The 72,089-nt window shown below is 37.2% G+C and overlaps 2 non-coding genes and 2 pseudogenes across 2 annotated transcripts; 1 reads left to right on the top strand and 3 right to left on the bottom strand.

The window, feature by feature from the left end:
- Positions 1 to 31,410: 31,410 nt before the first annotated feature.
- LOC145284337 (U4 spliceosomal RNA) lies at positions 31,411 to 31,546 on the bottom strand. The gene has a single exon (XR_013868810.1). It is a non-coding gene; the product is annotated as a U4 spliceosomal RNA (small nuclear RNA).
- Positions 31,547 to 43,467: 11,921 nt separating this feature from the next.
- LOC145284342 (U4 spliceosomal RNA) lies at positions 43,468 to 43,592 on the top strand (annotated as a pseudogene).
- A 2,514-nt stretch (positions 43,593 to 46,106) lies between these two features.
- LOC145284338 (U4 spliceosomal RNA) lies at positions 46,107 to 46,250 on the bottom strand (annotated as a pseudogene).
- Positions 46,251 to 55,597: 9,347 nt separating this feature from the next.
- Positions 55,598 to 55,733, bottom strand: LOC145284334 (U4 spliceosomal RNA). The gene has a single exon (XR_013868807.1). It is a non-coding gene; the product is annotated as a U4 spliceosomal RNA (small nuclear RNA).
- Positions 55,734 to 72,089: the final 16,356 nt, after the last annotated feature.

Below are 72,089 nucleotides of genomic sequence, written 5' to 3'. Positions count from 1 at the left end.
TGCCAGAGAAGGACATAGATGTGTTTAGCACAGTGGTTGAGACAGGGAAAGACCTGTATATAAATGTCTGTAAATAAATGTTGATTATTTCACTAAGGAAAAAAGTGAGTCGAATTATTTCTTGTCTTGGTTACTTGCGATGAAGACTACAACGTGTTGAACCTTTACATATTAATAACTTAAAACGTGTGTAATGTTACATTATTTTTATTGCAACTTTCATGTTATTGGTTATTATTATTATCTGTATATTAATACGATAGCATTTGTGTTATTTTCTGTAATACGCTTACATCTGGGTCGTTTAATTGCTATGTACTTTCATTTCTTGTCATAAATAATTTTACCAAGAATTCGTCATAAGGTTTGGTTTTAATTTCCATTATGGCTGAAGGAACTCAAGATTTTTTTTTTTTTTTCGTAAGTTTTTATTTCGATTTCGATTCAAGTCATATTGATATATATATATATATATATATATATATTTGAAATCGCAACTTTATAATATATAAAAATCGATAGAATATTAACTGTATAATAATATATACGAAATCTGCAAGAATTCAAATATCATATTTAAGCGTACTTTACGACCAGGCTTTGCCGGATGTTCGTGCTAGCTTAGATAAATACTTTTGCAGTTTTAACAAAAGAGCTACAATAATATCAAAGCGTTTCTATTTACACTGAACATCTACAGAATGTCAACATTAATATATTAGATATGAATGAGTCCCCTGTGGAATTTCCACAGGTCCCGCTAGTTGGTTATTATTATTATTATTATTATTATTATTATTATTATTATTATTATTATTATGCACTCGATATGCATTCTCACACAGGTCATCATTTCACACTGACAATACCCGGTGGTATTCCTTGGAGTCTGGATTAAAACAAATCTCTCCAGATTTCAATTAATTTCCACCTCTTTCAAAACCATTTCTAATGAGTTTACGTTAACGCAACAGCCGTTTACCATTGATTTCTCGCTTACAAAGACCATTGGTCTTCTCTTATGTTTGAGTAGCAATAAGCTTCTCCAAGATTCCAGTACTCTCTGCATTTTTCCATCTTACTTTATACGATTATTCGGTGTGACATCAAATGGGGTCGCTGCCATCAGTTTGCAGTTTCAGTTCCCTTGGGTTCACGTCGGGTTTTCTTTCCGTTGCAAGTTCCATGTGACTAGTTTTCGTAGTTTAGATCGATTACATTTCTGCATTAAAGAGTTTCACTTAATAAGTTAAACTTCACTCACAATTGCCGCCCGCTGTATAGTCTCAATTCTCTTGTGATTCTAATTTCTTTCAGTCTTTTTTCCTATTTTTTTTTATTTCGAGACTATTCGGTGTTATATTTACTTTCTTCATTCTCAATATACCTTTCAGTTCTTTAGCAAGTTCCATGTATTTGCTTCGTTTTCAGTATCCCCAGTATGCAGTCTGCTAAAGCGGTAAGATCTATGATTTGATAGAATACTTCCTCCTCGTAATCTATTATGACATTCTGAATCCTTGATTTTTGTACCTTAATTTCGGTTTGTGTCTCTACTATTAATTTTCATTTTAGAAATGTCTTCTCCACACAGTCGTTGAGGTTAATTTCCTGGTTTCATTTATTATGTGGTTTACCATTTCATCTTTTTATCAACAAAATCTACATTTGCTGTTTTCATAGGTTTTGCCTATCTTAGCTTTGATATAGTTAGTTCTAATTGCATTATTTTGTGAAATTGTTAGTAGTGATTTCGTTTCTCTGTTTAAGTGTCCTTTGCTTTGCAATATATATTTTTGCGAGTCTCTCCCTTTTTATTCTTGGAATCGTCCACGTAGCTATTTCTCTTCTGATTTTTCTTTTCTTGCCTTGTTCCTCCATTTCTCTGCTCTTTATATTTTTCATTTCGATAGTATTCCTTGTTGTGGTGAGTAGTCTTTTTTGTTCTGGATTACATATTTTTATAATTTTTTTTTTGGCACATTCCACATATAAAAGAATATATAAATATGAAAACCGAAAGTTGCACACGTGGGTGATGGTAGAAGTAATAGATGAAAAGTTAGTAACAGATAGATCAGTTAACTGCAAATTACAATTAATTAATCAATTAAAATAGAAATGTTTCCAAACATAAGTGAGGAATATTTTATGCATTTTGTATATTGAAAAAGAGAAACAAACGGTGATTGAGTCATTTTTTATATAATATTATATTCTACTTCTAGCTACTGTTGCTTAGAAATGAGTGTTGGTGCTACTAGATCAGGCTGTTTGAAGATACTAATTTCCTGACCTAAAATGCACCAACCTTTGATGTTATTTTTCCTTTCTCTTTGCAGAAAACGAATGAACTTTGCAAAGTAAAAAAACGCACAGCACCATGAATAAATATTTGAATATATAAAGAATTTTAAACATAAAACGTTCTCCAAAATAATTTGATTCGGTAATTAAATAATTCGAAAAGGGTTAGTATGCCTCAAAACAAAACAACCAAACAAAACTCCATGGATAAATATTTTAATATATAAAGAACTTTAAGTATATGAAGTTACTAAAATGACTGGATTTGGCATTAAATCACCTGAAAAGTGTTGATATGCTGTAAAGCAAAACAAACAAACCAAATACCATGAATAAATATTTGAAAACATAAAAAACTTGAAGCATAAAAACTTTTACTAAAATTACTGGATTCGGCATTAAATAACCCAAAAAGACTTGGTATGCCGTAAAAGAAAACAACTCAACTAGGAATGAGCAGAATATCCCGTGTGAAGTTTAACTGAAGTATTATATATTCTTATAAAAACATTTGCATCCTTTGAAATCAGGCCAAGAAACCGAGTGTGTTGCGATACCAAAACACGTCCTACATTTTCTAACAATATGTGGTTGACATTAAGATTTCATGCATAAATATTCTATACTTAAATGAATCACCGTCAAAAAACAAACCTACATATATAGTGAAACCTGCACGCAGACAGTGTATCACAAAAGTGAGTACACCCCCTCATATTTCTTCAAAATATTTAAGTATATCTCTTTATGTGACAACACTGAAAAAATGATTTTTTGACACAATGAAAAGTAGTCTGTTTGCAGCATATATAACAGAGTTGATTTATTTTCCCCTCAAAATAACTAAAAATATAGTCATTAAAAACTAAATCCATGGCAACAAAAATGAGTACACCCCTTACGAAAAGTTATCACTATTAACATACAACATGTCAACATTATTTTGTGTGTGGCCACCACGAGTATCCAAAACTCCTGGGCATGGAGCCACTGGAATGATCTTCCACTCTTCAATTATTATTAGTTGTGAAGCTGGCAGATATTTGAGACTTTGTGCACATTTACCTTCTGATTGAGGATGCCCCAAAGATGTTCTATTGAGTTCAAGTCTGAAGACATGCTTAGCCAGTCCATCACCTTTACCCTCAGCCTCAGCCTCTTCAGTAAATGTGTGTTTTGGGTCATTGTTATGCTGTAACACTGCTCTGCAACCCAGTTTCTGGAGGGAAGGGATCATGCTCTGTTGCAGTATTTGACAGTACATTTTGGAGTTCATGTTTCCCCTCAATGAAATGTAACTCTCCAATACCTCCAGCATTCATGCAACCCCAGACTATAACATTCCCACGACCATGCTTGACTATAGGCATGACACACTTATCTTTGTACTCCTCGAATTGGTATGCATGGTTGTGACCCCAGGAGGAAGACTCTTCTGAAGGCAATACACAAGAAAGTCCGCAAACAGTTTGCTAAGGACATGTCAACAAAGCTCATAAATTACTGGAACCATGTCCTATGGTCTGATGAGATGAAATTTAATTTGTTTGGTTTTGATGGCCTTAAGCATGTGTGGCGGCGACCAGCAGATGTGCTAACAATTATATCTCATAGGATTAGCGAATCACTCGATGGAGGCTTCCTTTCTAGGGCAATTGCTCTTGACATATAAAAGGTCTTTGATAGGGTATGGCATAATGGTCTACTCCTCAAAATCTCCAGCTACTGTATAGCTGGAAATGTCTTTTCAATTATTACATCATTTCTCTCTGATAGGTTCATAAAAGTATTGGTTAATGGGCAAAAATCAGAAGCTCAGAGTGTTCATGTTGGAGTTCCTCAAGGGTCCATCCTGATCTTCATCAATGATCTCCCAAATCGCTTCATTATGTATATATATATATATATATATACATATATATATGTGTGTATATATATATGTATATATATGTATATATATATATATATATATGTGTATATATATATGTATATATATGTATATATATATATATATATATATATATATATATATATATCGAAAGAGATAGATAGCGAAATACATAAAAATATATATATCGAAAGATATAGATATCGAAATACATAAAGAAAGGCTCCCTTCAGTCTTAACAGACTATGGAAACCCACTGTAAGGGTGCCTGCGCATGAAATTTTTGTGGCAAGAGTTGCGCAATCTCCAACCACAATTCACCTGAGTCGACATTGTTAAATACCAGTGGCAAGTGAAGGTTCAGGACGACTGGAAACAATACCGATATAAGCGGAAAGCACATACAGCACCTAGAATTCCAAAATGCTCACTCATTTGGTACTAGCCAGGTCTTACATTGCTTAACTTCGGTGATCTGACGAGAACCGGTGTGTCAACGTAATTATGCCGTTCAAAATACATATATACATACGTATGCACATACACATATATATTTGTTTGTTATTCCACATGTTTCTAGAAAAGTAACTCTGAAAAAACACACATATATTAGGGTAGGTCGATTTTGGCATTATGACTAGGTCTATGCAGAGAAAGTTGTTAAATAGCATTCAGAATAACAACACAAAATACTTTTTTTCTAAAACTCCATCGTTTTTTGCTAAAATGAATTTAAACATTGAAAAACTCAATAAGCTGCGTCTATGTCGCAGGGTGCCGGTGTTAAATCAAAGAATAAGCATGTCATATTCATGCCGGCTTTTAAGAAAACATATGAAGGGAGTATAAACAATACGTTTTTTCTTTTGTTTGTAATATCTATTTTATTTTTAGAAAACTAATTGAGTGTCGATATAAAAAGACACCCTGCAAAATATTTCATTTAAAATGAATTAAACAACTAATAAACCGGGGCTTTATTTTATCCGGTTAATATTTCTGTCTACACTGCCAAGTAATCGGCTTCATTTTCGTGTTCACACGTATGTTTACTTTGTTAACCGGAGCTTAATTCAAATATAGAAATTATTACATTTTGCATTTTATATCTTAGCAAACTTTTATTATTTCTTTTTTGATATTTACCAATTTTTCCAAATTTTAAATTTAATTCATAAGTTCCTTTGTTTAATTTCTTACCATATCATAAAATATGTATTTTGCAGATATTTTTCTAACCATGAGTCAGAAACGAACTATTTCTACACAATTTGTGGGCACACCTTTTCCATTAAATACAACAGAATCCCTACTTTCCGTGAGATTATTCAATATGGTTATTACATGGAGAATTTTCGCCCAAAGTTAAATAAATTTGCCCTTTCAAAATTAATGGCAAATGATGTTAAAGATATTTGGAAGGCAGTAAATTCCAGTTTGCCCCTATTAACTCATAAATGGATTGTACACAGATTACAGGACACCTGCTTTAAAAAAATTATGCAAATAAATAGAAACGTTTTATCCGCATATGCCAAAAGTCTTCTGGTCAATTACAAATTGACAAATTATTTGATATTTCATCTTGTTTGTGTGACCTGCCAATTGTAAGTTGTCATGCCAAAAATATTAAATGCAAAAAAGAAAATTGTCAGTCAAAGCATATTGCCTGTACCTGTCCTATGAAAAAAAGGTTAGTTTATTCTATTTTTTTAAATTTCTCTTGTTTGTTTGAAAAAAACTTTTTAATGAAAATTATAGACATCTTAAATTAAATTAATTTCCATACTTGTAAACCAGTGAGAAAAGAAATTAAAATTTTTTTACGTGAAATAGAATTTATTTCTAAGATTAGCGTAGATTAGAATAAACATTTGTCGAATTTTCTAATTCAGGTTCCTGTGGGGAGAGAGTATTTGAAGGACCAAAGAAATAAAATAGAACTCGAAGGCAATTTTCAATTGAGACCTGTTGATAAAGCTGCAGTCGCAAAATCTAAAAAGTTAACGTTAGGAGAAAAGCAAGTTGATTCACCCCCCCCCCCGCCTATTGCTTCAACATCCCATGACAAGAATATCATTCTGACATCAGAAAATAGTGATGGAACAGATGAAAGTTTTGAACCAGAGGAAGAATGTAAGAATATTTACAGCCTGATAAAAATTCCTCGTTATGCCATTGAACTCATCAGAGGTGATGTCTCATCAAACCTAGGTGCAAGTCTTGCAAATGCTTTTCTTTTGGATCTACAGGCTGCGGGCCTTCTAAAATCAAATATTGATTTAAGGAAATTTGTTTTCTTGATAAATCCAAAATTGACAGAGAAAAAGAAAGATAAAAAAAATAATGCCTATCAAAAACATAATCAAAAAATTAGAAATCTTGTCTGCATTGGTGATGATGGGAAACACGATAAAGACACTTTATTTTACATTGAAATTGTCGATGAAAAAGGAAACAAAAATCGAAGAAAAGCTAAAGGACAAGAGCATCACTTGACATTTACGAAAGAGATGGGTTGTGGAAGTAAGAGGGTGTATCTAAGGCATAGAGTGATTCCTACTGTTAGAGCAACTGGTGCTGTTCTGACAGATGAAGTTCACAAAGTTCTAGAAGAGTATGAGAGTGTCAATACTTTAAAGGCTGTCCTTCTAGACACCACAAGCACCAAGACTGGTTTCCTCACTAGAAAACAAGCTGTATAGAAAAATATACACTATTGGTTGTTCTCTACACCAGAATGAGCTTCCTTTTAGGGCATTATTTCAATTCCTTGATGGAAGTGCACGAAGCCCAACATCATTTACGGGTCAACTCGGAAAATGATGTGCCAACAATTACCATCATTTACCCAAAGTTGACGTTTTACCAGTGAGTAGTCCTCTGGAGGGCAGGTATTCTGAACTAACAGAAAATGATCTCACTGGTGACCAAAGACTACTTTTAGAGTATGCTGTTGGTATTTCAAGGGGTAAAGTAGACCCTCAGTATACAGCATGAAGGATCTGACCTTTAAATCAGGCAAAATGGCTTACTCTGGCAATCCGATTAATGTGTTTGTGGACCCATAAAATTTATCCATCTGAATTGACCAGAAAAATGCACCAGCTGATTAGTTTTATTGTAGAAGTGTATACAGTTAGCTGGTTTGAAATTAAACTGGATAATAAATTTCATACCCAGAAAATGTATATTTTTAAAATGATTGGGCAAATAAAAAAGCAGCCTCCAGAAATTCAGGAAATTGCTTTAAGCAATCTTCAGTTTAATGCTTTTGCCCTTTTGCCAGAGAATATTCTGTTCTCTTTGTTAAAATCAGATGAAATGGAAGTGAGGGAAGAAGCTATAAGAAGAATTTTAACCATTAGGTACGTAAACATTCATATAAAACTGATCAAATTGTTTATTTCGATTTATACATTCATTTTCAATTATTAAATTAAAAAAAAAATTAATTAAAATAAAATTGTGTTCATTTGTTCAAGTTAATAAAATTATTTGACTTCTCTTTTCTTTTTCAGTAGTGGGGAAAAATATCAACAATAAATTTTGACGCTTTACATTTATCAAAGTGGAGGTTCAGAGCCAGCACTAACTGAAGAATTATCATATCATGAACTTTAGTAATTATTTATGAGCGGCAGAAAGCCAGAGTTACCTGATTTGCCTGCACATTCACAAAGTGTGGAAAGTGCTGTAAAAGTGACATCAGAAGCCTGCCAATCAGTCTATGGACTTGAAGTAAGACATGACATATCATTGCTAAGATTTTATGCCATGAAATGAGGCCATTTTTTGCTTCAAAAGGATCCTATAGGGAGAATTTTGATATTATGGTAAAATAAATAGCTTTTTTACTTGCCAATTGTTTTGTGTTTTTTATACAAGCATAGAGATAGGTAAATAATTTGTTTTAGGTTTTATTAAGACTTTTTTCCAAACGGAATAAAAACTTCTTTTTTTCATTGATAGTAAAGAAAAGAATTGAATTATGCAGTTATAAAACAAAGTAAAATGCAGCATTTATAGAATTTTGTAATTGCCGCCACCTCAGTATGGGGGGGGGCAATTATAATTTTGTTTAATATTTAGCATATAAGTCATTATATCGTTTATTTAAATATATAAAAACAACTTGTAATGATTGAAACTGCAAAATACTAAATAATTTCTCACAAATCTTTCACAGATAAGGATTTTTTTCCGTATCTCAAAGTAGACGATCTTTAAAATCAAATTAGCATCCGATGCCTGATGTTAGAAACCTAGTTTTTTTATATTTGTACTCCCCATAGGTTTGTGCAACTTTCTCTGCTTCAACCTTTTACATTTTCCAAAAAAAGTTGAAAATCGACCTACCCTAACATATATATATAGATACATATATATATATTATATATATATATATATATATTATATATATAATATATATATATAGAGAGAGAGAGAGAGAGAGAGAGAGAGAGAGAGAAATGCATGTATACAAAGATACATACACACATATAAATATAATTATATATATATATGTATGTGTGTGTATATATATATATATATATATATATATATATATATATATATATATATATATATATATATATATTGAGAGAGAGAGAGAGGGGGGGGAGAAAGATAAATAGATAGATAGATATTGTGATAGTGAACAATACCTATCTGCTCACAAATAGAATCGTATACACAAAACCGCGCGCTCGCAAGTGCGAGCATGCAGGCTTTTTATATTTGCTTTTATTGTCAGAGAGAAAAAAGAGGCGAATAAAAAGTTTGTAATAACTCAGATGCCCCTATTCTCATTCCCATGAAATTCGTTTACGCTGTCTGGCACTAATCTAATCTCAGACCCACGTCGACATGAAAGAGAAGAGAAGAAGAAAAAACACGCTCGCATAAGGAAATAATTTTCCAAAAGTAAAAAGTCAAAAGTTTAAGTATCAACAGTAGAAACGGCCAAGAAATCCTTGACTTCAATCAAGCCTAAACTTTCCCAGGGGAGTAGGACAAGAAAAAAAAACTCAGATGATTGGTAGTAAGAATTGTAACCTCTTTGAAAGCCCCATACCACAAATTAATTAATGGGTTTCTGTTGTAGGCCGACAGCTGAAGTTTGTTTCATGAGTGGCGAGATGGAGAAAGAAGGCCCAAAATGGAAAGTGGCTGTCTGCCGCTGGGTGTCGCTAATAATATTTTGCCTTTAACTCTATTCGCACTCTATGAACCAAATTCATGAACTCTCATCGGCAGGTTCACTAACTCTTATCAAACAGCATTCGCTTAGATTTTTAGTAGAGCTGGCGGAGATCTCAAAAACTAGGGTTTCACCATTTTTTTAATGAACGACTAATCTAACCTATTCGGATACCCTTAGGTATGTAGCTTTACGAAAACGCCTGACTAGTTTGACGTCATTAATATGACGCCCATGTAAATTCCGCCGTTTAGATTCAGTTAAGCGCTACTCGTTAGATATTACACTTAGAACGATAATTAATTTACAAATAAGTCATATTGCCACTTGGACTAAAAGGACACTATCTAGGGAGTTGAACAGCGAGATAACTGTTCATATTATGTTAAAATTTCTGCATGTCTGTACATTCAGGAGACTAGAAGAGTGGAAGGAAATTTCAAAGTCTAGCTGTTTGATGGAAAAAACTAATGAAGTAGAAGGCTTTTTGACATCTACAGTGAAGAGGTAGGATTTTGTTGCTTGTGGGGTTAGTTGGGCATATTTATGGCCCATAGTGCTACAGAGTTCCTTGGAGCACATTCTATTAAAAAAGTTGTAAAAGAAGCACCAGAATGCAACACTGCAGCGATGGGACAGGGGTTAAAGCATGGTTGATAGTGCGGGTCCTATTAGGTTGGAGGTACTGTTTTTTAGACTCTGCCTAAGAGGAAAAGACTAATAACGTAAAATGCGGCCACAGCCGAGATTTGAACTCACTACACGAGTTTGTAGTGCAATTCAAATCTTGTCCGTAGCTGAATACTTGATGCTTCATCAGGGCTATCAAGGGTATTTTTATTGTGATGCCAGCACTAGATGGGTTCCCTACCACAGCTTAAGAGAGGCCCATCTACCTTCGAGAGAAGAATAGACCCAGTTTCCCAACTTGGTATTTTACTTTGTGGTACATACAGCGACTTGCCTTCCCAAATAGTCATCCATCTGGTACTGACCAGGATCGACGTTGCTTAACTTTGTTGATCTGGCGAGAACCGGTGTGCCAACATGATTGTGCCATATAAGGCTAATGGTAGATGCATCAGATATGGCGTTGGAAATCGACAGTTTGTTTTATTCCCAGAGATTTTTTTTTACTGAATTCTATTTTTTTTTTTAATCTGAAAATGTAACTTTTAATGTTTAAAAAAGCTGTTATGTAACATTTATGTTCCGGTAAAATCTTTCAAAAGCATATTAAATTTCCGTAAAAAAAAAAAAAAGTTTATAAATTTGAAACATTTGAAAAATATATTAATCCCTCTAGCTTCAATGTGTGAGTCATTATGCTTCTCGGATATTAACTGTGAGAATAGGATTTTAAAAAAAATTGAAGTGTAGCCTTAATTTACTTGAATATCATAGCATTATGCATAATGAAAAAGAACGTCTTTGTATCCCAAACGACACAGTTTCTTTGGCAGCCAAACTCATTTAATACAGTTATTGAACTCAGATTCTTATAGTGGAGTTCCCACCTTATGCAAATTTTCATTTTCAATTCAACTTTTTGTAAAAGGTTGATTTTTGGTACCAGATTCAAGCTTAGGAACTAAGTAATAATTTTAGTCCGAGTGGACAACGATTAGAGTGCGTCTTCATACATTTCCGCCATTTTACAAAATAGCCGCCAGCCAAATCTAATTAACGTCGATATCTTGGAAACTATTCAACCTAGAAACGTAAATTTGGTGTCTATACTTACGTTTTCATAGTAAAGGAATCAAATAAGACTATTTTTGATTACATTAGAGTGTTTTTTTTTTTTGTCTTGAAAAGGTCAATTACACGACATGCGTTATAGTACATTCAGATTCTCATGCTGTGTTTATGTTCATGTATACTGGTTATAGGTGCTAATTATATACTGTGACTGTTGAACATAGATATGTCATTAATAATTTCAAAATGAAGCATCCGACTGGTAACAATACTTTATTTTCTTTCCATGCTAGTGTGATAGATCAGGCGATGAAATGTGAGTTGTGCATCCTCTATCAAGGAAAAACAAACGAGGAATTTGTCTGTCCTCTTGACAACCCAGTCTGTATATGTGGAGCGGAAGCATACAAAGATATTATCAGCCTTGTAAATCAATTCCGAGATGTTAATGCCGCAGCTCACCCAAACTTGGAACTTCCAGATGAAACAAGTATGAAAGCAAATCGAGCATGCTGGCACAAAACATGTCGTCAGTTGTACAAGACATCAGCACCTGAGCGGACATGGACATGTTACTCCAAAGTCTTGCAGCCTCAATGAAAACGACCAAGAAGATCTAACACAGAAACTAATCGAAAGTTATGTCTCTTCTGTAATGAAACAACAAGTAAAGGTGACCATTTATTCCAAAAAGTTTCCCTCGCCGATGACGTTCATGAAAAAGCAGTTTCACTGGGAGAAGATCAAATTGTAGCACGACTTGCAGAAGGAGATCTAGTAGCTATTGAAGCTAAGTACCATCGAAATTGCTACATTAAATTCAATCGTCGACATTATGAAATCATAATGAGTACAAACCAAGGTCAAGTCACCCAAAACACTGAGATGACAGTGAAAAATGAATTTCTACAATTCATTAGTGAAGAAATTGCTGGCGGTTGTAAAATCTTTGCTTTCCAAGATCTAACAGATATGATGACAGAAAGGTTGGGATTTTCAAGAAGTTAAACGGCAAACGCCTAAAAGACAGAAGAAAAAGGGACCCAAAATCGAGTATTGCTTGTATGTTCAGAGACAGCTCGAAAAACCATCTCTAGTGCAAGGCAGACACCAGAGGAAGAATCATGTACTTTACTAATGGCAGCATCAATTCTATCTAAAGCAGTTTTGGGTCATGATACTGCTTTCAATTTTAAGGGGTTGTTTCCTGAAGGTTGTGAGGAATCTGCTGTTTCAATAAGGCTAAAATATTTATTTCGTCAACTGCTTTATGGTCCTAAATCATCTCCTATGAGAGACAATTCCAGGCCAGTTCTCTCCATTTGTCAACTGACCATGTTGAACATCACTTTACTTCCTGCAAACCATAGATGTGAGCCTCCTCTTGCAGTTTTTTTTTTTTTGGCTTTACAACTGCATTCCCAGACAAGGAGCAGGAAACTGATAGAACTGCTACATCAATATTGTCTAATCATGTCATATAAAAGAGTGCTTACTATTGAAATTGGCTATGCACAAGCTATTGCTGAAAGAGCACATGCCAATGCTTATATAGTATTCTCTAGCAATCTGTGTCATAAGATTTTTACGGTTGCAGCACTTGACAATCTAGATCACAATCCAACATCCAGAACGGCTGCATCCTCTTTTCATGGAACAAGTATCTCTGGACCAAGAACCTATGGAAATCAACTTCAATCGACTAGCATCAATCAAGGGACCAATGCTGCCTCAACTGTACACATTTTTTTCTGCATATGAACCGGAATCTTGTCACTCAACCCTGAACCCTGTTAAAGACGTGCAACCATAGTCCATGTCGTCATTTGACAAGGAGGAACAACATGAAAAGGCCTGGATGCAAATGGTTTAGGAAAACATGCAAATCGATTATGAAAAGTTCAAGTGATCCTCCAATTATGTGGTCTGCATATCATGCTTCTCGATCGAATGCTGTGGGATCAACAGAGAAATGTATTGAAACCATGCTACCACTATTTCGGGATACACCAACAATGATTCGACATGGAATGTACCTCATCAAGAAAACAACTGAGTTCCTCAATTCACAGTAAATCTCAATCATGGTAGTGGACCAGCTACTCTTTGATATTGCCAAGAAAATGCAATGGACTTTTCCTGAACTCTTTGGAGAAGATGGGTTTCTGGTGATATTGGGAGAGCTCCATATTGAAATGGCTTTGTGGGCGACTATCAGAGATTTCCTCCAAGGGCCTGGATGGCCTGAAGCCTTAGCAGAAGCTGGCAGTAGCTGAAGCGACATCTTACTTGAGTTCAAATGATCCAATGAGAACACGGTATGCACACCAGATTACTGTAGTAGTGCTTGATAGTCTACTGAAACGAGAGTGGCAGAAATGAAATGAACTTCGACGACTGGATCTCTGTAGCTTGCAAAGAGAAACCAACAGTGGAGTTCTGGTTACTCATACCAAAAAATAACCTTTATGTTTATTAGATCTCACAGAGAGCGAAAGTTCAAACTTATGGTGGATAATCTAAAAAACTTGTGCTTTTGTTCTTTGCACTTGATCATCAGAATTATGCAAGGTGGGTTTCCATATTTATTAGAGACTTTGAAAGTCTTCAGTCTAGCATTCAAGAGAAGTTTGAAACAGGTCATTGGACAATAAATCGAAGCAAACATCGTTACTCTCCATTCCGATTGATCATGCACACGAGCAGGCCAGCAAATGTGTGAAAGGAATTGGAGGAGTGATAGGGATCACAGAGAATCCTGAAATGCTTGAACGCTGGATTGCAACTGGTCCAGAAATTAGCTTTGTTTTACAGCAATTCACTGATGTACATGATGACAGAGGTCAAGAACTCCCTCACCACGAGGAAGGAATACATCCCAGCACCAATTTAGGCATCATGACATAAATCTCATGGATGTGCTGAAAGCAAATGGAATCCATTTAAAGAAAGTGCGGGTCTCGTTACATCAGACAATACAGTTTGTGATGGCAATTCTGCTGCCACATCTGTCTGTGTCTTAGAATCAAGAGAAAAAAAGCAGTATGACTACTTTCAGAAGAATGTGCTGGACACAAATAATATACCGCTGCAAGCTCCAATCAAGAAAAACAAATTTCTGCTGTTCCATACGGAGAAAACTCAAAAAAGGACAAAAAGTTCAGAAGAAAGTGAAGCACTTGGAACAACATGCAGATCTGTATGGACAAGCATACATTATGGTTGATAGCCGGGCTGGAAATTTGGAGGAATTTTTCCATCATAAATCCATCCCATCACCTCCAGCACTGGCTTGTGAAAGGTCTATCGACACTTGTAACAAATCAGATTTATTGGTGTGCATCATAGAAGCAAGCGCATGTACCAGACTACCCACAGATTATGGAGTCATCGTTATTGATCCATTCTCTTCCTGGCACAACTGTTCAAGGAAAAACATTTGATGAATATTTCACCAAAGTATTTTGCCCAAGAATGCAGCATGACTTGAAAAGAGCAGCGAGAATGGATATTGTATGGGATCAGTATCACTCAATGTCAATCAAAGCTAACACAAGAGAAAAATGAGGGAAAGGTCCATGAAAGCGAGTATCTGGTACTGCCAAAGTGCCTGGAAATTGGCAAAACTATTTGTCTAATGCCGAAAATAAAAGAAGAACTCTTTTCATTCCTGTCAACAAGCATTGTGCAAACACGATTTGAAGATGGCAAACAGGTTTATAAAACTTCTGATGAGCTAGTCCTCAATGCAGGGAATGGACCACCCATTGGACTACGTAACCACAAGGAGGTAGATACTTGTGTCCTGGTAATCTTCTTCATGCCCTCCAATATTCATCACTGGGAATGGTCTATACTGGTGACACAGACGTTGTCATAATACTTCTGTGTAACTTTCACCATATCAAGGCGGTAAATCCAGTTCAAAATCTGGATTTCTTTCAAAATAGGAAAGACAGTCAATATGATATCCCTCAATAACATTGCAGTCTACGTGTGACAGCATACAAAGCCTTGACTCTCTTTCATGCTTTTACTGAGTCAGCCAGCGCTTCAGATTTCAAATACAAAGGTAAGCAATACTGCTTCAAGCAAAAAGACGAGATTCCATCCCTATTGAGTGGGTTTGCAACAGTTTCTAGCATTCTGTTTCTTGTATCGCCTAAGTTGAGTGAGTTTGTGAGTTACTTTGTTTGCAAAATGTACTTTGACGAACCTATTACTGATGACGCCAATGTTGAACTTGTTCAAATGAGAGATTTCTGCCAAAGATGTAGAAAAAATACCTGCTACAAGTAATGCACTGGAACAACATCTCAAAAGGAGTGTCTATCAGGCGAGAAGCTGGACTACAGCAAAACCACTGGCACTAGTCCCAAGCCCAAGCAATCATGGATTGATGGAAAAAGATGACCAATTGGTTCCTATATGGCCCACATTGCCCCTTGCTAGGGATGTATTTAATCTAGATGTAAAATGCACATACCCAAAATACTGCTCATCATGCAAACGCAAAAAGGCTGCTTTAAAGTGATTATGTTTAAACTGTGTCCATCGCTTTATTGCAGATTACAAAATAATCAATATTTCAGTAAATATAAGTTATAAAAAGCTAACAATTACACCATCCAAGGACTGTATTAAGGTGAGATACATCCTAAAATTTCATCAAAATTCATGTAATATTTAAAAAGTTATGTTATTTTTTTAATATTCAATGAATTTTAACCGTCCATCGCTTTATTGCAGGTCTAATAAAATGCCAAACAAAGGACGTTTAACAGCTACCGAGAAGCAGAGCATTATTGCAGGACTAACAGAAGGACTCTCGATCATAAATTTAGCCACAGAACTAAAAAGGGATCCCCGAACTTTAGCTGCATTCGTCAAGAACCCCAACATCAAGTCCAGGAAAGATAAGGGCACAATCGGGATCTTCGGAAAATTCGTAGAGAGATTGTGCGCAACCTAAACAGCACCAGTGCAAAAATTTTTGCGAGGGTTGGAGTCATACCAAGGTCCAGACAAGCCCAATGCAATGTACTGAATGAAATGGCAAGGAACATCAATTCTATTCCAAGGCCTCCATTGAGCCAAACCCACAAAGAAAAACGATTGGCATGGGCACAAAAATATATGAAAATGGATTGCCAAAATGTTCTGTTTACAGATGAGGCTTGTGCTACCCTTGATGGACCGGACGGATGGGACAAAGTTTGGAATCCAAATTGAACTCCAACACCTTATAGATTTCGTCGCCAACAGAGAGGTGGAGGCATAATGTTTTGGGCGGGAATTATTGGGGATAAGCTATGTGGACCATTCCGAGTGCCAGAAGGTGTCAAGCTCACCAGCAATGCCTACACTGCCTTTCTAAATGAGAATTTGTTACCATGGCTAGATGATCTTCCCTTGTCACGTCGTTTTAAGATTATTCTTATGCATGACAATGCCCCATCTCATGCTGCTAGGGCAACTACATCCTTCCTTGGATCTCAGGGCTTTGTTGGAGAAACCCTCATGTCCTGGCCACCGTGTTCTCCGGACCTTAACCCCATCGAACACCTATGGTCAATATTGAAACGAGGAGTTTATGAGGGAGAAGAGCAGTTTTGTTCGAAGGGTGCCCTTTGGAACAAAATAGTCGACGTTGCCAGAACCATTACTCCATCTCAGATCAAACAATTGACCTCCTCGGTGGACAAAAGGTTGTTTAATGTAATTTCAAAACATGGGGAATATGTGGACATATAATTCGTCTCTTTGACACTTAGCCCTCGGGATGTGCCTTTGTCTTTATTAATTTTCGCCAGAAAATGAGTTCAATATAAATTTATAATGCTTTGGTATTGTTTTATTGAGCTAAAACACTATCTTAGAAGACTTGCAGTAAAGCGATGGACGGTGAAAATTCCTTGAATATTAAAAAAATAAACTAACTTTTAAAATATTACATGAATTTTGATGAAATTTTAGGATTAATCTAACCTTAATACAGTCCTTGGATGGTGTAATTTTCAGCTTTTTATAACTTATATTTACTGAAATATTGCTTATTTTGTAATCTGCAATAAAGCGATGGACACAGTTTATGCAAGTGTAAATGTCATAACTAAATGGCCGCGATTGTAGTGAGAATAAGTAATGATTTTTTGCACCTAATCAATAAAATATCACTAAGAACAATGAAAATAGACTGTTGAACTTATATTCATGTTATTTTACAGAATTTACATTCAAATGTGTTCAATAGTTAACATGCATAATTCTGTTACATTGTACTATAAATTTTGTCGTGTAGTTTACCTTTTAGAGACAAATAAATACTCTAATGTAGTCAAAAATGGTCTTATTTCATTCCTTGACTATGAAAACCTAGCTATAGATACTAAATTTACGTTTCTAGGTTGAATAGTTTCCAAGATATCGACGTTAATTAGATTTGGTTGGCAGTCATTTTGTAAAATGGCGGAAATGTTTGAAGACGCAATCTGATCGTTGTCCAGCTGGACTAAAATTATTACTTAGACCCTAAGCTTCTACTTGGTGCCAAAAATCAACCTTTTACAAAAAGGTAAATTGACTGACCCCTCTGCACCCCCTTCCACTATTAGGTCAAGCAAAATATATATTGACAAAAAAAGTAATTTTTCATGCTAGAAAATTAGAAAAAAGCGAAAAAGCTCATAACCAAGAAAATGGGTTTCTGAGAATTTCTATCGCTTAAAAGAAAATAGAATCTTCACTCGAAGATTAAAGCTGATTAGTGAAAAGAAATAACAGTGTAAATTAGTAGAGCAATTTTGCATGGACAAATAATAACGAATGGTGTACAACAAAGGGAAGTAAATAAGAGTCTGCAAATACATGCTTTCACGTCATTTTATGAGAATAGTGTTTGCAAACGAGGCTGCAACAATTCCGTGATGGGATGAACAACTTTACCTACGATTACTTTTAAAGTAGTAGTAATAGTGGTGGTAGTATTAGTAATGATGTTGGTAGTAGTAGTTGTAGCAGCAGCAAAATTAAATAAAATACCTGAAGCCCTTAGCGTTTGTGTTAATATCGGCTAATTCACATGATTCATAACAAATACAGAGATTTTATTACCTTATGGCCAATTCACAGGATGCTTAAAGAAACAAGGAAAGACAACCGCACTGGCCAATCTACAAGTGGCTTATTTTTACTTTGTCGGTTTAACATCAGCTCAAAAATGAGCAAAGAACCAAGTAAAATCTGTGACACATTTATTCAACAACTTACAGATTAAATATTAATGTAGAAGCCGCCGGAGCATGGCCATTAAAGTCTGTTGCGAGACATTTGTTTACCTATCAAAACTATCATAGCAGATTTCACTTTCAAGGATGATAACTTTCTCTTCTTCGGTCTAAGGGAAATAACTATTATCTTAGGTTGTACCTAACTTCTATAAACTTCAATATTATCACTTAAATAAAGGAGTAATTCTAGCGATGTGCAGACGGCTGGTAGCCCATGGTAATACCCCTGCAGATGCACTGATGATTTTTTTTTTTTTTTACGTGGAGGTCACCCCTTATCAAGGCCCGAAAGCCACTTGGGGATAAGGGTTATTGCATGTACAGTAATCAATGAGATAGTATCGTAGTAATCATTAGTATTGGAGATTTGATAAAGTGTCTTACTTAAGAGAGCGGTTTGTCAGAAATTTGTTTATGTTGGAATCGAAGACATCCAAGTTGTAGTTAGGTAAAACAGGCAAACGGAGGAGAGTTCCACAGTCGTGCACTTCTAAGAAAGAAGCTCTGCTCATGGAATCTACGTTTGGATTTAGGCACAGATAAAGAGTGGGGAAAATTAATGACAGTAGTTTCAGCTAGATGGGTGTTTTTTTGTGAAAGATTGACGACGGAAGACCAGAGATTGGAGCTCAGACGTGCACCTGCCATGGAAATAGCGATAAAATAAAGACAGGTTTGCAACGTCTCTTCTGTGGGAGAGAGGCTGCAGGGAAGAGAAAAGGGCATCTCCTACTAAGCCACAAAGTCTATTTTGTACTCTGTCAAGGCAGGATAGGCTGCTTTTAGCAGCTCCTGTCCAGATATGACAGCAGTACTCCATCCTTGGACGTACTTGGCTTTTATAAAGATAGAGAATCGCATCAGTAGTGAGATATCTTCTGGAGCGGTAGAAGGATCCCACCATTTTCTCAGCGTCCTTGGCAACAGACCTGATGTACATGTTCCTTTTCAGATTTCAGATCAGGTCAAACCCAGAAGCTTGCAAAACATGGAGCCTCCCCAAGACGAGAGCCATCCATTTCAATTGATGCCAGATGGGGATCAGAGCGTTGATGATGTAAAGATAGATTCTTTGCTAATGTCCTACTGATACGCGGCTGACGTTCTGGTGACGTTTGGACAACTTAATATGCCCCAATGAATCAAGGATATGTCCTTGCACTGAAAAAGATTATTAGAAAAGGAAAAAGTTTCAATTTGTATAAATTCTGCTACCTCAGAATTTGGATAAACAGAAAATCCCAAAAGAGAGATTGTAATTCGATTTCACTATTTCATGTTATGTACAGCATGTTTTGTGTTTATACAATAGTGAAAACCAATTCATTACATGCTTTTTGTACAAACACAAGACGAAACCAAGTTATTACATGGTTTCTGTACAAACACAAGACGAAACAAATTCATTACATGGTTTTTGTACAAACACAAGACGAAACCAATTCATTACATGGTTTTTATACAAACACAAGACAAAACCAATTCATTACATGGTTTTTGTACAAACACAAAACAAAACCGATTCATTACATGGTTTTTGTACAAACACAAGACAAAACCAATTCATTACATGGTTTTTATACAAACACAAAAAACCGATTCATTACATGGTTTTTCTACAAACACAAGACGAAACCAATTCATTATATGGTTTTTGTACACACAAGACAAAACTAATTCATTACATGGTTTTTGTACAAACACAAGACGAAACCAAGTTATTACATGGTTTCTGTACAAACACAAGACGAAACCAATTCATTACATGGTTTTTGTACAAACACAAGACGAAACCAATTCATTACATGGTTTTTATACAAACACAAGACAAAACCAATTCATTACATGGTTTTTGTACAAACACAAGACAAAACCAATTCATTACATGGTTTTTGTATAAACACAAGACAAAACTAATTCATTACATGGTTTTTATACAAACACAAGACAAAACCAATTCATTACATGGTTTTTGTACAAACACAAGACAAAACCGATTCATTACATGGTTTTTGTACAAACACAAGACAAAACCAATTCATTACATGGTTTTTATACACACGAGACAAAACCAATTCATTACATGGTTTTTGTACAAACCCAAAACAAAACCAATTCATTACATGGTTTTTGTACAAACACAAGACAAAACCAATTCATTACATGGTTTTTATACAAACACAAAACAAAACCGATTCATTACATGGTTTTTGTACAAACACAAGACGAAACCAATTCATTACATGGTTTTTGTACAAACACAAAAGAAAACCAATTCATTACATGGTTTTTGTACAAACACCAAACAAAACCGATTCATTACATAATTTTTGTACAAACACAAAAGAAAACCGATTCATTACATGGTTTTTGTACAAACACCAAACAAAACCGATTCATTACATAATTTTTGTACAAACACAAAACAAAACCAATTCATTGCATGGTTTTTGTACAAACACAAAACAAAACCGATTCATTACATGGTTTTTGTACAAACACAAAAGAAAACCAATTCATTACATGGTTTTTGTACAAACACAAAACAAAACCGATTCATTACATAATTTTTGTACAAACACAAGACGAAATAAATTAATAATATAAGAAAATAACATCATGGCACAAAAATCTAGAAAAAATCTTATTACATAACAACAACAATAAAACAAAATAATGTATGGTCACACAAATGTAATTAGGTTTCCAACCCATATTTCATCAAGTCTATTTCGATTATTGGTTCAGCCTTTATAGTCTTATTATTAATTAATTGTAATTTTAATTAATTTATGAAATATACTTTGTCCTTTATACTGGCATGCAAAGGTTTGATGATTCCATGAGCCAATTAGTTGTGATTTTTACGGAAATCTCTCCAGGCAAGGCATAAATCTACTTGATATAAGAAGCTAACAAATACTATTTCAAGGTAAAAAACAAGCTTACAATAAGTACTAGATGAATAGTTTCCGACTAAGAAAACAGCAATTTTTTCTCTATTTGTTAGAAACATCCCTCATGGAATATGAGGCCTAAGAGAAAATAAGAGAAACGGGTTTAAAATCTGCCGAAAGTAAACCTAAGTTCCACTTTCTACTCTCGTAAGTTTATTGCATGCGCCAAAGACTCCAATATAAGTCCTAGAACTGAGAAATATGCTATTTTTTCCTCTGTACAATGTAATGCGGCAGTCTCATTATGCTCTGTGCCAACTATTTGCTTGTATGCCCCAAAGACTCAAGTATATGTCCTTGTATTGAGAAATATTATGATGAAAGGAGATAGTTTAAATAAATTGTATGCGCCCCTAATTTACATGCCCAGGGCCACCGCTCTTTCGACCCCGTCCTCTCAACTTCAATTAACATTAATCGATCATCATCATATCTGAATCTAATGATTCTATTGTTGACATTGGTTTTCCTGATATTTTTCTAAGTCAGAAGTCTTTCTTGAAAGACATTGGATACTTACGGGAGGGACCGCATGAAGGTTGCCAACATCTAAAGTTAAAGTGATTTTTGTGGAACGAACTGAATTTGAACTTGGAACACACAAGTCTTCAGTCAGTGTCGTTAACCACTTGATCAACGTTACTTTCCAACTCTAATCGATGGATGCAATGAATCTACAATCCATCCAACCATTAGACCTACTATTATCATTCAATTATTAATTCAGTTGTATGCATGCATTTTCTATGACCAAATATATGAGACAATCTGAATGAATTATGGGTGTCACGGAATATTTCTGAGAAACGGACTCCTGTTTATCATAGTTCGGGATTAACTAATACAATCTAACTATCACTGAGATATTATTTTAATATTTTTTCAGAATTTTTAGATGAAAATCAATAATTTGTATTATTTGGACTATTGTTCTCATCTCGGGTGTCTTTCTAACAACGTTTCGGCCGATGTAACCTCCGACCTTCTTCAGGTACGTCTTGTTGAACTTGGTAATCCTCATGTTAAAGTCGGGATCCATTACGGAATTTCGAACTAAACCTTTTACTTAATTCACAAGGATAGATTGTTCTCATTCTGTCAGCTATGTGTGTTTTGTTAAGCATTTTAAATTATATTCTTAGTATCGCATGTACTGAGAATTGAATCTTCAACCTCATAAATATTGTTACATGAAACCAACTCGAGTTGTATGTAGGTTTATCTCCAGAGAGAGAGGAATGGACTGGACGAAGAAGAAAAATGGGGTGGTGGGAAACATGGGAGGGTAAAACAGATTTATAAAGAATCAGAATGGAAATTGGTAATTATATCGGAATCGGAAATTAAGTATGGAATCAGGAAAAATATTAGAATCGTCCCATTACTAATTATAGTTTTACATTTCAATCTATAAATATTTGGAAATGCAGGAGATTTCCCCTTAACACCTCACTAATTAGACTTTAAAATGTCAGAGAAAACGTTTAGTTTTTTTTTTACATTCAAAGAGATATCTGAAAATAGGTCAAATAATGTATTTAACTGTCCATCAACAAAAATTGTTTAAATGCTGAAGAAATGTGCTTTCTTCAGATTAATGAAGATTCCTAAATTGAAGAAAATATTATTTTCTTCAATTTACATTTACATTTTTATGTGCAAATTTAGTGTTTTGAATTTCTCTTTAAAATTGTAATCATTAAATACAGACAAATTAAAGAAAAGTGTATCTTTCTGTACACTTTCCACAATGCAATTTTTTTAAATAGAAAATATTTTTCTTTCCAAATGCTGAGTATTTTTATTTTTTCTTAGGGTGCAAATTGATGATTATTTCAAAATTTAGAAGTATTTTTCTAGAAATCTCAATGAATAAAAAGTGTACATGCAATGTTATTTCATTTTAAATCCTGGAGCTTAATCCAATGAAGATTTCCAAATGAGAAAACAATTTTTCCTTAATTTTTTTATTTTAGTCATGATATAGGTTTAGAAAAATACCTCTCTGCAAACTATATTCTTAATTTTTCGTAATTTTTTCCCTTTTTTACTCCTTGGCTGTTAGTTTTCATGACTTTAATTCATATATACGAGAGCCTATGGGCTCTTTAAAATGCAACATATAGTTGGTCATGGCTAAACACAGGTTGTTGTAGAAACAAGCCCACTTTTTCAAATGTGTGACCTTGAAATTTATTTATAGTCATTGCATATGATAACCAAATCGAAACTTATTTCCTTCTCAAATGAAAGGCAATTTAGGGTCACTTGGGGCAAGTTTTAATCGTGGAATGAGAACTTGGTTTTCTAGTAATGCACCACTTATTAATGTCGCCTCAATTGAATGTTCAAACATATTTCTTACTTTTAATCTTGTTCCATTGCATAGTCCATGTTTTATGGATAAATTTCTGAGACACATGATTATGTATCCAGCTTTTAAAAACAACTTCTGAGGAGGCATTCCAGATGTTGTCAATGAATTAAGAAATTCAGGTTGATAGCGCATAGCTTCCACAGGATCATCAGTCTGCATTTTATCTTTAATATATGTGGCTATCACCAGGAAGTTGATGTAAAAGTTTTTCATTGATCAACAGGCAGTCCGAATTTTTGGTGAAAGAATTATCTTATTTCTTCTATCATGTCGTAATATATATTTTTAAAATATAATCAGTGAACCATCAAGTCATAATATTTGTGGCACTTCTATATCATCATTATCAGACTGGCCTGAATATTCCACAAGATTTGCTGTTGCATTTTCAAGATTCAGTAACCATAAGGCAAATTTACTTTCATTTGGTATTACTCTAATATTTTGACACAAACTATAATGTTTAAACTGAAGCCAAAGTGGAGAATTATTAATGTAATTTCAATTATTTCCTCACGACTTTATCTTGATGGGTTTGTTTTTTCCTCCACAATTGTTTATGTCTTTCCAAGTTTTGTCAATTGCATTCAAAGTAAATGAAGGGATCGTAGATGCTCTATTTAATACAAGCAAATCGATATTTTTTAAATAATTTGCATGATCAGACGTGAGGGATGCATTGCAAATAGAAATTTTGACCTAATAAGCTATTTGATTCTTTTTCCACATGGAGAATTTGTAAAATGCAGTATGCAGAGAAATATAGAACAAGAGTTTGTAACCATCTCACAATGCAACGTGGGATAGGTAATTAAAAAAAAACTGTCGATTGTTCTTCCTCCTAAAGTAAAGTAGAAGCAATACCTGTCCAGGAACCACAACATACTCGATATTATTTTCTCGGGGATGTGAGATTATGACATCAAACATATGTTTTGCCATATCCCCCTGGTGCATCCACATAAAAACAGGAATATTTAGGTATTTTCCTCTTCTCTTCATTCAATCACAATGTCACTGACCAGTTTCTGTTCATCAGTCAGTGTGTTTATTATGCCTGGGTAATTTAAGACAGCTTCATGTTCCATTTGCTGCATTTCAACAAGTCCAGGTAAACCAATTGCTAAACAATTAGTACCATTTTCAATCAGGACTGAATTTATGGATTGCAAAGCCATATTTTCAGCTTAATCCATTGCAAATCTCTGGTGTAAAAAATCTTGTATCATAGAGTTCTTGTGGCTATTCCATAAATCAAGAGAATTTGTAGGGTTTGAACAGGCACATATTGCAGCAAATATGACTCGAAGTTGCAAAGACATTTGGAATGCAATAGCTTCAATCAAAGCATTTTCAAATGTATTATTCAATTGGAATTCATTATTGAGATGAGTATTATTTATTAATTTTTTCTATGTTTTAGTGTGTTTATTGAATACATAATGCAGACGCATGTCAGAGTACAAATAATTCTGTGCATCAACAGCATGCTCACTCAACTTAAACCACACTGTAAGAGTAGTGTCTCTGTGTGCAGCTTGTTGTACATTAGCACTAGAAAAGTAAACACTATGCTGATCTTCAAGTTGAACTGCAAGTCTATGTGTGAGACATATCATGGAGTCTAAACTCTGATAATCGCCACATAGCTTCAAGAGGTGAAAGCAGGCAATATAATTATTTATCTCATCATGGATGCATTTTGTTCATTATTTGATTCTATATTATTTCTTTACATCAACCGAAACACAGTCATGTCCCTTATAGATGTATTTAAATAAATATTTAACACTCTACACAGATGAAGAGATTTCAACGTTGATTTGGGCACGGTACGTTTTAAGCAAGTAAGCATTGAAAAATAAAACATAGATATTATTTACAAGTTGGTTTCCAACTTCAACAATAAGTCCATTCTTACGTCTCCTGTATTCTGGGTATCCATTCATAGTAACAGATGTTTCATTTCTGAACTCTTTTGGATAATGTTTTAGGTACACACCATCATTCATACAGGGAGAAAAAGGCTTTTTAGTGCCACAAAGTCCATGAATCATAAATTTCTTAACCAGATAATGTAAAACTGGGTCATCGTTGATATCAGGAATTTCATCACTAACTAATTTATCGATATCACTTTTGTTTCTTACTTTATCTTCATTTCTTAAAACTACCAACATTTGGCAGTGAGGAAGACTTCTCTTCGGAAATTCTAAAACATATTTTTGTCTTTATATCACTCAAGGGTTCTTTCAGTTGCAAGCTGTACACTGGCAATTAAGTCAGGTCTATTCTCGAGGGTTCCATTTGTATATAAATTGTTTATGATTTAGGGTAACATGTGTTTGTTATGAAGATGCCAGGTTTGCCACATTTTGCCACTATTGACATTGCATAGCGGAACTGAACAACAATAGGATTCACAAAAAAAAAAAAACAACCTCTCATTCGAACCCAAAATCTGCCCAGTGCAAAGAAAAGAGAGATATGCAAATTGTCAGGATTAAAAGTGACTGCATATAACGACGTTTTTTTTTTTTTTTTGCAAGACAGAATGTAATCTCGAATGTAATTGTGATTTTGTGAAGAAGAAGAAGAAAAAGAGAAAAATACAACTGTTGACTGCGTGAGCGACAAAAGACAAGTGAGGAAAAGTTCTGACGCTTTTTTTTATTTTTTTGTCTTCAAGCTATTTCAACCCTATCAATATGGTGTTAAGACAGTTCGACATTCGGCTGATCCCTGAATTCAATGGTTGGAGGTCTTTGAGTTGATGTGTGTTCATATATGTTAGTTTTTTTGTGTTTTCTTTTTTTCGATGTTTTGCTTACCCCCCGCCCCCCGCTTAAGTTTTAACATTGTTTTCTTTTTTTACTTCACTTATAACAAACAAACCTGGTTATTGACCTCATTTGCTGAATAGCTATTGCTCTACGACTTGCGCGCACCTGTCAGTTTGGTTCTTATTTAAATAAATTCAAACATCTTTCAGTAACTCATTCTGGTTGGCCGATTTTATTTTCAAACTTCGCCTCAGGGCTTTGAGTTCGATCCTACCAACTTTTACCCCCCCCGGTTTCTTTTTTATTTAACAGCACACACACCTTCAAACACGCGGGCAACGCCAGATACCCCCGCTAGTAACTCATAAATCGACAAATATCAGAAAGTAAAATTAGCATTCTTAAATTTACACAAATTCTGTGAAATGGTACAAACCTTCAAGTTTGTTGCATTGAAGTTTTCGTTTACAATTTTGATTAAAAAGCATTAAAAATAAGATTTTTAAAAAGTCACAATAATCAGAATGAAAAAAATGATTTGATTAAAATAAAGTTTGTTTTTCACAGGAAATGTTTTAAAGGTCAAACACACAAACACATAACAATATTGTGAACTTACTATTTAGTATATATATATATATATATATATATATATATATATATATATATATATATATATATATACATATATTTTTTTTTATTACATTTTCACCCCAAACAAGGCGCATTGCCACTTTGGTGTATGGGGCTACTATCAGGGGCAGCAACTACTGGGGCACTATGTTGGGATTTTGGCAGCAAGATCTCGGTTCACGTTGCACTTGAACTTCTGCATGTCAGTACAGTTGGGGAAGCAGGAACTTGGAATGGAATTCCAGAGTCTAGCGGTTCTGGGGAAGAAACTACTGGAGTAGAAAGATCTTTTACATCTAGGGATCTCTATTGTGTGGGGGTGGGATTTAGGTGCCTGTCGGGTTTGTCGAGGGTGTCTACGTTGTGGGGGCACAAGTGTCTGCAGTTCGTCAGAGCATTCACCATTAAAATACTTGTAGAACAGGCAGAGGGATGCAACATTTCGTTGAAACTTAGATGCCTATCAGATTGGCGACTCTTTTTTGAACCTTGTCTAGGAGCGAGAGACTAGTAGCAGATGCACCAGCCTAAATGTGACAACAATACTCCATACATGGGCGAATGGTGGCCTTATAGAGGTACAGGATACTTTCAGGTGTCAGCAGTTTTCTAGCACGGTTAGAGAGAGCCTACCTTTTTCGCAGCGGCCCTGGCAATGTTTTCAATGTAATTGTTCCAACTCATGTTTCCTGTGAACGTTAGGCCAAGCAGTTTGAAAGATGTACTCTCAGACAAGGAGTCACTGGCCATTGCAATTGGTGGCAGAGAAGGTTTCTTGTAGTTATTGAATGAAACCAGTTTAGTCTTGTCAGCATTGAATGTGACCATCTATTTATCTCCCCATTCCACTACAGATTGGAGGTCATCCTCTAGTGTTTTTGCCATTTCTTTAGATATGTGTTCATTTGTTTTCCTGTCATGCCTGTTATAGAGTGTAGTGTCATCAGCATATATACCCATCTCAGAGGCAGTTTTGTTGGGGAGGTCATTAATAAATATTAGGAACAATAGAGGTCCAAGGATAGACCCCTGAGGCAGTCCCGCATTTATATCACACTGTTTAGACGTACGACCGTCAAGGACAACCTGGATTTTTCTCTTATCTAAGAAGGATTTAATTGTGTTAAGTATTCTACCTGTGATACCGCATGATTTAATTTTCCTGAGGAGACCCTTGTGCCATACCCTGTCAAAAGCCTTAGATATATCTAGAGCTACTGCTCTGCCCTCTCCCGCTTTGTCCAGTGAATGGTATATACGTTCAGAGATTACAGTGAGGATGTCAGCTGTGGAACGGGCATGTCTAAATCCATATTGTTGGTCAGTAAGAAGTGTAGCATTTGTAAGGTGCCGGACTAGAGCATGGTTAATTATGGTCTCAAATATTTTGGCAAAAAGTTGGAGGAGACTAATGGGGCGATAATTTGATGGATAAGTTCTTTCGCCAGAATTCTTGAATATTGGTACAACAGAAGCAGTTTTCCAACAGCCTGGAAAGCATGATTAATTAAGGCATTTGTTGTAGATTTTGGAGAGAACTGGGGCTACTTCGGCTGAGCACTTTTTTAATAGCACAGCTAGGATGAGATCAGATCCATATGCTTTTGAAGTGTCAAGGTTTTTTATGATAGCGTGTAACTGAGCAGGGGTGATTTTTAGATCGGTTAGCATGGCGTCTGTCTGCAAAGGAAAGTCAGGCAAAGGGTGGTTGGAAGGGTCCAATGTGGAGTTCGAGGCAAACCGGCTGGCAAGCATATTAGCCTTGTCGGTTGCTGAGCAAACAACCTCGTGATTGTTGGTTAGCGGGGGAATTGTTGATTGCCCATTATTTACTACACTGTTGTAGATTTTCCAGAAGTCACGATTTCCTAATTTTTGTGCTTCGATGTGTTTTTTAGTGGTTTCAGTAAATTCTCTCTTAACTGTCGCTATTTCTTTCTTAACGTTAAATCTAGCTTCTATATACTTCTGTTTGTTTGAACTGGACATATGTCGGTTAAATCTGTGGTATGCATGCTGCCTTTGAGCAATGGCAGTTGCGCAAGTCGAAGTAAACCATTGGGGAGAGTGGGGCTTGCTATAAAATTTTCGCATGGGAACATGTGCTTCCATTGCTGTTTTGAACAATTCAGTGGTCTCATTTGCACACTGTTCAGCAGGAAGAGAAAAAATATTTCCCCATGGGGCATCTCTGATAAGATCTCTTATGGCTTCCCAGTCAGCCTTTTTATAATATCTCGTTGTTTTGAGCACTGGCTCTTCAGTTTTGGTTCTAGAATTTAGGGAGATTTCTACCATTATCACTGCATGGTCAGCGTTGTATCAATGTTGGATTCGATCAGAATTTTTTAGTTGATCGCTTTAAAATGCGGTGTAAAAATGACTGTTGTCATTTGAATGAGTGATTGAATGAAAAATGAGTATTGTCTACTTTAATGAATTTTAATTTTAGAACTTGAAATTCATTCATCCCTCCGACTTAATCTATCTTATGACAGTAAATATTTATATGGTGTAACCAATGATAATTTAATTAATAACTGAAAAATTAAGGTCACACAATAAACAAATAGTTTTAATTTTTATTTATCATATAAGCTTTTTATGGATTTATTTAATTTGGGGGTCTAATTATCTGTTTTACTCCCCCCCCCCAAAAAAAAAAAAATCCGATTTTTATGAATAAACGTTAATATGTACATCAAACTTCAATCCAAGAAATTATTTTCACAAAAAAAAAACAAAAAAACATTTGAACAAAAAGCTAAAACCGCTATGATTTTTAAAAAGTTTTTATTGGTAAGCAAGATTTCTTTTATCCAATCAGAATGTGGCTAGGGTTACTTTTTCTAACTGTTTTATTTAAAATATTGCAAAGTATAAAATTATAAATTAAAATGTTGTCATGATTAGCATTGTGTCAGTTCTCCATCAAATGGAAAACTCATTTCTAAAATTCAACTTTAAAAGAAATAATTTTCATTTTGGATCATTAACCCTTGTACTTGATATTAATTAGGCACAAGGCCACTCAAATTTTTTTTTTGGGGGGGCGCCTATGGTCATCCTTGTCACTGTACCTTTTGTTGGTCTATGTTAGTCCTAGCTAGGGGTTTCATTCACCACAATATCGCGAACAAACCGGGGGGGGGTCGTCCTACTTAAGATTCCTTGAATCGAGTCTTTTTCTTTTTAATAATTTTTATTTTCATTTGTTTTATATGATATAGGTAAACATAAAATGTTATAAAAAGTCGTTTGTTTATTTATTTCATTGGCTTGGTGGGGGTGAGGGTTAAAAAAAGTGTTAATGGGAACCTCCCAACACTCTTTAAGTGGTAGACCGTCCACTACGAAATTATTCCTCTTTTGAATTTTATTATTTTGTGAATGAAAATTCAAAAGAGGAATAATTTCGTAGTGGACGGTCTACCACTTAAAGAGTGGCCTTGTGCCTAATTTTTTGTTTTGTGAATTTTTAGCAGACCAAAAAATATATCAAGTAAAATCAAAGGTATGGAAAAACAAATGCAAAATATAAGATATAAACGAGTAAGAGTTACAACACTGTTGATAACCAAAAGTATTGGAAAAGCTTGGTCACCTAATCTATTAAATAATAAAACTTTAATCGTCTTGCTTGAGCGTTGAAACTATCCACCTGGTTTACAGCTTCCGGTTTGAAAAAAACTGCGCATGCGTAATGAAATGAAAACAAAGCCAAGAAAATTTTTCATGTTAAAAATATGCAAATAAAAACAAAACTGTAATTCCCTTTTGCTTTTTTTTATATTGGCATTTTACGAATTTTATTTGTATTTTCCATTGCAAATTGGAATCGTTTGCAAACGAAAACAAATGTTCACGATTTAATCTTTCGTGCTAAAATATTTACATTGGTAAACTGTCTAATATTAAAATCAAAGGTATGAGAAACCATCAGTACAAAATATATAAGATATAATACAAGAATGAGTATATAAGATATATACAACAATGAAAGAGTATATAATACAACAATGAAAGAGTAAGAGTTACACTGTCGGTAACCAAATTTTGAAAAGGCTAGGCCAGCTAATCTATCTACATTATGTATAAAAGACAAAAATATGTGTATCATGCAGCGTAACTGCATATCATTTGCTAACACATAACAAAATACAGATATGATAATGCCAATTAATAGAAATTATTAATATTATTGAAATGTCATACAATATCTCGATCATAGCTGTATAATATAATTAGTCTGTTTTTAGATTGTGTTTTTCACCTCCTTAGAGGTGTACAGAAATTGCAGTTGGCACCCAGCAGGTGTCATCGCAGAGTATTGGGAATAGTTTTCAACTAGCAATAACTACGCCTCGGTAAATCCTCATTGGCTATGGTACCGCCACTGCGCAAGCATTGTATTTAGTGCTGAGACAGTACTGCACCGAGGAACTCCAAACTGATGCAGCAAGGGACTCCGAGTACGAATACTAGGGCTCTTCTTTTCTCTAAGTATTCCATCTTAAACTTGATCCCTTTCCAGACCAGGTCGCTTTTCGCCATTTTCTCCACCTCCTCTTTAGTGGTCACCAACACATCCCACATGGCGAAGCTACGCCTGATGAAATATGTGGCCGGGATATTTTGCTCGACAAGCATCTTCATAAAATTCTCTTTTGGAACTCCTATGAGCCCCTTCTTTTTAACATCTAGAGTAACAAAGGAGACTATCCTACTTCGTAAGGCTTCCATAGTTCCAGGCTCTGGTTTTATAGTGTTTCCTTCTGTGAGCGCTTTATACTTTACACGAAACAGCTCTCTATACTGCTCCGGAGTTTTTTGTGATGTCAGACCCCATGAAGTTTTTCTTGCCTGCGTCTCTTTCTCCGGTGCCCATTGTGTCGTGTTTTTCCCTTTCTGCTGCTGTCATCTCTGCTTCTAATCGCAGTGACGGTGTCGAAAAATCTAAGGACAGCGTGGGTAAGTTGAAGGATTGCCACCTTCTCAAATCTCTCCCCTTTTGTGGGCTACCTCCTGCTGACCGCGTCTCTAACTTCTATCTGAGGCTTTCTGGCAGGGTCCATATTCCTCCAGGGGATTCCTCGAGCCACCTTTGCAGGCTTTCTTTCGTTGCAGCTTCCCTCCCTGACATGGGAATCTCGCTGGACGGTTCCAACAGGTCATCATCCACCTCCAATTCTGCCACTCCTAATTCAGACTCTGGCTTGGTTTTTGGAAATGACGTACTACCAGGTGTGGTACCCTTCGACACAATCACTGGAGCACCAACTGGTACCCCTCAACAACGGCTCTGGAGTGCCACCGGGTGTGGCACTCCCCCTCAACGGCACTGGGATATCACCGAATGTGATACCCCTCCCAACGGCACTAGAGTGCCACCGGATGTGGCACTCCCCCTCGATGGCACGGTCCCTACACCAGGGGCGTCCCCCATGGTGGCAGAGGCAGAGGTCTGCCTCCTCTAGTTGCTGGCCCAGTGCCCTTCTCCGACCCGCCGATTTGGAAACTAGGGGGACCTTCGCCTAAAAAGGCACGTCAGATTCCCCTAGTCCGGCCGGCTGCTTAAGTCAGATCCAGACACTGGACAACCTGTAACAAAATAGAAAACTTAACAATTAATAGTCAAACAATAACAATAACAATGCCTAAAGGACCACTCACCCAAAGAATGGGGTCGGTACTTTGAGGCCAAACAAAAAAACCCTTGAACTTGACCAAAAAATTGGGCAAGTGGGTCGCGCTGTCGGTTTAAGGTCAAGCTTAGTACTGAGAACAGATACTACACTTCCTTCGTGCCACTGCACAAGCATAATTATTTAGCCTTTCAGCCCCGGCCTTAGCATTATCTACTGCCAAGGCCTCATTTGGGGTCCGAAAAGCTTAGGCACTAAGGCCAGTAAGGGGATTGGGGGAAAAACCGGGTCTTTGCTAAAGCTATGCTAGACTTGTACGGAAGTCAAGTACTTTATTAAAGATTCTACACGCTAAATACGCCTTCATTCTTACCAGGACCTACTTTAAAAACATCTCCCCAGCTTATGGGATGGCAGGCGACTTCATGCATTCTGTTGAAAAAATAATGTTATTTACAAAACAAAATAAAATGTATATTTACAAACAAAAGAATGTTTTTTTGTTTGTTTTTTTAAATAAGATGGTGGTGAGATTATGGGGTGGGGGGCAAACTATGAAACACCCAAAAAGAAAGAAAAAGAAAACAAATAAACAAAATGCCTATGGGGGCGGGTTAGAAAGGGGACCCTCCCATCCTACTTGCTATTTGTCCATTAGAACGCCCACTGTCTTCCGGTCCCCATCCCTGTGGGGAGAGGTGAAAGCAAGCAGTGGAGGAGTGGAGCAGTGGAGGAGTGGAGAGGTGAAAGCAAGCAGTGGGGAGTGGAGGATCTAAAGGACTGCTCTTCTGCGAAAATAACTTGGGGTTGGGGTCAATAGGGATGGACAGCGTCTTCCAAGATAAAGGACATAATGGGCGAAAAAACAGGCCAGGGACAAAACAAACAAGTGGACTGGGCATCTTTGAAAGCTCTCCTCATGCCGATAAAAAATAAAGACTCGGGGACAGGATCGACACACTTACTTCCCTAGTCTAGGCCCTAATAAAGAACTTATCTTTCACTCTTGGTGGTTACTCAGCCTAACTAACCCAACTCCTACCCATATTACAAGGTAAATCTTGTATTAACCAAAGGGCTGGGTTCCGAGAAAAATATAGACCCCAGCACCTTAGGACCAATACCACTAGGGTGGAAACACGAACTCGAACCTAGCACCTCGTCGGATGCACAAACTAGTGTTGTGCACCCATCTCCTATCAAAGTCTATGCGGTGTAATCTTTTCCAATCACATCTGAATCTTTATTTTAAGTTGATGCTTAAAATAGACAACCAGGTCCTGATCGGAAACAGATTGCTCCTCATAGACAATGCCCAGACGTGTAACCCACATCACTAACCGAGCTACCATTAGGATTGCTAGAAACACCGCCCATTTCTCTCTGTCAAACGGCGGGTTCACATTGTTGACTACGTACGCTTAATCAAGTGGCACCGACCGCTCGGGGGTCGATGCGAGCCGTTACCTCACCGACATACTCCCAGAGACTCCGCACCCCGCTGCAAAGAAAGAACGCATATTCTCTCGTTTCCTCCTCCTCTTCATCGTTGCAGCATGGGCACGGGGGATAATACTCTTCACTATCCCGGAGATCCCTGGCTAGTCTGCCAAAGAGTGGCAACGCGTCCCGGACTAGCCTCCACGTAATTGAAAATTCAGACTTATTTATGTAGCTACTGGCAGGCGCCCAATTCCACAGTGAGAGAACTTCCCCCTTCGACAGATGTAGCCGCTCCACCAGCGGGTCTTTTACAGTCCCCACCACTAACTCCTCATATAGCCTCCTCCTAGGCCGTTCAAGGTCACTGGACCCCAGCAATGCCCTAAGGGCAGCTCGGCATTCAGTCAGGAAACGCCGTTCCCCCACCGGTCTTCTGCGACCTTCAGCGGCAGGGTCGGATATGAGCCATGGTACCCAGTGCGTTTCCTCCATCAAAGTCCGACTCAGGAACGCCAATCTTTCTGCGTGCTTGTGGCTTTGCAGATCAGGCATCTCCAAGCCTCCCTCGCTAAGCGTCTGTGTACAGACCTGTCTGCGGCTTTCCTCCCATCCATAGAAGTTTGAAAAGGAGGCGCTCTAAAGCCTTACAGCATTCTGCAGGCAGGGGAAGAACAGATAAACGGTAAAGGATCAAAGGAAACACGTATGTAGCACATGCCTCCGCACGACCCTTTAAGGACAATTTCCTCCAAATCCAAGTCCCAACCGACAACTCGACCTTAGTCTGTACTACCGACCAATTCTTGTCCAACTGGAGGTCTAGCCCAAACCACACACCGAGGATCTTTACCGGGCCATCAGTCCAGCTGAACGCACCTGGAAGTGAGTTTACCCCAGTCCAAGCGCCCAACCGCAGGCCAACGGACTTGCTGCGATTGATCACGGCCCCTGTGACAACTTCATACTCAGCGATCGCCTCTATCACCGCTTTAATATCGATACGTCATGCAACAAACACAGTGACGTCATCAGCGTACATGGACACCCTGGAAATTTTGCCACCAGGCAGAGCTATGCCATGCAAGACTGGTCTTGTTGCCTCGTCCCTTAATTTGCAAAGGAAGGGTTCCAACACCAGGACATACAACAGAGGCGACAGCGGGCAACCCTGCCGCACTGACCGGGAGACCCCAAAGGACTCCGACAACCTACCATTTACTTGCACCACTACCGCAGGATCACGATACAGGGCGGAGATCCACTTGCGGAAGTCCGGACCAAAGCCGGCGGTTTCCACAACACAAGTTACGTTCATACCTACCTGCCTCATCTGTGGTGAATAATACATAGCTTACCTGAGTGTAGCTGCCGGAGGTGAGGATGCTCTTCCAACAATCAAGAGGAACAATAGCCTTGTGGTTATTTATGCTAATAGAGTAAGGTAATTGTTATAAAAACCTTCCTCCTTTGTGAAGAGTTACTTATTCCTTTATTTTTATGTTACTGTGGTTACAAGACCTGAGAAGACATCTTTTTGTGTTTTAAGTTGCTTTTATTTCTCTTTATTTGATCTCAAAAATGCAGTTTTTGCGAGTAGATTGGGGGGGGGGGAGATGGCGACATCATCTTATTCTGAAAGAAACCTCGCTTTGAAATTTGATTTTTTTTTCAGTGTTTTCTTGTGGTAAATATTAGCACTTGTACAGTTTAACAGTTCAAACAAATTCTTTTTACCTTTTCTCTTTATTTTAGGGGAGTATTTAATGTCGGCATATATACAGTTTAAAATTCCAAACAAATTCTGTTTTTACGTTTTTAAATATTTTCATGGGAGGAGGTAGACGGAAAAACGGATATTGTACTTAACTTTTAGGGAATTGGATTTTACTACATTAAAAATTTTCCTTCGTCTTATATACAGTGTGAAGCTCAGCAAGGGCAGATAACGTCACATAAAAAAATCCAGTATTTTTACTAAATAAATTAAAATAGAAAATACTTAAGTGACAAAGAGAAATAAAGTATGCTGGGAGACATTTGATAATACTCGGTAATTTGCAGCACTGAAGGATCCTGTGATGGACTCACGGGAAAAGGGCGTCTCTCTGATAATGAAACTCACCCTGTTAGCGATGGTAGATGCTGTCCTTAGGGGCGACACATGCAGGCTGGCTGTGGCCGATGTTACCATCAAAAAGTGTGTTTAGGGTCGTTGCAGTTTATACACCTTGCAGAAGGTCTCCTTCTTCTACGATCTCAACGCTTTTGTCGTGGGTCCAAAGTGTGTAGTGGGGGATTGGAATGTCATCGCTAATCCAGTATAGACAAGGTAGGAGGGTGTGCTTAAAAGCGGGTGATGAAAAAGACGTGAGGAGAGCGACGATTGAGTTGGTCGGGGAATCGTGTTGCTGTTGCTTCTCGTGCCGTGTGAGGATATCTTACCGTTGTTGGGGCCGGTCTGAGTAACCGTTCGCGTCCGTCTAGGCACCTTGCTAGTTGGATTCCGTGCAGAACCGGTGTTTACTGGTTATTGAATTGCTGCAACATTTATAACATCTTTTCCTGAACTTACCGTGTTAAAGAGAGAGTCGGGCGCCATCTTGAATTTTTTCTTACACATTTTTCTACAGTGCTAGAGGGTCGGAGAGGTGTGAGACCCACCTGACTGATCTGATGGCTAGATGCAATCTGGTCGACAGGTTTCGCATTGATCAGCTGGGGCGAAAGATGTAGATATCCTCACACGGCATGAGAAGCAACAGCAACACGATTCCCCAACCAACTCAATCGTCGCTCTCCCCACGTCTTTTTCATCACCCGCTTTTATGGTCGTTGTAGGCCGGCTAAATTTGCATATTGCAAGAATTCATGTGACTTTGCGAGATATCATCCTTTACAAAAGACGGCGGCCGCCATCTTGATCTTTCTTTATCTATTTTCGGTCGGTGACGCCAAGCCGGTCTCGAGGTAAGTCTTTCCTTTTCGTCCGTCCCTCTTACGCACCCACACAACACACAAACACGCGGGCGCTTATCTCCTGGATGCACATTACGCTACCCCCTGATCTGATGATTACATAGAGAGCACTGGGGTGTGGCCTTTTAGTGCGTGTGCTTCTGCGAAGATGTACATTCACTGTTTCAGATTCCAGCTCTGGATCTGGTTCCGCCTCATCAGATGAAGTATCGCTATCAGTCTCTGGAGGGGGCTCACTGAATCCGTGCATCGGCAGCTCATCACTAGATGCTTCACTGCTTTCTTCTGTAGTTGTGTGACGCACCTTGGTAGCTGGGCGAAGATCTCGCACATGTCGTCGGGTTCCATCAACCAAAACAGACTGCTGGCTAATCACTCCAGATATTTTTACTCGCTTAAACTTGTCAGTGCACCAATTTCCTGGGGGCCGCACCCACACTGGATCTCCCACTTCATATCTGTTACATGTTCCCTTCTCGGCTGGCTGCGTAATGTTGATTCCCTTCACTCCGACTCGGTACGTGTAAATAGTATTCGCAGGTGCGGTTGAAGGAGACGTCCCGTCCTTTGGCGTAATGTTGTACCAATATGTGGCTTCCGTAATAGTACATCGCTTCCTGGCAGCAATTCTCTTGATGCTGCGATGGCTTCTTTCAGCAATGCCATTTCCTGACAGCACATGCGAACATCGCAACCATAGTCGGACGCCCCACTCATCTAACAACTGCCGGACTTGCTGGCTACAAAACGCTGCATCATTGTCAGTCAGGAGCTCTTCCGGCGCACCTCGCTCAAAAAAAATGGATGATAGGTGGCGAACAACATTTGCTGAATCCTGTCTGGTCATCTGCCGCCACACCGCAAATCTCATAGGCCCGCAATCAATGAGAGTTAGAAAGGGCTTGCCACTGTAATGGGTAATATCCATGGCCTGCCGCTACCACACACTCTCAACTTCCAATCGACCCTTCTGCCATCGCTCTGGTGCAGGATCAATAGACTGGCAGGCCTCACAATTTCTGATGATCTGTCTGACATCCATCTTGGTCACTGCTGGGTATACGCGCCTCACAAAATAGAGGGTCCTCTTGATACCCGGATGTCCGCTCTGTGCATGAATTTTTTGTATTTGACATGGGTCGATTGCAACTGCACAAGATCGAGCAGTAATCTCCATTCCCATCTTCGCGGCTTCATACCATTTGTGAGGTACTCGGGTCAGTTGGTCAGCACGATTACAATGTGATGGCACCAGAGTGACGCTCAGTGATAGCCCATACTCAGATACCAGGTTTTTTAGCGTGTCTAGCCTTCTCCGTATTAACATTTCGCTTGCTGCCTTGGTACGGATTCGTGTCCGTCCCGAAAGTGTGTCAGACACCCAGTGGTAGACACAGAGAGAATCTGTGTACAAGGTCAACTTCTTAGACTGCCACTGCAGGGCCAGATTTACCCCCTTGTGAGACCCACCTGACTGATCTGATGGCTAGATGCAATCTGGTCGACAGGTTTCGCGTTGATCAGCTGGGGCGAAAGATGTAGACATGGGCCAATAGCATTCCTTCCTACCCAAACACCTATTTGGATAGGATGTTAAAAGAGGCGACATAAATTTCCTAAAATGTCTCACTTTCCACAAGCTAAGTCCATAAACTAAATATAGCATTGTAAAAGCAGCCAAGTGCTTTAAACTCTGATTAGAGTGTGAGGGTGGGGGGGGCAGCACCCAAACAGGCTCTAGGGCCTGAAAATAATTCCGGTCCTGTTCTAACGTCCATGCCAGACATGAGTGGCAGAACCCAGGCTAAGCAATATAGTGGAGGCCGGACCGCCTAGGAGTATTTTCTTCTTCTAGCCTGATCCAGCCCCAAGACCACTTCTGGGAAACTGAAACCCAGGCTAGGCAATTCTGCACTGGAGCCTGGACAAGCCTTCCACTCACCCTCCGTCCTCTTTACTGCTCAGATTTGCCGAATTGACCTGGCTGGGGATTATGCTAAATGTAACTGTAGTCAGCCCAGACACGGACCGACCAACTGCTTAAGTCAAGCCCAAAAAGAGGACACATGCAAAAAATCGAAAACAAAGAGACAATTAATGACCCAAAAAAGAGCAAACAGATCAGGGAAGTAAGGGAGATGCATCCCAGAAGAAGCAAACAATCTGATGTCAATTGAAGACTAACGCTTTTAAAAGTTGATATTTAAAAATAGCCACAAAGAAACAAGCCAAACAAGCTAGTCTTTGGGAATCACCCGCAGCAGTGTGCTAAGGCGAGTTTATGAGTTATTTGGTTCTCTCATTGAAAGAACTTAGACACCAGAGTCGGAAAGTGTGATTGGGAAGTAAGCGCCAAAAGGACGGGCACACTGACCTGCAAAAAGTGCCTGATCAGCCCCGTCAGAACTCCCCAGTAAGAGTCCCTCAAGCGATCAGCAGAATGTAAAGCGTAACCTCCCAAAAGTGCAGAGAATTTAATTACCACAAAATCAACTGGGATTGGATCATTACAGGAATCTTTGTTGATTTTGGACGGCGAGGATACCAATCCCCAGCTTTAATTTGTCATTAAAAATTAATATTTTTGATGTACAAATTTAAAAAGGGAAAAATTTATATAAAAAATTATGGAATTTCATGATTAGGCATTAAGTAAAAATTGAATGTAGTGGAAAAGGTGTCGGGGTCGTCCATTTGGTCTATTCCTTACAACTAGTTGCATTTACTACAATACCGCATTCACTCTATGAACAAAAACTATTTAAAATATCCTCAGATAACATAAAATTATTTGCAGTTGCATATATATATATACTAGCATTTCAGCCCAGCGTTGCCCGGGTGTTTGGAGGTGTATGTTGAGAAAAAACAAAAATAGCGGTCATTTTTTTTTAATATTTGACCCCTATTAGGACCCCTTAATATTTATTGTTTTGGGCTGAAATCAAGTTATTAAGTTAGATCCATGTCCAAGAAACCTATATCTAAAATGTTAAGTGTTTAGACTCAAAATTGTCGGAGGAGTTTGGTAGAGTTCTCAAAGGTTAAATCGTTGAACTTTGACCCCTTAACAGCGAAATTTCTGGCCGAAAACGGATTACAAAGATTTTCCCAAATCTCAGTACTCTGTGTATTAAATTTCGAGTCTGTAGACTTAAAATTGACAGAGTTATTGCGTAGGAAAATGACCGCAGACACATAGACACGTTCACTTAAATATATATACTAGCAATGGGAGCCTGGAGTTGCCCGGGTGTTTTGAGGTGTATACTGAGCAAAAAAAAAAAAAAAAAAACAAATAAAAAAAAAAAAAACGGTAATTTTTTTAAAATTTGACCCCTATTATGACTCATTAATATTTATTGTTTTGGGCTCAAATCAAGTTATTAAGTTAGATCCATGTTCAAAGAACCGATATCTAAAATTTCAAGTGTTTAGACCCAAAATTGTCGGAGGAGCTTGGTAGAGTTCTCAAAGGTAAAATCGTTGAACTTCGACCCCTTAACAGCGTAATTTCTAGCCTAAACCCAATCACATCGATTTTCCCAAATCTCAGTACTTTTATAGATATACTAGCGTTTCAGCCCGGGTGTTTGGATGTGTATGTTGAACAAAGAAAAAAAAAGTGGTAATAGGAAGGCAGGCTCGAACCCGTACTGCAAAGGAGGAAAAGAACGGGGTAAAATCTAACGTTTATGCTGTTATGACCACCGCCAAACCGGAAGCGACATTTTTTTAAATTAAGGCTAGACAATCTAAAGGAGAGGATAACTTTCAAAAATATCGGTGAAAAAAGTGCCCCCCCCTGTAGAAAAGTGCCTAGTTGAAGTGGAAGATATTAATGTTTTTAGCCAATTTTTCGATATTTGTCGTATGAAAGGTCGAACTTTAAAACAATACTGGTCTTGGTAAAATCCGTCGCCTCTATTGAAAGTTTAAGGCAGACATGCAAACAGACATACATACATTTATATATTGGTAACTAAAAATTTTCGACCCAAATTGATGAAAAAGCTTGCCCTATCTCTGAATACCCTTTATGTAAAATTTCAAATATTTAGACTAGAAATTATCTGAGTAATTTGGAAGAGACCGCAGGTCAATTTTTTGAAAACTTTGACCCCTATTATGACCCCTAACAATTTATTGTTTTGGGCTCAAATCCAGTTATTAAGTTAGATCCATGTCCAAGGAACCTATATCTAAAAATTCAAGTGCGTGAACCCAAAATTGTCAGAGGAGTGTGGTAGAGTTCTCAAAGGTCAAATCGTTGAACTTTGACCCCCTTAACAGCGAAATTTCTGGCCCAAAACCGATCAGATCGATTTTCCCAAATCTCAGTACCCTGTATATGAAATTTCGAGTCTGTAGACTAAAAATTGACAGTTATTGCATAGGGAAATGTACACAGACAAACACACAGACATGTTCACCTTTATATATATATATATATATATATATATATATATATATATATATATATATATATATATATACATACACACAGGTGGATATTTATATATATCTATTTTTTTCTTTTTATTCATGACTTTTAATGAGATGAAAAAAAGAACGTTTGATGTGTATGAAGGGTGAGTTTTGATAGATGTGATGGAGGAAAGGGAGAAAAATAACAGTAAAAAGAAGTGACCTCCAGGATATGGGCTGGTCGGGGTCAAAAAATAAATTTTTGGGAGTAGGCTTCTTGGAGGTATTCTAACACCTGAAAATAAAGAGTGGTGACATGCAACACATTTATACCAACTAGTTAGGGGACTAATCCACCATGATGGAATTGACTATTTGTCTAGACATCTTCTATGGTTGGTGTATGCCATACCTAGGCAGGGAACACGTACTCGATCCTGTTTTGTACAAATACACACAAACTATCGGTGTGTATAAATCTACATCTAAATTGTAAGTGGGATAATCTCCTATCACATCTAATGAGACAGCGGCTCCCTCTCCCCGCGCCCTGTGCATGAAATCCACACTACTAGTCTAGCTATGCCTAGGATCGCTAGGAACAGCATTCATTCCTCCTTAGGCCACAACGGGTCTGTGTTATAGACGACGGTTGCTGAATCCGGGCAAATTTGTGACGACTATTATTAAGGACTAGCGCGTTCCTAACCAGTCGTTTTGCCAGGGAAAATTCTTAATTATTAAGGAAACCCCTGCCTAACACTCGATTCCACAGAGAGCGTACTCCCCCCCTCCAACAGCTGTAGCCACTTCTCTAGCGAGTCCAAAGTAGTCCCTTCCACTAATTCCCTGTAAAATGCCCTTCTAGGCAGAGCAAAGTCACAGGACATTATACAAAAGGGAGATAAACAGACGTGCTAAAGCCGCCAGCTGGCCTGCAGACAAGGGGTAGTACAATCAATCGGTAAAGGATGATTGGAAAGACATAAGTAGCAGTCACCTCCGCTCTATCTTTAAGGGAAAGTCCTCTTCAAAGTCAAACCCTCACAGACACTTCAACCTTTCCCTATACTTCAGATCAATTTTTGTCAAGCTGGAGACCCGGTCCAAACTAAACACTGAGAATACCAACCGGACCAACTTCAGACGTATGGATTTTTTGAGAGTGACCATGGCCTCTGTGACTTCTGGATACCATTTGAGTGTCTCAATTACCGCAATAATGTCTCAAAAGCTTCACTCGCACACAGTAACATCATCAGTAAATGTGGTGACCTTGGCTTGTGCACCGCCAGGCAGTTCAATGCAGGTCTAGTCCACATCCAGTTTACTTGCACAACTGCATGGTTTCTAAAACAGACCCCAAGAAATGATGGTCCACCCTGTCAAACACCTTTGACCGATACAAATTGATCAGTGTTGCCTCGATGTCATCTTCTAACCCCTCTATGATTGTGCGGATCATGTGTAAATTGTTTTGCCATTTTTGTCTAAATTTTCCCCATTTTTGAACATCAAAATGCAAAGAGTTTTCATGATAAATAAAGTGTTCTCAGCCTCCAAAAGCATCAGATTAGAGCATTTCTGTGATTATCTGTTGTTGGAAGTGAAATGCTGGTTCTGTGCAGTTCTAGTATGTCCATCCTCCCAGGCATTGTCTTTTCTTTATGAAAAGGGATTAGTTTATGGCTAATGTCCTGAGGCACTCTTACCGGAGAATGCCAACGGGGCTGCCCAGGCACTTTTTGCAGGTCAGATGCCCTCCTCTGTGGTGCTGACTTCTCAATCACACTTTCCAGCCCTGGTGTCTTAGTTCCTGCCTAGAACCAAAAACCTTATGCTTGTGCAGTGATGATACCATAGTCTATGTGTATTTATCGAGGTGTTGTTATTACTAGTTGAAAACTATTCCTAATACCCCGCAATATCACCTGCTGCAATTTTTGCACACTTCTGATGAGCTTAAAAATACGGACACAAAACTGACTATGATTATCATATACATAATTATTTCACATTATTATAATAACGTCTACTACTCGTAATGTATTTCTCTTTATGTGTTTACATAGAAACCTTTCCTTCATAGGCTTAGGGTGAATCTAATCTTTTGCGGTGCTTGCAATGACATAACCATGTTGTAACTAACAGAACCGAGATTAGAGTCATGGAAATAAGACAGTATGAACAGGTGACAGGGGAACAAAATCAACTGCGCCAAGTCTGTGTTAACTTAGGCATCGGTACTTGAAGGGGATACACATTGAGTACCTTGACTGGACGGATGGGCCTTGCAAGATACTCAGCATCTGGTTTGGTCTTGATCTTGGAATGGACAAAATCAGTTGCAAGTGTTGTGTATATGTATGCATATATATATATATATATATATATATATATATATATATATATATATATATATATATATATTGTGTGTGTGTGTGTGTGTGTGAACACATTCAAAGTATGCTGGTTAAAAGATGCAGTAATTTTTTTAAGAAATATTTATTTATTTTTATTTTCTCATTTTCGGCTAATACAAAAGTAGCATTAAGACAATACTTTTTTTCATGATGGATGTTTTGCCAAAAGTGTTATTTATACCAATACATTTCTATTATACGGTTTTTGGAGAATAGCAAGGTGTGTAGGGTATTTCTACGTTCACATGATGTCCCTCACGCTCCACCCCCCCCCCCTCCGTTAAAAAAAAAGCCCGAACACAAAATCGATTTGTCTCCTTAACAAAACTAGTATGAACTTAAGATAATCTCGATAGAAATTGTAGAGATTTAGCACAGAATCCAACAAATGACTTCGCGAAAAAAAAAAATATACAATAAATGAAAGTGAAATTGTATGTGTGGTGTGTGTGTACATTTCCCTACCAAACTACTCTGTCAATTTTCAGTCTACAGACTCGAGATTTAAAATAAGGGGTCTTGAGATTTGGGAAAATACTTTTTAATCGGTTTTCGGCCAGAAATTTGGCTGTCAAGGGGTCAAAGTTAAAAAATTTGACCATATGTGTATATATATATATACACACATATGCAAATAAAGTTATGAATAGTACATAGGGCCCGAGCAAAGCCGGGCTGAACTGCTAGTATACAATAAATCAAATTCACCTGAGAATAAAAAAAATAAAATCACTTTTATATCTACCTGACTCAGTTTTAGTGTTTTTTTGGGTTTTTTTGTCGGTGTGTGTGTGTTATGCTCTTTATGTGATCTAAAAAAAATCAGCGGATTTGAATCAAGATGGCGACATTTGGGGGGTGGGGCTTCGTTTTAAAATTCGCGGTTCCATGACATTTGTACGTTTTTCTCATTTCTAGTGTTTTTAAGTAGTTTTAGCTCTTTTTGTGATCTAAAGACCCCCAGTTTTTACAAGCGGATTTGAATGAAGACGACGATACCTTATTTTTTTTGGGGGGGGGGGAGGGGGGCGGCTTCGTTTTGAAATTCGCGATTCCATAACATTAGTGCGTTTGTCTTGGTGGGAATTAATTTTGGCACTTGTGCATTTTAACATTCCAAACAAGGACTCGTATCTTAATGTTTTTGGGGTTCTTTTTTGGGGGCTATTTTATTTTTAAGCTTGTGAATATTTTTTTTTCCGTGTTTATTTTTTTTTGGGGGGGGTATTTAGTTTGTGTGCAATGTAACATATCGAAGCAAATTCTGTTTACATTTTTAACAGTTCCGTCATTTTTGAGAGACAAGAGGTCTAGTCATGTATCTTATTTAAGGTACGTTTTAAATTTCAAACAAATTCTGTTTTATTTTTTCCCATTTTTTTTTTTTTTTTTTTGAAGGGGGGAGTATTTAGTTTTGTTATAAATATCCAATTCTGCGTTTATATTTTAAGAGTTTCTTCATTTTTCTTTGGAGGGGTGGGGGTGGGGGTCATCTATATTATTTAGATTAAATCAACTGGTAAATATCCTTCTGTTGGTTAAAAATACAAACTACAAATACAAAAAAATATTTCATGTTAAATAAGTAAATAATGTAACAAAAATTATTTCCGAATTTTCAAAAATTGAAGACACTAATTATCTTGAAAGCAACCCCGGACAAAACCACGGATTATATTTCAGGATGTTTACAGATGAAATCGTAAAATCTCATTTATCGGAATATATCAGCATACGATATATATTTAATAATTTATCCGTTTTTATCAAATTATTTCTCATAGAATAATTATTAAATAAAACTTTTAAAGTAAATTTATAATCATACCGCCCAGTCAGTAAATTATTAGTCAGATAAAGGTGTTATAAAATTGACAAAAAAAAAAAACGTTTCAGAGAAGAAATTTTCAACATTTTTAATTGTTTTTTTATTTACGTTGTTGTGTTTTGTAAATTTCTGTGTTAGTGATATACATTATTATCAAAATAATTTTTTATTTTATCAAGTTCAGATGGATATTATATTTAGTCTGTTTTTAGATTGTATTTTTCACCTCCTAACAAGCGTGCATAAATTGCGGTTGGCACCCAGCAGGGCCGCAGGGGCTATCGCGGGATATTGGGAATAGTTTTCAACTAGCAATAACCACGCCTCGGTAAATCCTCATTGGCTATGGTACCGCCACTGCGCAAGCATAAAAATCACGAGCGCCGACGTCAACTTACAACCATTCATTCATGTGTCGGTCCCGTCTTTCTGTTTTTGCGTATTAATTAAATATTGTTATTATAAAACCCTATTTTGAACTAATATACACAAGTTATCTAATAATACAAACGTTTAAACGTCAACTGTTATTTATAAATGTGATACTTACAGAACATTATGATTAATAACAAAGCAAACCAAATATTATCAAAAGCATTTATTTGCGTTCAACAGGTGGATGCATTAATTTCTTGAATAATTTTACACTCTTGTGTAACATCCGAGACCAGGTTCTGCTGGCTTAAATTGTAAATGCAAAATTATTTTATCATAACTATATTACCATCGACACAACTTAGAATTTTGACATAATTAATACGATAGTGTTTTAAATACTGTATATATAGTAGAAAACGAAACCTAATGTATTCCTAATTTGCATCACTACTTTAAAATAATTAAGACTTTTTTTACAAGGGAGTCAGCACTTATCAAGACCCAAAGGCCTCTCGAGGATAATGCTTAATGAGTGTATGGTGGTCACCGTGACAAGTGTCGTTATCCTTAATAGTAGAAATTGTGTATAATTGGACTATTTAAGGGGGGGGGGGGCTCAACAAGAACTTATTTACATTGGATTTGCAAATCCAACAAAAGCTAATACAAACACAATAAGGAGTAGAGCTTTCAATAGTAATTGTAATGTAATATATATATTTGAAAATTTTCACAAGAACAGCCTTTCTTCAGACTTATTGAATAAAAAACATTTTAACAATAAAACATTATGGAAAAACATTTCCTTTATAAATAAAAGAAAACAAGCGAAACTATTTTACATTTTTTTAAAAATTTTATTACATTTTCACTCCAAACAAGGCAAATTGCAACTTTGGTGTAGGGGGCTACTACTGGGGTACTATGTAGGGATTTGAGCAGCAAGATGTCGGTTCACGTTACACTTGAACGTCTGCACGTCAGTACTGTTGGGGAAGCAAGGACCAGGAATGGAATTCCAAAGTCTAGCGGTTCTGAGGAAGAAACTATTGGAGTAGAAAGATCTTTTACATCTAGGGATCTCTACAGTGTGTGGGTGGGATTTAGCAGCCTGTCGGGTTTGTCGAGAGTGCTCACGTCGTGGGGGCACAAGTGATTGCAGTTCGTCAGAGCAATCACCACTAAAATACTTGTAGAATAGGCAGAGGTATGCAACATTTCGTCGATGGGACAGAGGCTGAAGCTTAGATGCCAGTTTAGGGCCTATCAGATTTGCGACTCTCTTTTGAACCTTGTCAAGGAGCGAGAGACTAGTAGAAGATGCACCAGCCCAAATGTGACAGCAATACTCCATACATGGGCGAATGGTGGCCTTATAGAAGTACAGGATACTTTCGGGTGTTAGTAGTGATCTAGCACGGTAGAGAGAGCCTACCTTTCTTGCAGCGGCCCTGGCAATGCCTTCAATGTAATTGTTCCAACTCATGTTTCCTGTGAACGTTAGGCCAAGGAGTTTGAAAGATGTACTCTCAGATAAAGAGTCGTTGGCCATTGCTATAGGTGGTAAAGAGGGTTTCTTGTAATTATTGAATGAAACAAGTTTAGTCTTGGTGGCATTGAACGTGATCAACTATTTTTGTCCCCATTCCACTACAGATTGGAGATCTTCCTCTAGTGTTTCTGCCATTTCTTTAGAAATGTGTTCATTCGTCTTCCTGTTGTGCCTGATATAGAGTGTAGTGTCATCAGCATATATACCCATCTCAGAGGCAATTTTGTCAGGGAGGTCATTTATGAATATCAGAAACAATAGAGGTCGAAGGATAGACCCCTGGGGCACTCCTGCATTTATATCATATTGTTTAGATGTACGACCGTCGAAGACAACCTGGATTTTTCTCTTATCTAAGAAGGATTTAATTATGTTTAGTATTCTACCAGTGATACCATATGATCTAATTTTCCTGAGGAGACCCTCATGCCATACCCTGTCAAAAGCCTTAGATATATCTAGAGCTACTGCTCAACCCTCTCCGGCTTTGTCCAGAGAGTGGTATATACATCAGAGATTACAGTTAGAATGTCTGCTGTTGAATGGGCTTGCCTAAATCCATATTGTTGGTCAGTCAGAAGTTTAGCATCTGTAAGGTGATGGACTAGAGCATGGTTAATTATGGTCTCAAATATTTTGGCAAAAAGTGGGAGGAGGCTAATGGGGCGATAATTTACTGGGTTCATTCTTTTGCCAGAATTCTTGAATACTGGTACCACAGAAGCAGTTTTCCAACAGCCTGGAAAGCAAGCTTCATTAAGGCATTTGTTATAGAGTTTGGAGAGAACTGGAGCTACTTCGGCTGAGCATTTTTTTTAATAGCACAGCTGGAATGAGATCGGGTCCACATGCTTTTGAAGTGTCAAGGTTTTTTATGATAGCATGCACCTGAGCAGGGGTGATTTTCAGATCGTCTAGTGTGGCGTCTGTCCACATAGGAAACTCAGGTAGGGGGTGGTTGGAAGGGTCCAGTGTGGAGTTTGAGGCAAACCGACTGGGAAGCATGTTAGCCTTCTCGGTTGCTGAGGAGACAACCTCGTGATTGTTGGTTAGTGGGGAAATTATTGACTGCCCATTATTTACTACACTGTTGCAGATTTTCCAGAAGTCTCGAGTTCCTAGTTTTTGTGCTTCGATGCATTTTTTAGTGGTTTCCGTAAATTCTCTCTTTGCTGTCGCTATTTTTTTCTTAATGTTATTTCTAACTTCTATATACTTCAGTCTGTTTGAACTGGACTTATGTCGGTTAAATCTACGGTGTGCATGCTGCTTTTGAGCAATGGCAGTTGCGCAAGTCGAAGTAAACCATTGGGGAGAGTGGGGCTTACTATAAAATTTCCGCATGGAAATATGCACTTCGATTGCAGTTTTGAACCAGTCAGTGGTCTCGTTTGCAAACTGTTCAGCAGGGAGAGAAAAAATATTTCCCCATGGGGCATCTCTGATTAGTTCCCTGATGGCTTCCCACTCAGTCTTTTTATAATATCTCGTAGTTTTGAGCAGTGGCTCTTCAGTTTTGGCTCTAGAGTTTAGGGCGATTTCAACCATTATCACTGCTTGATCAGCGTTCCCGAGTGGGCTGTCGGTCTTCGTTATGCAATCATCGGGAACTGTGGTCAAAAACAGATCTAGAAGTGATGCATGTTATTCTTCCTGGTAAGGGAAACGGGTTGGAAACGTAACCATTTGTGATAGGGAGTGAGATATAGTAAAGCTATGAGTTGTGTTGCCCGCTGCATCTGTGTAAGTAGAGAATCCAAGCCAGTTTTTGTGGTGGACATTAAAGTCACCAAATACGTGTACCTGTGCGCTAGTGTCGAGGGAGAGTGCCGTGTCTATGCTGTTAGAGACTTTGTTTATTATGGTGCAGTCCTGGGTCAAGGGAGAGCGGTAGAGAAAATAAAAGTAGCTTATGTTGTGTTGCATGTTTAGTCTAAAGCACATAAAGGCTTGATCATCCGATTCTAGGTTTGTTTCTCTAGTCAGGGGAAGGGTATTACGAATGTAAACTCCAAGTTCGTGCATATGTCTGTCAGAGTCCTTACAGCAGAGTGGGAGATATCCAGGCATGTTAAAGTAGTTAGAGGGGATGGAGGAGTGTAGGTTAGTCTCACTTAGTGCTAAGATATCCGGGGTATTTGTTAAGAGAAATGCTTCAACATCAGCTAAATTAGTTCTAAGCCCACGGATATTTGTGAATGCAAGCCTCAAGGGAGGAAGCAAGTTGAATTTGTTTGTCCCTAAGCCTGGTTTAAGCTTATTTTTAGATTGTACTGTCGTCACATTTTTTTAAGAGTTTCAGTTTAGGTAAGGGGGAGCTAAACAAGAGGTTATGCAGAGCATCAGACATGCATCACAAGTAGACCATCAGCTGACCTTTCTCCAATTAGGATTGTGGCCTCAGAAAAGGCCACGGGGATGAGTGCAGGGTCCCTTTCCATGCGCGACATAGCACTACAAACAACCCGATATTATTCAACTGTTGATGGAGCAGCCGCTCTAAGCACTACCAAAGACTTAGGGGTCCTGTACCACCAGTCAGGAACAGTAGCCAGGTACCGTCAATCCGGTACCCTCAACCCATCAGAGGAAGATCCACCCAATCTAATTGCTTAGGCATATATTGTACTCAAGCACTCCCAAATGTCCAGTTTTAGGGGTGGGGTGTGCCGGGAATGGGGAAAACGGCGTTCGTTGCCCTAGCCAAGAAATAAGATCTACCACTGGGTGTTTCTGTCGAATCACTGAGATAGTGTCTCTGCGCCTGACTAATAGGCAAAGAAGGAGTCTGGAAGCCGAGCGATAGACAGAGCCTATCTACTCCTTAAGCAGTTTAGGTTTGCAAACCGGTAATTTGTTTGAGTCACCAGCTCTAGGAAGGTTGTCATCCAAGACTGAAGAGGCCTACCTCCCCTTTGGTTTCGTTTCAGAGTTTTCCTTCTCCAAGACGGATGATCTGGGAAGATCTACTGGATCCGTTAGCACTGAGAGGGTTTGCTCTGTGTCTAGGTTCTAATCCAGGTATTTCTGCGAGCCCCTGCAAAGTATTTTTAAAGATTTATATATCTACCTATTTTCGTATCTTTATTTAAAAAAAAAGAATGTGGAACTAAATATCGTACGATGTTACCACTAATTACCTATGTCCACTGAATATGTTTTATTTATACTATTCATTAATTTCAGTTTAGTCGCCGGTGACCTGACCATGAGGCAGGTAGTACTGGGTTACATGGTACCAGTAGCATATGACATGACCTGACAAATACATACATACATACATACAGGTTAGATTTATATTATCGATTAGAATAAAATATTAACAAAAGTAGTTATTTGAGCCTGAGAGGTGGATTTGGTTATCTCTCACTTATTTGATGTTCCTGGGCAACGCCCGAGAACGGGTTATGATAGTATAAGTTATTAAAGCAAAAGTATTTATCCTAACTACATTAACCATCGAAACAGCTTACTATTGCTAAAATCGATAATACAATAGTATTCTGGAATACTGCACGTATAATAGAAAACGAAGCCTAATATGTGTCTAATTTGCATTACTACTTTTAAACGCTTTATTAAAGGAAGTCAGAACTTATAAAGATGCGACAGCTTCTCGAGGATAAATGTTAATGAATGTACAGTAGTAACCGCGATAACACTGTAGTGTTCGTTTGTGGTAGAAATTGTGTATAATTTGATTATTTAAGGCGACTGCTCTGGACTTGAAGACGGCTATGTTGTAGTGTGTTGGAAATTAGGCTAAACGAACAGTTTCACAGGTGTGCAGTTTAAGTAATATGAACTGTTATTGTTTCCTCCCATATACTATATAAATATAAAGTACTAGTGCACTTATTGATCCGTGCTGAAATAATAACGTTATTATTTAAAAAGCGGTTCTTAACATGGGGAGTGGAGGGTGTTTTGTAACTATTCTATACTTTAACCTTTTAATTAAATAAAAAAAAAACATATCATAAAACTTTGATTAAACTTGGAAATACGATTTAAAAATTAGAGCGGATCAGTAAGTGCACTAGCACCATATATATATATATATATATATATATAATATAAAATATATTTTAGTCATCGACATACAGTCCTGTTTCGTTGTTTCACAACTCATCAGTGCCGCTAGACTAACACCTATCCCAAGCCGAGGATCGAACCTAGAACCGTCGTGATGACAGTCGGCAGTTCTACCCCCTGACTACGGAAGTGGTGGCCGCAATTAATCTGTCCGAATGTCTATTTAAATAAACATCCGTCCGCCACTCGTAAAGTGCTCAAACGTATGTTTGTAAACAAACCGCGAGCTTCGCATTCTTTCAGCTAAATTAAGTAGCGAGTGAGATTATTTACGATAGTGCTCAACCCAAGAGGGGGGCTTTATAAAGCTAGTATATATATATATATATATATATATATATATATATATATATATATATATATATATATATATACTAGTATATGTATATATATATATACTAGCCTGTTCAAGCTAATATATATATATATATATATATATATATATATATATATATATATATATATATATATATATATACTAGCCTGTTCAAGTGGGATAACATAAGTGTGCTCAATAAAACAGATATGCAAACATAAAACTATATCGCCCTTAAAAACAAGCAAACATAATAATAATAATAATAATAATAATAATAATAATAATAATAATAATAATAATAGACCTTTGAACAGCGGGACTTTTCTATAAAATTGATAAATTTCTGTATTGATTAGTTTTTATTATTGATCTAATAATTTTGAAATAAATATTTTTAAAAATAAAAATGAACCTTCGAGATATTTTTAACACATCCTCTCACCCACCAAAAAGTCTGGCTTTTTATTCATATTTATAGTGTTTAGAAATTACATTTTCCGATTCATAACAATATATTATGAAGTATTTATAAAATAATGATTTTTTAAAAAATTATGAATTCAATCAAAAACTCTATTCCCATTGTTCAAGAGTCTTTTTAATTTTACTTTTTTGTTATTGTTTGTTTTATTCTGGAGGGAGGTATAGTTTTTTTTAAAGCCTCTCCCATCCAGAGATCATATTTTAAGAATATACATTTTTTGGAGGGGTGTAAAATTATATCTGACCAAGTAGTTTTTTTTTTTATTTTACTAAGAAATGTACATTTTATGACAAAACGAGACGTAATTATTTACTCAGCCATGATTTATGAATAAAGGGAGACAACTACATTCAAAATATAGAGATCAAAATACGCCTTATAATGGATTGAATACCCTATTAATATCTCTAAAAATCATTAAAAAATGTGAGAAACTAAACATATTTATCGAGGCTTTCAATATGCGATCCCCTTATTGTAGACATTTTCTTGTTCCCTCGTTACACTCGATGCCACTTCTTTTTAATTGAATAAACGCTTTAAAAAGAGTTAAAACTCCAAAATTTTGTCTAGCTCTGTAAAATACGAGCACTGAGAAAATCGATTTAATCTGTTTTAAAACAACTGTAAATAAGTAAAAATGTTTTGAAAATATTACAGGGTGTATAGTTTTTTTTAATAAACAATATCTCCTTAAAGAACGTTTACGGAATGTGTTTTCAATCGATATTCGTTCATTTTTTCATCTCACAATGTAGGACGCTAATAAGGCTGTCAGAAATTTTACACATGCGATTTACAAAAAGCATACTTTTATGTTTTTGTTCTTTTTCTTGGAGATGGTATTCAGTTATAGAACTTGCATAGATTTTAATAGGTGCTTCTACAGTTTAACTAGCCGTTTTTTCCGTCAGTAACGCGCCGACATTAACCGAACAGGAGAACCGTTTAATATTTCACAAATATTTTGTTTACTTTGGAGGGAGAGCAATGGAGGGGCGGGGTGATGTGTCTGCCGCGTTAAAGAAGGGTATGTACCTTTTTATCTTTATTCCTAATAAATATTAACTTCCTTCCAGTGTTTGTGTATCAACACATCTACCTCGCTCCACACGCACATGCTACGATGTATATCACAATTAGTCTGTTTTTAGGTTGTATTTTTGGAGGAATAGTTTTCAACTAGCTATAACAACGCCTCGGTAAATCCTCATATCACTACTGCGCAAGCACAATTTAACCAGCGCCAATGTGCATACACATACTTACATCCACTCATTCATGTGTTGTTTCCGTGTTTCTGTTCTCACGTATTAAATATTTTATTTATAAAACCTCATTTTAAGTTGATACACACAACTGCATAAGTGTAATAAAATATCTCTTGCCACATACTATTGATTTTCTGCGCTATAACAATTTATTTTAATTAATAAAAATAATGTTTCTTTATGTTAAGTTGTCTGCCCTTAACGACCTTCATTTTGTATAGTTTCTTTTTTTATTTGGATCTGACGAGGGCCAAGTAAGATACAAGTTTAGAATGTGCGAAAAACTCAATTCACCTGTATGTCATTATTGTTGGTTGCAAAATGAAAGTATTCATTGTTTACAAGAGTTTTCCACTTTTGACCATTAACATAACAGTTTTAATGTATACATCTCCGTCTTTACTTTGTTGTGGAAGAGGATATTTATTTTATCTTTATTCCTAATAAATATTAACTTCCTTCCAATGTTTGAGTATACACAAAAGTGCCTTGCCCCACACGCACAAATCATTGTTTCTACGTAAGTAGAGAAGCTGTTCTTTCGAAGTTATGTAATAATGTAAACGTTTAAATGACAATTGTTATTTATAAATTTGATAATTACAGAACACTATAATTAATATTTATAACGGATTAAAACAAAATAAGGTAACCAAGGGCAGATAACCTAAAATAGAATATCACGACTAAGAAATAAATTCAAATAAAAAAAATATTAGTGCAAATAATATGTTGGATTTTATTTTATAAAAATTATGCAATTGTTGGTATCGCCTCTTTACAAAATGTTTTTTTTAAATCTCGTTTTAAGCAAATATATATTTTATTAGATTCGATAGTCCAGAAACTTTAGCAGCTGTATTATATTATAGTAGACATTTTGATTAAATTACATAGGTTTCAACATATCTATTAATCTTTTTTTTATATAGATGTTGATTTCATTGAACTGAGATATCTTGCCAAGTGTTCTTTCAAGCAATACAATTCTATTATCCATTGTTTTTCGGCAACAAGGCCATTCTGTAATTTTTTCATTCACTGGTGATCCCTCTTCCCTAAAAACATTCACAATTTATCTCCCTTAACAAAAATTTTCCCAGTTAAATACACTTAAAATGATACGCTGTTAGAATTCGTTAGCCTGGAAATCGGTGATCATTTATTTATAGTTTTATGCGAAACTGAGGTCATACCTTAAATTCTAATTGATATAGATTTTACAGGCCAGCTTTTTAGGATGTTTACATATGAAAATGTAAAATCTCATCTTATCGGAGTAAATTAGTATACGATGTATATTTAAAAATTTATCCGTTTTTATCAAATTATTTCTCATAGAAATAAGATTTTCAAAATTAATTTGTAATCACCCCGTCCAGTCAGTAAATTATTAATTGGATAAAGTTTGTGATCGAATAAAATTGTTATAAAATTAATATTTATGAGCAGTAATTTTCAATATTTTTTAATTGCATCTCTTTTGTTATTATTATTTTTTGTAAATTCCTGTACATTATCACAATGCTGTGTCATAATATAAATGTATGCAATTGTTTGATCATATCAAGCTCGAATGTATATTCTAATTATTCTGTTTTTAGGTTAAATTTTTCACCTCTTCAGAGGTGTGCAAAAATTGCGGTTGGCACCCAGCAGGGGCCATCGCGGGATATTGGGAATAGTTTTCAACTAGCAATAACCACGCCTCGGTAAATCCTCATTGGCTATGGTACCGCCACTGCGCAAGCATAACTATCACGAGCGCCGACGTCAATATACATACTTACAACCATTCATTCATGTGTCGGTCCCGTCTTTCTGTTTTTGCGTATTAATTAAATATTGTTATTATAAAACCCTATTTTGAACTAATATACACAACTGCATAAGTATTATAAAATATCTCTATACATATTAAATTTATTATTTGCGCTATTACTATTTATTTTAGTTTATTTAGTAAAAATAACGATTCTTTATGTTAGGTTATCTGCCCTTGGCAACCTTCACCTTGTATAGTTTCTTTTTTTCTTATTTTATTTGGATCTGACAAAGGCAACGTAAGAGAAAAGTCCGTTTTGAATGTGCGAAAAATTTGCCTGTATGCTCATTTTGTTGGAGACCAAAAATAAAATTATCATAATTTACAAATAGTTTTCTCCGTTGACCATTATAATAACAAATTTAATCATTGCATTTCTGTTTTTCCTTAGTTAAAGAAGGGTATGCACTTTTGAAATCTTTATTCCTAACTAGCGGGGGTACCCGGCGTTGCCCGAGTGTTTGTTTCTGGGACGGGGGGGAGTTTTAAAAAATGTTATGGTAGGTAAGTAGGAAGGATCAAACCCGGAGTCATGAGTAAAAGTAGGAAAATAAAGTGTGAAAAAAAACAAAAAAAAAAATCTGCAACGTTAACAGTTCGGCCACCAAGAAAAGTCCATTCCAGTTTTTTAGGAAAAAAAAAAAAGAAAAAAAAAAACGACTACCGTAGGTCGGCGCGAACGTGAAAATATAATGTGAATTGTCCAGCACGCTAACCACTACGCCACAGAGCACTGCAGCTTAGTTTAGTGATTTTAGATAACTTCACATGAAAGAACTACGAAGCCAAACCGGTGTTCTCTTCTCAACTGTTCCTTATGAACGACCCCCAAACGGTGTTAAGTGGTGGCAGGGGGAGGAGGAATTTATTAGAGAGAAAATATTTTACCACTTCCATTGATCTTAACCGATTTTGGCCGTGACTTCTCAGCAGAAAAAGTATAGAAATCTAAGATTATCGAGAAATTTGAGAAATAATAAGCCTATAACACACCTCAGATATTGTTCTGCCGTTTGTGCATATTATATTTGCATGAAATATCTTGATTTTTAATCCTATTAATGTCAAAATCAGACGTGAAAAAATGAGTTCATTTTATTTATATAGAGATAAATATTAACTTCTTTCTAGTGTTTGTGTATCGACACAATTATCTCACTCCAATCATACAAATCATTGTTTCTACGTAAGCATGATACTGTTCTTTCCAAGTTATCTAATAATACAAACGTTTAAACGTCAACTGTTATTTATAAATGTGATACTTACAGAACATTATAATTAATAACAAAGCAAACCAAATATTATCAAAAGCATTTATTTGCGTTCAACAGGTGGATGCATTAATTTCTTGAATAATTCGACACTCTTGTGTAACATCCGAGACCAGGTTCTGCTGGCTTAAACTGTAAATGCAAAATTATTTTATCATAACTATATTACTATCGACACAACTTAGAATTTTGACATAATTAATACGACAGTGTTTTAAATACTGTATATATAGTAGAAAACGAAACCTAATGTATTCCTAATTTGCATCACTACTTTAAAATAATTAAAACTTTTTTTACAAGGGAGTCAGCACTTATCAAGACCCAAAGGCCTCTCGAGGATAATGCTTAATGAGTGTATGGTGGTCACCGTAACAACAGTGTCGTTTTTGTTAATAGTAGAAATTGTGTATAATTGGACTATTTAAGGGGGCGGCTCAACAAGAACTTATTTACATTGGATTCGCAAACGACCGTGTTGTAGTTAGCTGGAAAGCAGGCTAGCGGAACAATTCAACCGACGGGCAGTTCTAGGAATAAATCTTTGTTCATAGAAGTTGTATTTTACCCTATAAAAGCAAGTGTTAACTTCAAATTAATATAAATATTAATATAGTAATCCAAAAAAAAGCTAATACAAACAGAATAGGGAGTAGAGCTTGGAATAGTAATTATATATATATATATATATATATATATATATATATATATATATATATATATATATATATATATATATATATATATATATATACTGTTTTAACAAAAATCAAGGCTTCAGAGAATGGGTCGATAACAAAAAAAGTGTATTTCCTTGTTAGTTACAATTGTTTCAAGGCGATTTGGACAAATTCAAACATTATGTCGTTTGAAAGTTTTCACAAGAACAGCCTTTCTGCAGACTTATTGAATAAAAAACATTTTAACAATAAAACATTATGGAAAAACATTTCCTTTATAAGGAAAAGAAAATAAGCGAAACTATTTTATATCTTTAGCATCCTTGCAAAGTATTTTTAAAGATTTATATATCTACCTATTTTCGTATCTCTATTTAAAAAAAAAAAGAATTTTGAACTAAACATCATACGATGTTACCACTAATTACCTATGTTTATTGAATATGTTTTATTTATACTATGCATTGATTTCTTAAATTAGATTTCTATATTTCTTTATTTAACTTATTTTTTTATTTATTTAATCCGAACTAATCAGTTAAGTTAAATCGTTACGAATCTATGTTAGTTTCGTGTCGGGAATTCGCTTTGTTTATTTACAAAAATATCGGCTAGCTTATTTATGTGATTCAAGAAAAGTTTTAGTTTAAAACTTATTTAATAGGGAAATAAATTTTACATTACTTTATACTTAGTTCATTTTCATTCTTCATTCAAAATTAGGGATCTCAATCTATTTTTATTTTTTATTTTATTTTGTTCTGTCCTATTAAGATTTACGATTATCGGATAGTTTAGATGTAGAAGGGAGATAACTCTGTAAGTTAGGAATTTTAAAGATTTAGTTGAAATTATTGGTTACGAAAATCCTAATAAGTATTCATAACAATGAAGGAGAAGTAACTAAGGCCGTTCGATGTTTCTAGTTTGGTAAATTCCTAATATGCATTTATGATTCATTTCTTATTTAATCAGATCCAATTAAAACTAGGCTAACCTATTCAAAATATAAGTTTTTAAAGCATATCTTTACCATGATACTAATTTTATTACAATAGATTTAACCTACGTTTGCCATCCAACCATAATTTGCTGGGGTTATGCGTGGCTTCAATACAAAATAACAATTCAGGGGTTAAGTTCTTAAATACTTATCTAATAATAATAATACATTATGTAATCATATAATTATAATATTAGAATATTTATTAATGGGAGATGTATTATTATTAAATAAGTATTTAAGAACTTAACTCCTGAATTGTTATTTCCGAATTTTCACAAAAACATGGTTGTATCAAGGAGAGGATAGTCCGATGTAGTTTTCTTTTCTTTTTCTTCATAACGTTATTATAAAGAGGCCCAGCCTCCCTAAGAGAAAAAAACGTATTGTGTCCGTGCTTTTTGAAATCCGTGTGTTTAATCGCTCGGTTTAAGCGCGTAATTTAAGAAATTCCTTTCAATCCCTTATAAAAATAGTTTTTTTTTTTAAATTAATATATTTATGAATTGAAAATAAGTCAATAATTTATTTTTTGTCAGAGAACTATCGCAAGGCATAAAGTCGGTTAAGAATTGACAAACATACTTTTTGCGCTTTTTTCGGTAAAGTTATACAATAACTATCAAAATTCACTCTATCGATAATTTACCTCTCTATGGAGAGGATTGCCAAGTCTTGTCTTGCTCATTTTTGATCGAAAGTAGTTTTTATGAGTTTCAGTTTCGAGAAAGAGCGCTCACAGCTGGCAACGCTAATAGCTCGAGTAAGGAAAAGGCGCAGCAAGATCGCAATATTAGTGTTTGAAATCTCCAAGGTGGTATCTCTGTATAAAGTTCAAGAGGTTCATTGATTTTGTCTTTTCCTGAAGCTTTCACAAAATATTGTAATATTTTCCTTTCGGCAAAGAATTTATATATTTCTATATCTTCGTCAACTTTACCAAGCTAACAATCATAATTATCGTCAAGTAGATTTGACGGTGTAAGAAAAGCGTATTTACTTGCAAGATCGTGAACTTGTTGAACTCTGCAAGATATTTCGTCAATCAATCTGTCTGTAACAGACAGCATTTCCTGTCTCAACTCAGTATCAAACCCTAGTGCTGCAACAGTCAGTCGTTCAACACCCATTCATTTCTTTTTGCAGATACGATGATCCATGCTTATCCTCATTTCAGAGCAGAGTTTTTTTTTAATCCCAAAAAGGTAACAGAGTGAACCGCTACAGAAGCGGCATGTACTCAAGCTAGATTTGATGAATTGTTAGTGCATGGCACAAATAGAGCTTTTGTGTTGATTTCGAGATTCGTTTCTGCCACCTGATCGGTGGCCTGCCATAATAACAGCATTGTCAAATGCCTGGCCAATTCAGTCACCAATCTGAATCCCATCGTTCTCCAGTTCTCTCAAAGTCAGTTTAGAAATGTCCTCTGCGCTTTTACCTTTTGTCTCGATGGAGCGGAGAAACGACTCCTCCACTGTCACTTTATTTTCGTCAATTTTTACGTAGCGCAACACCTCACTCATCTGGTCTTTGTGAGATACATCACGAGTGCTATCAAACATTATGCAAAAATATTTGTTTTCTTTGATCTGATCGATGATTTTCTTTCTCACCTGCTTTGCCAAAATGCTCACAAGTTCATTTTGAATTTCTAGTGACAGATAAGAAGTAGCGATTTTCTTTCCCAGGTTGACTTTCACGAAATGTTCACGGAGCACAGGATCATACCTGGCCAATTAATTTACAAATTCTAAAAAAATCTCTTTGTTTTCTTCATCTCTTTCATCATTATGGATGTCTTCCCGGTGACCCTGTTGTGCCAGATTCTGCTTGGCGAGAAACCTGATGATGTACAGCAATCTAGTTAGAATTTCCTGCCACTTCTTAGTTTCCTTCTCAATAAGATATTGCTCTACTTTGTCAACTATGTTTCCTTCAGCAAGTCGGATCTCTAGATCCTTCCAGTTGAGAAACGCTTGAGCAATATTAATTGGACGTAAATATAATAAATTCTTTAAGCTTTTTTTTTTTTTTTTTTTTTTTTTTTTGCAGGGCAGTCTAAGCGATTACGCATAGTTTGACAACCTTGTCAGTCAGACTTTGACTTAATGAACATTTTCTACAATGTTAGAGTAGCCTGGAAAAGATGATTATTCATAATTTTAGGTTAAATTAATGTACGAAAAGTAAATTTAAAAATAATTGTTTGTGCTTTATTCGGCAAGATTTTCAATCACATAAAACAAAATGAGAGTCGAATAAAACGAAAGGACAATATCATTTTTAGCCAAGGATAGTCTCACAATGTTAGTAAAAAAGTATTTCTATTATAATTATCTGTATCTTGTTTTTTGTTTCATTTTTTGTTTTGTTTTGTTTGTTTGTTTTTTGTTTCATTTTTGTTTTTGCATTAAAACAAATCAATCTACTTCATATCTATGACATTGTCAGTAGTAATAACCGGGAAAATATTGATGATTAGGGTAAACACATGAACATTCTTTGATAGAGAAAACGCATAGAATAGTTAAGAATACATTCACATCCGTTCTTAAGTTAAGAATTGTTTTCTATATAATAACTATGTTATTTAGAAACTCATGTTTAAAATGGAAAGGGTACTTTGTTAACTATATCGCTCCTATACCGTTTTATTTTGCATAACAATCGTTAATTATGTTCAATTATTTTTGAAATATTCAAATAGCATTTTGTCAACTAATGACGAATGAAATTGGCTTTGATTAAAAGAGAAATGCATCTTTAGCTGTTTCATTATTTTCAATCTATTAAAAGCCAAACATTCGAGAAAAATATTTAGAACCCACCTCATATATTGAATATATGTCCCTCACCCACACACTCCAAGGGCATTTTTTTGTTTGCGAAAATATATGCAGACGTGAGACGGGTTTAGAGTAATTCGAAAAAAAAGGGACAACAAACAAATCACTAATTAAACGTTTAGAATTGTAAGAAGAATCGGAACCGGGAATCGTATCGGATCAGGAATTTAAGACAGAATCAGTAATTGAATCGGAATCGAGAAAAAAGTTGGAATCATCCCATAAGTAGTAAATACACACACACACACACATATACATGCACACACATATACATATATACACATATGTATAAATATATGTATATACGTACATGTATACACATATGTATAAATATATATATATATATATATATACGTAAATGTATGCACATATGAATAAAAATATATATACATACATGTATACACATGTGTATAAATATATATATATACATACATGTATACATATATGTATATATACACATGTATATATATATTTATATATATACATACATGTATATATATATATTTATATATATATATACATGTATACACATATCTATATATATACACACATTTATATATATATACATGTATACACATGTATAAATATATATATACATACATACATGTATACACATGTATAAATATATACATGCATGTATACACATATGTATAAATATATATACATGTATACACATATGTATAAATATATATATATATATGTATACACATATGTATAAATATATATAAATGCATACACATATGTATAAATATATATACATGCATACACATATGTATAAATAAATATATATACATGCATACACATATGTATAAATATATATACATGCATACACATATGTATAAATATATATATACATGCATACGCATATGTATAAATATATATATACATGTATACACATATGTATAAATATATATAAATGCATACACATATGTATAAATATATACATGCATACACATATGTATAAATATATATATACATGCATACACATATGTATAAATATATATATATACATGTATACACATATGTATAAATACATATATGTATACATGTATACACATATGTATAAATATATATATATATACATGTATACACATATGTATAAATATATATATATATACATGTATACACATATGTATAAATACATATATGTATACATGTATACACATATGTATAAATATATATATATATACATGTATGCACATATGTATAAATATATATATATACAGGTATACACATATGTATAATATATATATATACATGTACACATATATGTATAAATATATATATATATATACATGTACACACATATGTATAAATATATATATATACATGTACACACATATGTATAAATATATATATATACATGTACACACATATGTATAATTATAAATATATACATGCATGCATACACATATGTATAAATGTATATATATATATATATTTACATACATGCATGTACACACATGTATATATATATACATACATGCATACAAATGTGTATATATATATACATTCATACATACATGCATGTATACACACATATATATATATATATACATACATGCATGTATACACATATTTGTATATATATACATACATGCATATATATATTTTTTTTTACACAGTGATCACCACTTATCAAGGCCCGGAAGCCACTCAGGGATAAGGGTTATTGCAAGTACATTACGTTAGTGTGGAGATTTGATGAGGTGTTTACTTAAGGGGGCGGCTCATTAGGAATTTGTTAACATTGGACTTGAAGACATCCAAGTTGTAGTCCGGTGGGAAGCAGACAGACGGAACAGAGTTCCACAGGCGTGCAGTTCTAAGAAAGAAGCTTTGTTCATGGAATCCTCGTTTTGATTTAGGCACAGATAACGAGTGGGGGAAATTTTTCACAGTGGATTCGGCTAGACGGGTGTTTTTCGTGAAAGATTGGCGAGGGGGGGACCAGAGATTGGAGTACAGACGAGCACCTGCCATAGAAATAACGATAAAACAAAGACAGGCTCGCAACGTCTCTTCTGTGGGAGAGAGGTTGCAGGGTAGAGAAAAGGGCATCCCCCACTAAGCCACAAAGTCTATTTTGTACTCTGTCAAGGCAGGATAGGCTGTTTTTTGCAGCTCCTGCCCAGATGTGGCAACAGTATTCCATCCTTGGACGTACTTGGCTTTTATAAAGATAGAGAATTGCATCAGTAGTGAGATATCTTCTGGAGCGGTAGAAGGATCCCACCATCTTTCCAGCGACCTTGGCAACAGACTTGATGTACGTGTTCCATTTCAGATCAGGAGTAAAGGTCAACCCCAGAAGCTTGTCAAAACACGGGGCCTCTCCCAGACGAGAGCCATCCATCACAATTGATGCCAGATGGGGATCAGAGCGTTGATTATGTAAGGATAGGAGTTTGGTTTTAGATGCATTAAAGGTAACCAGCCACGTCTTCCCCCACTGAACCATGTGCTCGAGATCAGAGGAGAGAGAATCAGAGAGAACTTTGTCTTTTACAGCCTTTGATGTGTTGCCGTAGATGGTCGTGTCATCAGCATAGATGTCAACGAATGATTTAAGTATGTGTTTAGGGAGGTCATTGATGTAGATAAGGAAGAGAGTTGGGCCCAGGATTGACGCCTGAAGGACTCCAGCATTTATATTGCAGGCCTCCGATTTTTGTCCATCTACCACCACTCTTATGAGCCTATCGGAGAGAAATGATTTAATGATTGAGAAAACATTTCCAGTAATACCGTAGCTGGAAATCTTGTGAAGTAGACCCTTATGCCATACCTTGTCGAAGGCCTTTGATATGTCGAGAGCAATTGCCCTAGAAAGGAAGCCTTTGTCAAGAGATTCACTAATCCTGTGGGATATAACCGTCAGCACATCTGCGGTAGATCTTGCAGAGCGGAAACCATATTGTGTGCCACTAAGAAGGTTATTCCTGCTGAGGTGGTTGACTATTTCTCTATTTAATATGGATTCCAGCAACTTACTCATAACACACAGGAGACTTATTGGTCTGTATTGAGAGGGAGATGACTTATCACCTGAATTCTTAAATACAGGGCAAACTGATGAGGTCTTCCAGGGAGTCGGAAAGCACTTCTCCTTAAGACAGCGCTTAAATAGTTTCGTAAGTATGGGAGCAAGTTCTGGTTGAAGCTTTTTTAACACTATAATTGGGATGCCATCAGGGCCAGTTGCTTTACTGGAATCTAGGTTCTTTATTAGCTTGGCGACCTCATGCACGGATATTTGTATGTTACCTAGCTTGTTCTGTGTTATAGGAGGAAATACGGGGAGTTGATGGCCTTCGTCGCATAGGGTAGAATTAGCTGCAAAGTTCTTTGCAAATAGTTTGGCCTTGTCTGACGCTGACGAGATGACCTCTGGTGTAACACCAAAGAGGAGCCACATCAGATCAGTAGAGTCGATGTGACGTTTTTTGTTAAATGTGATAATCAATCCCGGGTGAACACCGGTTACAGAAAAAAAAAAATTTTTTTTTTTAGTTAATATTTTTATGTATCAAAATCTTGTTGTTGAGATACCATACGGTCGGGGGATAAAAATAAAAATCGCCTGCTAAACCTCAAAGCGAAAGATTACTTAAAACATTTTTTAACCAAAATACGCCCGCGTTTGAACTAAGCGAGCCAAACACAAAATATTCCGAATCAGAGCTTTGAAATGTCGGTCGGCTTGAAATGTGTTGGATGACAGGTGAAATGTCGGATCGTTTTTGATCTGAGAAACACACACACACACACGAAACAGATCGGGCCTGATAAAAGAATTCATGACGTCAGCCCAAGGTTCGGCATGAATTGTTTTTCAATATGACTTATCTAACAATGTCTTTTGGCAAATTGTTTTGGGCGCTAAAAGGGAATTCTAACATGTAAAGAATATTTTTTAAAAATCACACGGATGTTTTTACAAAACAAATAAATTCAAAGGGGAAAGAATATCAAACGGATATTTTTTAAATAGATGAAAACTGGTGATCTATTACAAGCTAAACAATAATATTTCCTCTGATTATCAGTTGATAATATGGAAAAAACCATTATAAAGAAGGCGGGGTCAGACAAGTTGGGGAGGAGTCAATTTGATTTTGGAAATTGGGGCGGAAAAATAATACCTGCCACAGGCTAAATTGACCAATGAGAAGGAATCAGGTGGATTGTTATCAATCAATTTGATTGGTCGAAGACGAACGTAGGCGTCGTCATTATTCAAGGGTTTTACTATATAAGATCTGTAAAACTCGATTTAATGAGAGAGATAGAAGAGTTAGAAGAAGAGAGAAGACAGAGAGAGATCCCTGGAGAGACAGAGATAAGGTCTCGGTAGAGGACTCCAGCCACCCAACTTCTCTCTCTCCCTCGCTGGTCGCCAGAGAGCTCAATTTGCAACTCAATAGAATTCAGAGGACCTAGGAAGAGACCAGCCAGAACACCTTAGTGATAATTACAACGGTCCGCGACTCCGACTGAGTATTTCAACAACAAGAAGCTCATTCACAAATCTAATTGCTTGCTTCCATTTAATCTTCAATTGTACATACGTCTGTAGATAATCATTTATGAATTTCCTAAATACATTATATATCAACCAACCTCCGGAGTTTGTTTGCTGATGTGCTGTTGTTCCATGTAATTTTAATTCTTTTTACTTGCCACTTGTGACCCCGTTCCCGTCAACGAACACCCAGTCAACAGGACGACCAACTAGACGATCAAGAAGAACAGGCCTTGAGGACCGTGCAACCAAGAAGAGTCCTCCAACGCCTTGACGAGGACTCACTGGGTGACACGACGTACCAACGGTTGGCAGACCTGGTTGCCCAGTCGACATAATTAATTACCCGGTGACTAGTATAATCATAATTGGGCATCGACCCAGGGTTAAGATCATAACTGGGCCGCGATCAGAGGTTCAAGGTCGTGTAAGGGCACGTTCAAGGTCACATTTGGTGCCGTGACCAGGATCCTGACCCTGAAAGGTTTCTACGGCACATCAACCGGAGAAAAGGATCAGAAGAAAAACCAAGGCGCAACGTCTGTTAAGGAGAGGAAATCATAAACTACGACACAACGTCATCGAAATTGAAGGAGCTAATCAACCCAGAAAAAAAACTACGACCACACAGCATCTTAGAAGGAGAGAACCAATCAACACCAAAAACTACCACGGCACAACGTCTTGAAGAAAAGAAAATCGCAAACTGCGACATTGAACATTAGAAACTTTTTGAGCATATATCTACAGACCTCGAACTACGGGAACTCGACCCTCGGAACCTGAAGCGAAGCGGGATATAGGTGAGACCCTCTTATTTTTCTTGTGATTTTTTGACTTGGGGTTTTTCTCGCAGTGGTTTGGGGGCGCCTGGAGGCATTAATTTTAAAAAAACAAAGAATGTCTGAAACGGGCGAGAGGAAGAGTGAGGCTTAAGGGGGAGTAGAGAGGGTGGCAACGGAGACTAGGGCGGTTTCGAATGGCACCCTGGGAGAAGGACGGAAGAAGGAAGTCCCAGACGTCCAACCAGAGAGGGTGGCGACTGTGACCGAGAGGGTGTCGGGACTGTCAATGAGGGAGTTGCTCAGACTCCTACAGAAGGCGGCTGAGGAGGTGGTAGAACTGGCCGAGGTTCTAGGAGATGTCAGCACCGAAGCCCCACCCCAGCTCACACTCGACCCAGAAGAAGGTCGGAAGAAGGAAGTCCCAGTCGTCCAACCATGGGGGGAGGACGTGGAGGATTGGGAGGTGGAGGCTGACCCCAACCGAAGGGATTGGAGCCTTGCGCATGGGTTTTACAAACCCACTCCTGGCAGATATGGCTTAGTCTGTTGGACCTGCCAGGTTGAAGGGCACCGAGCTGTAGAGTGCCCCACGAGGTATGGGAGACCACCTCGCTCGTTGGGACCGAGTTGTAGTAAATGCGGGCAGTTCGGTCATAAGACCAGATGGTGCAGAGCAGCGGGAGACGCGGAGCTGGGGAGCAATGCAGAGAATCTTTCAGTGCAGCCCCAGAAGAGAGGTACGAGGCCAAACAAGGGAGCTAAGGAGCCCCAACATGGCCGCTCTCAACCGACTCCCGGCAGAGGTGAGTGGTTATGCTTCACCTACCACCCTGATGGACACGTAACGAAAGGGTGTCCCACCAGGTGGGGGGCACCGCCCTGGGCGGTTCCCAGAGAGAAAGTGCTGAGAACGGACGGGTCCCAAGGGGGCCTGCTGTTACTGGCCCCTATGTCCGCGGCGGTGGCTGGATACAGGGGGGACCTCTGATAAGAGGGTGCCCTTTGGCTAGTGGTGCAACTACGAGGAAGGCGATCGGCATCGGGGGTTGTTCGGGGTTGGACCATCTACGTTTGTCGGTGAGGCGGCGTGGCTGGGCAAGGGCCCTGTCTGGCTAGGTCGCTGCCGATTGATGGGGCGTTCCGGTGCCGGACTCCGTGATGTTCGGGCATCTGTGTGAGACGGATCTTCCTCAAAAACGTATCACGAAGCCAGTGTAGGGAATAGAGTTGGGGGCGAGTTAATGTGATGGAGAAGTGGTAGGAAAAAAGAAAAGAAGTTACCGAAATCGCCCTTGACTTTAATGTTAGACATATCAATCTGGTAGAATACGGTAACCTAAAGAGGATCTATTTCCTCTATTTTCAGGTATGACTCGACTCGGGATGACGTACCTGATGACAATGACGATACTGGTGATGACGGCAAGAGCCCTTAGAATCGGAAAAGGGGTTATCTTCAAAAAGACTAGCGAGGTGATGATCTCTCAGTCGAAGTGGTTAGTGACGCTAGTTAGCGATTTAGGACCTGGGGAGCGAGTGGGCCAAGAATTCATGAGAGGGATTGATCAGTTCGATTCGGCGAGATAACGCCTGGTGGCTACTTATGGGAACCAGGAGGAGTATCTCCGAATCTTACAGCCTTTGGAAGAGGAAGTACGGTACTTAAAACGCGGGTGGATGAGTCACCGAAATTATCTAGGGAGAATAAGTAGACTTGGGGGGCGATATAGACGGGCAGTAATACCCATCATAGGTAAGGCCCTGAGAGCTCTGTTCGGTGTGGTCGCTGAGGAAGATGTCGACCGTATCCGACAGAGGCTGAAAGCCATGGAAAACGGGCAGAAGACATTAGCCCAAGTGAATAAAGAAGGGCTCTCCATACTCAACATAACGAGAAGGGCAGTAACCGAAAATCGAGTGGCAGTGACCACCATTATCGAACAATTTGAACTCTTACAGGAAGAAGTGGTTAACGTCTCCCGGAAGATAGAGTCTGAGGTGTCTATGGGGGAGATGTTTTTGCAACACTATCTCCGGGTATCAAATTTCTTGAGTCACCTAAAGCAGACAGAGCAAGCATTAACCTTGTGGACGGCACACCTCAGAGTGCAGTTGGATGCACTGGCGTTGGGACATCTGGCTCCCAGCGTTATAACTCCAGAGCACTTGAAGGAAGTGTTGGAGGACATAGAACGGAAGTTGCCCAGCTGTCTGGGGCTGCCTATGGGCCCCGAGACGGAACTATGGAAATACTTTCAGTCACTCGGCTGTAGTGCGCGATTAGAAGATAAGAAGATCTTAGTGTTTGTTTCTCTCCCTCTGTGGGATATAAATAGCAAATATGAAATCTACCAAGCCATCCCCCTACCTGTTCCCTATCCGATGGCCGCTCCTAAATTGAGTGTGGTGGCCAAATATCGTGTAGAGTCAGAAATTATAGCTTTTAATATGGCTAGGGACAGGTTCATGCTATTGGATAAAGAGGAGGCTGAGAAATGCCAGAGTAATGGGCTGGGCACTTGTCAATCAGCAAGCCCGATATATGTAACAGGAGATCACGAGTTGTGTGTGCTGGCGTTGTACCAACGGGAAGAGAGTAAAATCAACCAGGTGTGCCGGGTCGAAATCGCGACTAAGAACTTATTGCCCCTGGCCATACGAGTGACAGACGGCACTTGGGCAGTGGCCACCCAGAGAGAATTCGAGATGTCGAGGGTGTGTGGAAATGCGCCCTCTGGCTCCATTAAGGTGTCTCCCCCTATGACATTGGTGGATTTGGAGAAGGGGTGTGGAGCTTATGGTAAGAGTGTGGTATTGCCTGCCTTCTATCAATCGGAACAGAGGTACCTTAACGAGATACCAGGGCTAGAAAGGGTGACCACCTATTTCACTAATCTCACCAGTTTATGGGACCCCCTAATTAGGAAGGCTACATTACAAACAAGTGTAAAACTTCCCGAGTTGTTAAAAGCCACTGAGGACGTCAATGTAGATAGCTTACAACGTCAGTTGGACCACATAATTGAGCAAGAATCAACGAGCGACCCTCCTAAGTGGGTAATGGTGGGGGGTTTGACGGGTGGAGTAGGGGTTATAGTAGTATTAGTGATGGTAGTGATATGTTGTTTGAAGAAGTGGATGAGTGGAAGTGAATGTTCAAGATGCCTCTTGGTAGCCCATAGCCCTGAGGGGAGCGGCCCTGGTCAGGAATCACAAAGGGTCCGCATTAACCTGACGAAGCTACAGACGAGCGACGAGGAACCTGCCCCAACTCCACCCTTATGTCAAGAAGTTGAACCTACTGAATATTTTTAACATTATTTAGTGATTTCAAATGTAGGACTTACTTGCATGCTTAATACCCCAAAAAAGAAAAAAAAAACATTTGTTTTTTTTTTTATTAATTTTTTTTTATTTTACAAACGAACTTTGTGCTTATGAAACCACAACCACGAACTGTGTTATTGAACACTCTGAGTTAAGGCAGTAGCCATTTATCCGAAACTATGAACTTTCCACTTCTGCATGACATGAATTTTTTGTTGTTTGTTTTGCATGTAATTCTGCAATTAATTCTCCCTTTCAGAGTAGGCCATAATTGTATTATTAGTTGGGAGAATCTCTTTGGATGTTAAAGACATGGGGCGTCGTCCTCCCGTTGAGTGCGCCGCCCCATGGGGGACGATTGTAACACCAAAGAGGAGCCACATCATATGGGCATATAGCTCTCTTGCATTTTTTATTACTCTTTTACAGTGGTTGCTGGCAGTCCTGAAAGCAGCTTTAGTCTCAGTGCATCTATTACGTTGGTAGCTATTGAAAAAGTGATTTCTGTGCGTGATAGCAGCAGCACATTCTGGGGAGAACCATGGCTGGCTGTTAGGTTTTTGTTGGAATTTTTTAGATTGTATGAATTGGTCTATGCCTACAATTAACCATTCGGTCAGATCTGATACTATAGAGGACACTTCCTTTTTAAACATGGAGTGCAGAGGTAAATCAGATATGAATGTACGGAAGCTATCCCAGTCAGCCATAGAGTATCGGTATACAGTACGGTGGAGGGGTACGTCTGGGGGCTTCTTACATTTCGTTTTTATCTTAACTGATACGAGAAGTGGTCGGAGGATCCTAGAGGGGAATGAACAGAACATGAACATAGCTCAGGGGAAGTTGAGAGAAAAAGGTCTAGGAGGCTTGCATATTGACCGGGTGTATCGGGCACACGGGTGGGTTCACGAACAATCTGAGTGAGGTCATAAGCAATGGCAAAATCATGACAAAACCTCCCCTCATCATCTGTCTTATTTGAATGGGTCAGCCATTCCACGTTATGGACGTTGAAGTCACCACAGATGTGGATGTTAGCCGAGGGATGTGAAGACAGTATGTGGTCTATTTTCTCAGATATGCTCTTAAAGATAGTAACTCTGCTGTGGGGCCTATAGAGGGCAAATATAAATGCAGTGGTGTTAGCAAGTGCAACCCTGAAGCACATATAGGGTAAATTTGGATCTTCTCTAGAGATATCCCTGCCACACGGGAAGCCATCCTTAATGTAGGCACATATTCCATGCCCATGGCGATCTTGGGTGTCAGATTTAGCTGTTAAATTAGAGTATCCGTTAATTATGAACTCATCTAGGGAAGTGGTCGGCCCTATTCCAGTTTCACTTAGAAATAGTATGTCCGGTTTCGTCTCCTGTAATTGGGTTTCAACCTCTGGAAGGTTGGAACGTAGACCCCTGATGTTGGAGAAGGAGACCTGGTAGTAGGGGTCTACATTGGAAGATGGGGTTCTAGGTTTAATCGAGTTTTTATTCTGGAGATATTTCATATTGAGGTTTTGGGATTTGTGGAATAGGTCGGCATACTTGGTTAGAGCAGTACAGAGAGGGAAAGTAAGAGAGAAAAAGACAGGAATTTTTTTTTTTTGTAGCACACGAAAAGGTAAAGCCGTAATAATTACCCACTAGTATGGCATCGAGAGGCCCCACCAGAGAGTACTGCATGGTCCAGATCCACTCACCAAATGGCAATACAGCAGTCCCAGTACTTTGCGTCTGCTGATAGGACAGCCTCCTTAGTGGTTAATCCAAGGTTCGGGTCCCTGACTATCAGGCGGATAACGTCAGCCCAGACAAAACGTTTACCTCCGGCACCCTTAC

The sequence above is a fragment of the Euprymna scolopes genome, chromosome 8 (genome assembly GCF_053919585.1).
Source record: "Euprymna scolopes isolate OS-2025 chromosome 8, ASM5391958v1, whole genome shotgun sequence".
NCBI lineage: Eukaryota > Metazoa > Mollusca > Cephalopoda > Sepiida > Sepiolidae > Euprymna > Euprymna scolopes.
The sequence above is the reverse complement of the archived record's forward strand: the minus strand, read 5'-3'. Positions and strand labels throughout refer to the sequence as shown.